This window comes from Photinus pyralis, unplaced genomic scaffold (genome assembly GCF_008802855.1).
Source record: "Photinus pyralis isolate 1611_PpyrPB1 unplaced genomic scaffold, Ppyr1.3 Ppyr1.4_LG1, whole genome shotgun sequence".
Lineage (NCBI taxonomy): Eukaryota > Metazoa > Arthropoda > Insecta > Coleoptera > Lampyridae > Photinus > Photinus pyralis.
This window is the reverse complement of record NW_022170249.1, coordinates 16,788,720-16,849,667: the sequence shown is the minus strand read 5'-3', so window position 1 is coordinate 16,849,667 and position 60,948 is coordinate 16,788,720. Positions and strand designations below refer to the sequence as shown.

At 38.6% G+C, this 60,948-nt stretch overlaps 6 protein-coding genes across 6 annotated transcripts; 4 read left to right on the top strand and 2 right to left on the bottom strand.

Moving 5' to 3' along the window:
• The first annotated feature begins 9,724 nt into the window (after positions 1-9,724).
• On the top strand, positions 9,725-11,858 carry LOC116177403 (KRAB-A domain-containing protein 2-like). The gene is made up of 2 exons (XM_031496412.1): positions 9,725-10,355; positions 11,806-11,858. The coding sequence occupies exons 1-2, from the start codon at positions 9,725-9,727 to the stop codon at positions 11,856-11,858; spliced, it is 684 nt and encodes a 227-aa protein (XP_031352272.1).
• Positions 11,859-15,613: 3,755 nt separating this feature from the next.
• On the bottom strand, positions 15,614-20,902 carry LOC116160350 (alkaline phosphatase, tissue-nonspecific isozyme-like). The gene is made up of 5 exons (XM_031473539.1): positions 20,643-20,902; positions 17,555-17,701; positions 17,116-17,502; positions 16,316-17,065; positions 15,614-16,262 (listed from the first exon to the last, which is right to left on the bottom strand). The coding sequence occupies exons 1-5, from the start codon at positions 20,716-20,718 to the stop codon at positions 15,994-15,996; spliced, it is 1,629 nt and encodes a 542-aa protein (XP_031329399.1). The 5' UTR covers positions 20,719-20,902; the 3' UTR covers positions 15,614-15,993.
• A 5,961-nt stretch (positions 20,903-26,863) lies between these two features.
• LOC116181374 (membrane-bound alkaline phosphatase-like) lies at positions 26,864-28,951 on the top strand. The gene is made up of 6 exons (XM_031501730.1): positions 26,864-27,063; positions 27,108-27,197; positions 27,247-27,398; positions 27,443-27,677; positions 27,724-28,485; positions 28,530-28,951. Exons 1-6 carry the CDS (start codon positions 26,994-26,996, stop codon positions 28,811-28,813), a joined length of 1,593 nt encoding a protein of 530 aa, XP_031357590.1. The 5' UTR covers positions 26,864-26,993; the 3' UTR covers positions 28,814-28,951.
• A 5,398-nt stretch (positions 28,952-34,349) lies between these two features.
• Positions 34,350-35,968, bottom strand: LOC116159857. Its single transcript, XM_031472942.1, has 4 exons — positions 35,666-35,968; positions 35,459-35,613; positions 35,070-35,187; positions 34,350-34,749 (listed from the first exon to the last, which is right to left on the bottom strand). The coding sequence occupies exons 1-4, from the start codon at positions 35,690-35,692 to the stop codon at positions 34,363-34,365; spliced, it is 687 nt and encodes a 228-aa protein (XP_031328802.1). The 5' UTR covers positions 35,693-35,968; the 3' UTR covers positions 34,350-34,362.
• An 8,795-nt stretch (positions 35,969-44,763) lies between these two features.
• LOC116158906 lies at positions 44,764-45,787 on the top strand. The gene is made up of 3 exons (XM_031471774.1): positions 44,764-44,974; positions 45,020-45,219; positions 45,283-45,787. Exons 1-3 carry the CDS (start codon positions 44,893-44,895, stop codon positions 45,565-45,567), a joined length of 567 nt encoding a protein of 188 aa, XP_031327634.1. The 5' UTR covers positions 44,764-44,892; the 3' UTR covers positions 45,568-45,787.
• An 8,357-nt stretch (positions 45,788-54,144) lies between these two features.
• On the top strand, positions 54,145-55,034 carry LOC116159546. The gene is made up of 3 exons (XM_031472549.1): positions 54,145-54,298; positions 54,347-54,546; positions 54,629-55,034. The coding sequence occupies exons 1-3, from the start codon at positions 54,217-54,219 to the stop codon at positions 54,911-54,913; spliced, it is 567 nt and encodes a 188-aa protein (XP_031328409.1). The 5' UTR covers positions 54,145-54,216; the 3' UTR covers positions 54,914-55,034.
• The last annotated feature ends 5,914 nt before the right edge of the window (positions 55,035-60,948 follow it).

Below are 60,948 nucleotides of genomic sequence, written 5' to 3'. Positions count from 1 at the left end.
CGACATCCTTCTTCCCTAATGCATTCAAGTTTAGACTGTATAAGCTTCAAAAAGTGGTGTTATTAAAATGTCAGTCACATGGAAGTGTCGCTTATTTGGTGTTTAAGTCGAACAAAACCTAAAATTGAATTGTATATTATACCTGTTGTACTACTTTTATTACATTCTGTTAATATACACGTTAAATCCAGCATATTTCATTTTAGTAGACGAAGAAGTTAACATAACCTCCTACAAAAATTTACTGTCACCTTTGTTTATTAGTGGAAAAAGAGCAATCACATAAAATTTTTCAGTTTCGCCAACTTAAGAATTACAAAATATACGTAAAATAACACCAGATTTCCAGAAAATGAGGTGAACTTTTAATTAAGATTGTGGAAAATTTAGGCCCTCTTCCGCAAATTTTTTTAATCTAAACGTGTTATTAAGGTGTCCTCTATCCATTTCTATCAATTTCATGATCATACCTGGGGGGCTTATTAGCGTAACGTACCCAGATTGGCCGAGACTTGTGATAGAAGCTAACTACGAGTAAGGCGAGGCTCTTCAGGGATTGTTCAGTTCATTGCATTCCGAGCTCTGCGACTTGGGAGTTTTCTTTTGTTTGCAGGTTTATGGATCCGAGAATTGGGCTCACTTCTCTGGATGACATCTAATTTACATTAAGGAAAGTGTTGCCTTTTTATGTTTTACTTGTATATCGGATTTTTTACACTCTCAGAGTAGGAATTTTGAAATATTTTTGTACAGCTCTTTTCGAATGTACAAAAAAATTTCAAAATTCCTACTCTGAGAATGTAAAATAAACTAATATCGTAAGGATTTGATTTCTGCAGGTAACGCATCTAAATGATATTTCAAAAATTCTATGAAACCTGTTGGGTGCGTTTTATGTACAGTTATTTAGTATAACTTGGATTTATTCCAACGAACCTTAAAGTAACCAACAATGCAATGACCCCAATTCAACAATAAAGTTAGCCGCAGTGTTGAAATAAATGATTCGTATTTGCTCAATATGGCAACCGCACCTTTGGAGAATCGTAGAACTGTGAATGCTGATTGGTATGCCGCAATTAGTTTGCCGGAAGTCATTGATAAAATAAGAGGAAGGAATCGAAGTAGGATATATCATGGCAACGGCAGTTCTCGATTAGCCTTTGATCATTGAGCGAGTCAAATTAATGACCAATTAGTCATCTGATTTATCGCCGCGTTAAAATATTCTAATGTCTTGAAGCAGCTAGCGTCTAAAGTCAGTTTCAGAATGAAAAAGTTGCTTCACAAATGAACAAAATGGTACTAAACGTCAAAGGCGAATACGTCTAGTTTCCAGAACATTTTTCAGCCGCCCTCGTACTTTCCCTTTAGTTGTCCGCAACTTTTGTGGGGAAACTTGTTGGGATTCTTTGTGGTTTGCGGTGTACATTTCAGAGCATTTTTCGAAGTTACAAAATTTAATTTTGGGAAGGTTTTAGTGTTTCATTAATTAAAACGAAATTAATTAATTAATTTCCGTGTGAAGAGTCACAAAAACGTGGGAAATGCCAATTATCGGAACTGCAGACTCCGCTTGTAATATTCACAAATCTTTACGGCTATATTGCACAAGATAAGTTCAAAATAGATTTTTATATTACACGGAAAATAATTCGGTCAAACACGGGATAATGAGGTTGCAGAAATGATTGCCTAAAATCTAACACTGCCCTCTAAATTAAAATTTTAATTGGGTTCTATGTATGGCGAACGCGCAGATGTAATAGATTAGGTAAACATGTAATGCGACGCTGTACCATTGTGAAAAAATTTATTCCCTTGCAATATTGCGTTTTGTTAATGTTACACAAAGTCTTAAAGAGGGGCTACGATGCGAAATAAAATAAATAAGACAAATTTAATTAAATTGGATGAACGAATAGAATAAAGCTTCTTTGTCTAATGTATATTATAGTAATCGGACGAACTCACATTCTATCCTGATAGAATTATCTTGTTTTTTATGAGAAAGGCAAATAGGCCTAAGACGGATAAAAAATAACGGCCTATAACGCGGATGATTTATGCTCTTCTGTATAAGCGGATATGACGGAAAAATTAACTTGATGCTAATGAAATGATTTTGATGGATCCTTTGCGCAAAACCCGAGTATGCAAGAGATAAAAAGAAAAGCGATTGAATTTAGATTCAATTTAAAAATTGTTCTAGGGGGTAGGTGCGGTGTAAACGTGGTAAATTTTCGCGCGAGCACCTACATTTAAGCAGATGAACTTCCAATTTGCTTCACATAATACTCAAAGACTGTAACAAAGCGGAACGTATAACAAGGGGGTGCTACTACTTCGAAACTTCGAATAAATGTTAAGACATGTCCCAATTTACGTATTTGGGGTAACTTTATAAACAAACTATCGAGTGGAAATTTGTTTACCAGTTATTAAACTTCTAATCCTGTCAGATTGTGTTCTTTTGATAAAGCTGCTTCGGCGTAGGAAATTCATAGCAAGTTTCAGAATACAAATTGACATTTGCGAAAATCATCAATATCAAAATAAATTCGTAAGAAAAAAGTGCTCAGGATTTAACTAGTTCTAACGCCAATGCTTTATACATGAGTTTACAGATGCGCCAACAACGTGTGTAATGAGTAAAAAGTCAATATCAAATATAAAGCCGTTTTCCATTATAAAAAGCTCTAATTTTCAAACTCACACTTTTTTGTAGGTATCTAAATCCCTTAGTGAACACAGTACGTATGTTATTGTTGTGGTAAATTAGGTAAGTAGCTTATAATTAAAAGCTATAGAACTTTGTTTAAAGTATTCTCAATGTGTTTTAAATAAGCGTTTGAAAGGTGCTTAAAATGAGGATGAGGACCGTTCCCACCCACTATACATTTACAAATATCCATGCCCGAACTCGGATTCGAACCAGGGACCCTTAGCACCACAATTCAACTTTAACTGAACTGTACCATACAGGCCGGCTTATTTTTGTATGAATATCGTCGTCTGCTGGACATTTTTATATGAGGTACCGTTATTTTATTCATGTAAAAATTAAGGGTTGCATATCATTAAGAAAAATCGTCGTAATTTATAATGGGGTCATCCCGCCTTCATTTTTTATTTCTGATCCACAAAGTACATTAAAAATAAAAAGACCCGTGTGTCCTCAATTTTTATTTTCGAGTAAAATAAATCCAAAATAAATTATTGAAAAGCTGTGTTTTTAGTCCAAATTTGAAACGCTTCAGACTAAATACGTCACAAACCTACAACCAATCACGTAGAAGTGAGCTGGCAACCTTACGCGAGGGTCTGACGTTTATCACATTTGACGTTTTGAGAGGGATGTTTAACTGCATCTAGCACGAATGTGACAAGTGCCTGTGACAGATGACGCAAGTTATAAATGCCATTCTCCTGCAATATTGTCAAGTCGTTATGTCATCATCTGAATGGTTCTAGGAGCTGATTGGTCGGGCTTATTACGTCACAGAGCCCGCCACAATCATATCGTTTTGAATAAACCTTTAAAACCGCGCATGTTCATTATTTTTTTGCTAATAAGCCTCTATTTTTAAATAAACTTTTACTGTCCAAAAAAATGTTTTATAGTTTCAGGTACACGCTTATTAAATTAGAACTGCGGAATTCAACTATACTGTAAACCCCCATTATAACTTGTATAATTATGTTCTATAGTCATCCCTGGCCAAACTAAGTCCTTTAGTATTGCGTGTATTTTTCATTGGAAAATTAGTTTTTCATTAGAGTGTTTTATTGACGAAAACAGCCAGCAAGTAAGCAACACCCACTGAAGGCGATAGGGTTAATTTCTCAATATCTCTGAAGGCGGTGGGGTTCGTTCCTGAACTGGATGCTTCACTGAAGATCAAACGTAGACGTGGATATGTCAGTGAAGATTACACTTGAAGGAGAAATAGAGGGCAGAATCGAAAGTGAAACAGAAGGCAGATTTGGAGGTGATTAAATAGAGGGCAGGATTAAAGGTGAAATAGAGGACAGATTTGAAGGTGACTAAATAGAGGGCAGAATTGAAGGAAATGAATGTAAAAGAAAAGGGATAATTGAAGGTGAAATCGAGGGCAGAGTTGAAGGTGAAATAGGGGGCGGAATCGAAGATAAAATAGAAGATTGATTTGAAGGTGAGTAAATAGAGGACCAGAGTTGAAGTTGAAATAGAGGACCAGAGTTGAAGTTGAAATAGAGGGCAGCATTGAAGGCGAAATAGAGAGGCAGATTTGAGGGTGACTAAAAAAGGGCAGATTTGAAGATGAAATAGATAGCACAAATGTTTTTCGGATTAAGGGCGATTTTTTCGTGCTCAGAGGCAATCCTTAGATTTTAACTAGCCTAACGGGTTTTAATACAAAGGGTGTATTGTTTTCGGGATGATGGTAACCTATATCCTTGTGTATGAATTAAGAAAATGGTATACAGAGTGTTGTTTTTAAGTGGACCATTAGAAGTATCTCAGGAACGGTTTGGAATTTTGATTCGGGGCCCATTACCTTTTTTGAATAATCGATCAAAAGGAATCATGTTTTAAATATGGCCACTTTTCCGGTTGTATCGGAACGATCGATACTGGAATTTTCTTATTTCAAATGGCACTATCTTTTCTGATGGCATTTCTGAATTCCTCATACAAAATCAGTATGGTTTTGTTAATATGATGCTATGTTAACTGACATGGTTTCGAAGTTACTTGACATTTTTTCACAGTTTCAGAGGTTCAGTAAATTAGCCATATCACTGTCGTCTGACAGGTTAGCGAAATGTTTTTTTCACGAATGGACAGCTAAAAATCCACGCTATTAAATGTTATTGGTCGATTTTCAAATGTGATTCGAAAATAATACAAATAATCGTTCAAATTTTCTGTTTCTTTAAACATTTTGAAGTTGTCCAATATTGGTGTTATTGCTGTATGGACAATAAAGATTATTATTATTATTATTATTATGGTCGGTGTTTCTTGTGAGAACTCAGGTCTAGCCTGGTTAACTAATCGCACGGATTAAAATCAAGTAACGATTAGTGTCTGTGTCTGGTGAAGTTATGTAGGGTTCTAAAGAAAAATAAAAAAAAAATAAAATAAATATTCACACACTCACATTGGAAATCTAGGGATAGTATGTAATTCATACTTACCAACATAGCTATTAATGGCCACAATAGTCAACGCTATCAGGAAAGAAGAAAACAAAACAAAAATATCATTATAATAATTCCTGTAATTTTATTAAATGGAGTTTATTGTGTAAGTGTTTCTTTGGCTTTGCGTTTGGGTTGAATACGAGTGGGTTGTGATAACGTGGTGTGTTTATGTGAAGAAGGAGTTTTGTGTTTTTTAATTGTATTTATGGTGTTTCTTTGTTCCTGAGGTCGTATTTGTGAGGTTGTTTGGGTTTTTGGTGGAGATATTGCAGTATTTTGTGAGCCTGTGGTGCTGTTAAGGTTTTTGCGCTTCGGTTGTATACGAGTGGGTTGTGACAATGTGGTGCGTTTCTGTGAAGAAGGAGTTATGTGTTTTTTAAGTGTGCTAGGGCGTGTAACTTTATTGGGTGGACCTGTCTTTGTAGTGCATGTTGCGTTACTTGTATTTATGGTATTTCTTTGTTCTTGAGGCTGTATTTGTGTGGTTGCTTGGGTTTTTGGTGGAGATATTGCAGTATTTTGTGAGCCTGTGGCGCTGTTAAGGTTTTTGCGCTTCGGTTGTATACGAGTGGGTTGTTTCTGAGAAGAAGGGGTATTGCGTTTTTTAACTGTGCTAGGACGTGTAACTTTATTGGGTGGACCTGTCTTTGTAGTGCAAGTTGCGTTACTTGTATTTATGGTGTTTCTTTGTTCTTGAGGTTGTATTTGTGTGGTTGCTTGGGTTTTTGGTGGAGGTATTACAGTATGTTGTGAGCATGTAGTTCTGTTAAGGTTTTCGCGTTTTGGTTGAATACGAGTGGGTTGTGATAATGTGGTGTGTTTCTGTGAAGAAGGAGTTTTGTGTTTTTTAACTGTTCTAGGACGTGTAACTTTATTGGGTGGACCTGTCTTTGTAGTGCAAATTGCGTTACTTGTATTTATGGTGTTTCTTTGTTCTAGAGGTTGTATTTGTGTTGTTGCTTGGATTATTGGTGGAGACATTACGGTATTTTGTGAGCCTCTAGTGCTGTTAAGGTTGCTGCGTTCGGGTTGTGATAACGTGGTGTGTTTCTGAGAAGAAAGAGTATTGTGTTTTTTAGCTGTGCTAGGCCGTGTAACTTTATTGGGTGAGGGCGTCTTTGTAGTGCAAGTTGCGTTACTTGTATTTATTGCGTTTGTTTGTTCAGGAAGTTGTGTTTGTGTGGTTGGTTGAGTTAAGGGTGGAGATATTACAGTATGTTGTGTGTCATGTTGCGAGTCTAAAGTGCTGTTTAGGCTTTTGCGTTTGGGTTGAATACTAATGGGTTGTGATAATGTGGTTTGCTTCAGAGGTGAATCTCTGAATGTAGTATATGTTGTATCATTTGTTGTACTTGTTTGTTCGGTAAGTTGTATTTGTGTGTTTGTTTGGGTTAGAGGTGTTATTATTATTATTATTATTATTATTATAAGTTTCATTCTCGTCCATGGAATTTATTAAATTACCCTGTTCTAGCTCATAATCTAAAAGTTGTCTTTTACCAGCTGTGATGTGTTGTGTTTTACATTTATCATTATCAATTCCAAAGTCCATTTGTATGTCACGTGAGAATGTTTCGGTAATGTGTAGAAGGTGATTAAGTTTTATGCTTGTGGAAGAGTATAATTTAAGATCATCCATGTAAAACAGGTGTGTAATGTTGTGATGTATTTCGTGGTTGTGTTTAATATTGTACCCAAAGTTAGTAGTGTTTAACAAATATGAAATATGAAATATGATTATTATTATTTTTTTTTTTTTTTTTTTTATAACCTTAAACGTGTGCGCTTTCGATAACTGTGACCATTGAGCGCCACGATTAAGTTTTGTCAGAGCAGATAATTATTATTTTGCATCCATTATTTACCAATCATTTCTTTAGATTTCTTTCGTTATATTAATGTCTTTTAGGAACTGTATTAACTTTCCAAAGTTATTTTCTTTTCGCATCATAGCAAGTTCTCCCTCAATTTTGTGTTTTACTCTATACTCATTTAATTTCTCACATTCCTCTACTACATGCTTTACGGTAAGTACTTTTTCTTTACATTGTGGACATTTGGGAGCATCTCTTCCTAAGAGCAGATACGAATGTGTCACCCTTGTGTGACCTATTGCTAACCTTGCCCATATCACTTCATTCTTTCTGGCGAGAGGAGCTACTGGTAGGGTATTCACTTTTTTAATACATTGTCGCAATTGGGTTGTATTTTCGTCCCAGTTATCTTGCCATTTACGAATTACAACTCTACGAATGTACTTCCTCAGATCTTCGTGGGTGTAGATTGTCATTTGTTGCACATCGTTTTTATTTATTTCGTCTATTTGGGGAGTGACTAGATAACGTGAAGGCACATATAGGAATTTGATTGTAATACCACTTTTTCTGAGTGTAGTTATTTTTTGTAGTATGGTTTTTATAAGTTCGTTAATTGAGAATGTGTCCTTTAACATTGTTTTTATTACGTTTGATGTAAAACATATCATTTTCTTTGTGGTTAGTTGATCCATGTCAATTCCTTTAACGATACCTATAAGACCAGCTGTCAGGATTGAGGTTCCTTGAGGGAGCTGCCATGTACGCGTACGTTCTTTCGCCTGAATGTGGCAGTAACATCCGTCGTCAGTAATGTGTCCTTTTGTTATTACTATTTCATATCCTTCACTAATGTAATATTGCCAGTCTCTATTAATTGGTGTGGTTGTGTCTCCTTCTGCTATTTCCTCTATTTGTGGAGAGTTAATTTCCCAGTCATAATTATCATTTGGCGCAATATGGGTGTCGATTATTAGGCTCTCAGACTCCAGTTGTTTATGAATTTTAATGAGCGCATTGATAGTTCTTGTTTGGCTCCATTCATACTTATCAAGAATTTCTGGTGCTGATATGCTCTGTCGGAGATAGTGATGTCTTTTACTAAGAATTTTGGCGCCATACTTCAAATTTGTCTCCAAAAAACGTAGTTGAAGCGGTGGGCATTTTGCTATTATATTGAGCGCTTCTATTGGTGATGTTCTGTAAGCACCTGTTATTAACAACAAGGCCTGGTTCCAGATCATTTGGATTTTGTTTGTGTGCGTTTTTGCTGCGCTACCATACACAACACTGCCATATTCAATTCGACTTCGAACAAGAGAGTTTAGAATTTTACGTAATGAGTCTCTATCCGATCCCCAAGTAAAGTTGCAAAGAGCTCTAATCTTGTTGATGGTAAGTTTGCACTTAGCTACTACATTTTCTATATGGGCCCTCCATGTTAGTTTTTTATCGAATAGCAAGCCCAAAAATTTTTGTTCTTCGACATTTGGTATCTTTTGGCCATTTAGGATCAGTGTTGGCTCGTTATGAGGAAAAAGTCAACCCTCTTTTTTGTGCTTCACACACTACGCGATTTACATCATTTTGCATTATGTTTTGCATATCCAGGATATTTGTCCCGGTTACCGCTATTGCTAAATCATCTACATACAGCATGGCTTTACTATTTGGATGTATGTCATCAGCTATACCGTTAATAGCAATGGCAAATAGAGTGGTACTTAATACAGAACCCTGAGGTATCCCATTTTTTGCTCATACAGTTGGGAGTATACGTTTCCAATACGAACTTGGAAATACCGGTTTTCCAAAAAGCTCTGAATAAGTTTAGGCAGCCTCCCGTTGATGTTCCACATATTTAGGGTTTTAAGTACGTGATACCTCCAAACCGTATCGAACGCCTTCTGTATGTCAAAGAATACAGTAATGGTATGCTGGGTTTTTGTAAATGCTTCTTTTATAATCTTATCTAGGTAAAGTAGATGATCTACTGTAGCGTAGCCTTTTCGAAAACCGGCTTGGTATGTACTGATTTTATTCGCCTTCTCTAATACTGTTGTTAGTCTATAGTTAACCATACTTTCAGATAGTTTACTCAGACATGACGATAATATAATTTAATTAAATTTAATTTTAATACTAAAGTAGTTGAAGTGATGGGGAATAAAAAGCACAATACGGTTTTGCTTACAAGAGGAAAGTACCAAATGTTAATAAACAGTGTAAACGTAAGTAAATCTAAAACCAGTAATAAATTACCAGATGACTACAGGTCTGTTCATAAGGAAGAACTCTTTGAATTGATTGACGGAGCACGTGGAGCCAGGTAGAACAAGAATGGTGAAGGAATTACAAAAGAAGTACAAAAACATTACTACAGAAATCATAATGATCTATTTAAGTCTGTGTGAAGCTTGTCAGAATAAATCCAAAGTTCCCAAAAAGAGTTTAGTAGTCAAACAAAAGAAATGAATAGTAGATGTCAAATAGATTTAATTGATATGCAAGCTCAAGCAGATAATGATTTCAAATTCATTTGTGTATATCAAGATCATTTAACGAAATTTGTTCAGTTACGGCCGTTGAAAAGTAAACAATATGCAGAAGAAGTTGCAAGTGTTCTTCTTGATATATTTTATGCCTTTGGAGCTCCTAACATTCTTCAAAGCGACAATGGACGAGAATTCTCTAACAGAATTATAGAAGCACTGTGCAGCATGTGGACAGATTTGAAGATTGTATACGGTAAGCCCAGACACAGTCAGTCACAAGGATCCGTGGAACGTGCAAATCAAGACATCGAAAATATGCTGAGTTCCTGGCTGGAAAACAACGAAAGAAACAAATGGTCAGAGGGTCTTCGATTTATACAATTCGCCAAAAACCGAGCTTACCATTCTGGAATCAAGTGCAGCCCGTATGAAGCCATGTTTGGGGTTTCTGCCAAAATTGGTTTGAAAACATCATCACCGCCTAATGATGTTCTGAAAATTATTTCAACTGAAGAAGGTTTGGAAGAGTTGGTGGAACAAATAGTAGGAAACCAGTCGAGTCCTGATTGCGTAGAGCATGAAGAAGCAGAAGTGGATGAACTAAATGAGCTTCTATTAGAACAAATTCCAGAACAACCATCAGTGAATGAGCCCAATGTGATTCCAGAAGAACCAGCTTCTAATGAAATTACAGAGAGACAAGATTCTGTAGCAATTAAACGGACACATGCTAAGAAAGGTCTTGAAGAGCAAGCGAAGAAAATGCTTAAAACATCAAATGTAAGATTTCCCCCCGGAAATGTAGGTGATACGGTGAAATTAAGAGTACCAGATGTTGAAAGGGCACGAAGTGATTGTAGACATGTTTTGGCTGTTATTATGTGTGTTCAAAATGAGTTGTATGAATTGGGTACTAAAGAAGGGCGACTTCCACATATGTATAGCAGAAATCAATTTACCCTCTGCAAAGAATCATTCATTTCTCTAGATATGGTTCCAAATCTTAACATTTCATTGCGCGAGTATGTTAGAAAAACTTCATTGTCGGGTGGGCAAGGCTATCAGCGATGTGTTTGCAAAACTAAATGTAAAACAGACAAATGTAAATGTAAAAAGAATGTAAAGCTGTGTAATTCCAAGTGCCATGAGAGTTTGTCATGTCAAAATAAATAGTACAAATTCCATACAAAATTTGCCTCTTGTTATTGATTCAGACAAAACACAATAATAAAAATTACACTTCTTAAAAAAAACTATTTGAATTTATTGTTTTTATTTCATCTTTTCATATATTATTTAATAAGCACAGAAATGAAAATGTACTTGAAGTACAGGCAAGTATACTATATTGTAAAAATACATAAAGGCATGCTACATTCTTAAAAGTTCCCCTCGAGACGATTCCCATTGGTTCCGTGCATCTTATATGCTTCGATCCCAACAATCCTTTTGTCAATACATCGCGTCCGCAACCATCTCTTCTGCTTATACGGCTTAGGGATTGCCGTTGTGTAAAAGAATTCTACCCAACTCGCCAGACTCTAGCTCCTTGACTAAATGTTTCAAATATATCTCATCTTCTGCAGCTTGGCTACTCAGCCTCATTTGAACTCGGAACAACTATCCTCTGTTTTTTTGGATTCCCAAGATACTGGACCGTTAGATAACAAATATCCAGTGAAGGATCGTTTGCCCAATCAGCATCTACGATTTCGGTGATGGAGTCTCAACTTACATCTGGCCTAGATCTCTGGTATCTTTGAGGTACCGCAGCACACGTTTCGCAGCTTCTTAATGCGTGTGGTTGACGCAGTTATTAAACAGAGCCGAACTGTTGACAGCGTGTGCTATATCAGACTTAGTACCTACAGACAGGTAAGTTAGCGCTCCAACGAGCTCTCCGTAGGGAAGTGTAGATTCAGGATCATCAATTTTGTGCTAGGACCAAGAAGTTTCTTGACGGGTTTTGCATCTGCCACACCAAACTTGTTTAGAAGTTCCATTGTGTTATCCTTTTGGTTAACGAAGATCATGTTTCACGAACGTTTTTATATCAAAACCCTTTGACACCATCTTGCCGAGGTTAACGATACAATAATATCGTCCACATAAGTAACGACAAAAGATAAGGATTGATCCTTTTCTCTTGTCTTCAGCTTCTGCGAGATCTCGGATGTTCAGGTTTTGAAATACCAGGATTCGATATTACTGATTGATCTCGTTTGGTTTGCTTTTTCAGTGATATCCCGCACATAGTCATATGAGTCATTTAGCCGATCTGCGGTTAATATTATGTCGCCATTTAGATGCCGAACGATTCCCCGTTTTGTTGGACATGTGCGAAGTCGAAGCTGTCTAAGCACCAGTGGTTACTGCAATCGCGAGAACCCGTATTGGAAGCGATTTCTGTAACGTTTCCGGCACTTTGTGGTTTTTTTACGACAGTATGTCACAGTGTGACCCATTTGTTAACAACGATAACAGCATGTCTTGAAAATGAAATGAAATACAGGCAAGTATACTATAATGGAAAAATACATAGGAACGTGCCACGCGATCGACTGATCTAATTATTATTCACATACATCTCATTCCTGCAACGTCTGCAACGACTTTTTGCATATACACGCAATCAAAGCGCGGTCAGAGGTCATTTTGTAGTTCTTCATTAATCAGTCAGAAAAATCATGGGGGGGGGGGGGCTCTCCAAACTAGATCCACATTACGTTCGGGCTAGGGTAATCTAAGAAGTATCCGTTTCACAGAGTCTGATTCAATTTTGTATAGACCGGGAACAAACCGCTCTAGAAAACATTGTTTTAAAAAGGTTGAAAGGTTCCACCCTGTATATACATCTTACGACGATACATACATTTTTGAGAGTTGGCAACCATGCAATTTCTTGGTGGGGAAAAGCTGCCTGCGCCACCTAACGGGGGTTACGTTTAACGTTTGGCATCTTGTCTTGAATGGCGGTCGTGTACGCGTCGATCCCATAAATGTTTGTTGTTAGTTTGTGTTATTTAATGCAGGTAATAATTTTTGCATTTCTCGTATTTGTGTTAATGTTTGCCGCATTTTATATTTTTGTGTGTTTGAATCTTTGTTTTTGAAATTTACTTGGTTTAACCGCAATACAAAATCACATGTGTGATACCATTATGCTATTGTTTGTAATTGTTTACGGTTTTGGTGTAATGCTTGCTTAATTTATGTTTATTGATGTTAATTACTTGGTCTTGTCCCTGAAGTAACATTCATGTAAGTTTTGATAATTTTATTTTAATATGTTGTGACGTTATTTTCTTTACCGTGTGATCTTTGCTTTGGCTTATATTTGAATTACTATGTGGAATCCTTCTCGAATAACATTATGCGAACTCTTACCTTTATATAGCAATCCTTACGCCATCTAGGTGTTCACATTATAACCCGATCTTTTATTTGCGATATAGTTTTCTTAAAAAAAAAACCCTTTGTCTAGTTTTCTGTTGATTGGCGCGGTTATCTTCTCCCACTCACTGTCGACGCGCGCAGTCTTTGTTGAAGGACTCGATTCGATCTTGACTTGTATTTGAACTACACGCCATTACACTTACTTGACATATTTGTCTACCTTTATTGGGATTAAGTAGTGGTGTTGTATTAAGATTAGTGAAGTTTTCTCTTATCATCTTACTTCCAATTTCGCTGATGACGCATTGCTGCGGATTTATCTTACAAGTTTAAGGCCGTTTTGCGGTATGTTATCTATGTCGCTTTATCTTTTTATTTTAAATAATCTATTCTAGGCTACTTTCGTACTCCCTAAGTTTTCTTACTTCTTATTTTGGTTTTACCAATTGCTTCCTGACTGTACATTGACATTTTGACGTGGAAACGCAAATACTCGATTTTCCATACGGTGCAATAGAATTCCATTGAAGTTTCGACGCCATTACAATCAAAAACGCTCTACATATTTCTACCTTACCGACTGAAGAATTGACTGAAGAATTACCGCCATTTTATGTGAAACCGATATTTGAACTGATGACCCAATTTTACGAAGTTCGTTGACCTACGATTCATTCTTCCGAAACGCAAGTACTTAATTAACGAGACGTGTGGAGTTGGTATTGTGTAAATTTTTAATTAACGTGTATTTTGCTTTGAAAAACTTGCTCGTGTAAGTTTGTTTGCATTTGAATTGATAAGATTGCTTTGTCATTGAAGATAGATTCAGTTATTTTATTTGTACATTTTGTAGTATTTTTCGCTTAAAACTTCATGTCACTTTTTGATATCTCACACCGATTGTGAAAACCAACCCTTAGTCGAACCAAATTTTATTATGTTGTAAAGTCATTTGAATTTTTGATTCTTTTTAGTATTGACTGCAATTCTACGTACAAGAATAACCATTCGTGTCTTACGTTAACCATTGCTTATGCGATATATTGTGCAACGCGAATCATTACCCTTCTTATATTTTTTTTTGTTTTTGTGTCTGACTGTTTCAGATTTGCAGTTTCGCGTCCTCTGAGCTCGGAAGGTTGCGACCGGAGTTCAAGTTAAATTTAGTTATTTTCGTCGTTTTTCCCTTTTAACGTTTGATTACATTTTGGTTGTTGATACTAACGAGTTGTGATTATACTTTGTTTGAAAGTCACTTAATGATTATAGCTCCGTTGTTTCTGCGGAAGCCCTTTTGGATAAATATTTTCCCAGGCTACGTGTTGGCTTCTCATTTGTTTTATTAGAGATTATTTTAAATTCCCAGTTTGATATACTAGATCGATATATTACAGTGTCAGATTTGTGATATTTTGAGATCTTTGTTATTAAACTACCCGCATTTATGACATCAAATACTGTTTGTTTTCCCCATAATTGTGTATTCCTTTGAGTTTAGTAAGACGAGAACAAGGATCTCTTGGTCTGCCTTGCTCATCCCTTTAGTATTCCTCTCTCTCTAGATTCATCAAAGACTAAGTGGCGCCTATCCGGATTACTTTTACTGTTTCCTTCCCTTTTTGGCTTATTTTGTGTGTGTATAGAAGAACCCCATTTTCACCCCGACCCACCTCTACTTTGCCTGAGCTTACCGTGTGCTTATCTAAGATAATTTTGTCACGTTGGCCCAAAGTGAACGTAACAATGTGGAAATTGCCGATTCGTTTGAGGTATGTACTGACTTGTTTGTTACTAACAATTTTCTCCGTGAATGAAGCAGTCACGGGGGTGGTAAAAAACTGTAGTCAAAACTGAAGTACGACACCTAATTCCGTGATTGTCTTCGACATCCAACTGTAGACTCGAAACGCCGAAACCAGGGGCGGGTTACCCATCTTGCAGGAGCGGGATTACGCTAATCAAAGCTCTTAAGTTAAGAATCTATGTGCGATAAATGAGTGGCGATTCAATAATTTCCACGTATCTTGTTTTTAGTTAAATTTGCCTACAAGACCATGTAATTTTCCATCTTGCTTTTAACAAAAGGACATTATTGCACCAAAGATGAGTCACATCCTGTACTATTAACCCTTTCTCAGAATTTAGGTACCTGCTCCTACCTGACCCATTGTTCCCAAAAAAACTTGCTTTTAACCTTGAGTATCCAAATTGTATATATGCATATACTATCTTTGTTAACTACTGCTTAAACTTTTACAAGAAATTTTGTTAATTAAGTTTTGGACTGTATTAATCAAACTGTGAGGTTTTTCTTACGTCGTACTCTTTTTACCATTAGCAGTTACTTTTGCGAGAGTACGACACCTTTTGGCTTTGCTTGCTTTGTTTATATTAATGTACATCAACTAAATTTCCGTACTTTCACAACCTTAATAATTACGATCATTATTAAACAAACTTTTCACAATTTCAGTGTTTTATTTAACGTTCCTTCCCTACTGCGCTTCATTTCAAAGCGTTGTCTGCAACTAACGTAAGGGGGTCTTGCCTTAGATGTTTGATCACGTGCCACTTTTCAAATTTAAGCGGGATTTTGTTTAGTTTTGGAGGGATAGTCATTCGGGTGGCCATTTTTAAACGTTGCCGGGTTGACTTTGTTTCCTAGTTCTTGTAGTGTGAAGTTAGCGTAGAACCTGGGGGGTTAAGTACACTACAAGGTATTGTTCGATTTTCAATTTTTAATTGCACAAACTAAATTATCCCCTATGTATTTATCTAATCTGGCTGCCCTACCCCACAAAAAATGGGGGAAAATTGGGTAGGAATACAAAATCTGGGATTTAAAATATTTAGGTATTGTGTTACACCGAGTGTTACACTGTTTAGGGCAGAAAGAACATCGCGCAACAAGATTAAATGCATTACAAACTGCAAGCTGTGACCAAATTTTATGCTTGTGCGGTAATGTGTCTTTAATTATCTCTATGTCTAATCAATTTATTTTACTTAAGTTAGTTCAAGATGAGTGTATACCTTTCTCTCTTACAAATTTACAATAATTTAGATAGTAGTACCACGAAAGATAGGATGATTTAGGTTTACAATACTCTTTGGGCAAATGCGATGGCTAGCAAAGAAAGTAAAGGAATTAGAAGCGATGGTACAATATTCGCAGAACCATTTCCGCACGGCTCTCCTTCGGGACCTACACAGGAGGCGTACTTCATGACGTGGGCAATTACGTTTTGTTCCGTCACGCCAACTAAAAGATGAGCCCATGGGCCACGGGCAAATATGGCGACATCTTCCCCACCATGCGTTTCATCTTTGAGAGGAACATAGCTTGGGTACTTGAAGTTAGGATTGTCTGTAAATTACATTGAAGTAGAATTGTCATTCCGAAGCTAAAAAAGCCCTTACTCAAATCCGCATTGGTAAGGTCAGGCCTTTTACCATCGCCGTGCTCTCCGGGGCCATTCGCGTAGCTCAACGTAGTGTAAGGGAGTTTGTCCTTTCCTTTGCCACCGATTCCCAAAATATTGTTGCCCCTTTCGGGATAGCCATTAAGCGTCATAGTATGGGCGTGGTCTGAGGTTACTACAATCAGAGTCTCGGATTCGCCCGTAATATCTACAGCCGCCTGGACAGCCTTCTGGAACTCTATGGTCTCGTCCAAGGCCTTATGTGCTAAGGTCGCATGGTGGGCTTGATCAATACGACCACCCTCTACGAATAAGAAGTATCCTTTCTCTCCTTGCGACAAGAGTCGGATGGCTTTCACTGTCATTTCTGCCAAGGATGGCTGTACGTTTTTGTTTCTGTCTAGATTGTAATCCATGTGATCGCTGCTAAATAGTCCCAAGACATATTCTGTGTCGTGCTGTAGACCTTTTAAACCAGGAAGATCGTGAACGTACTCGTGCTTTGCATTGCCCTTCTGCTCTTTCCACTCTTTGATTAAATCCCTTGAGTCTAACCGCACTCCGGGCTGTTGATCGTTGTCAGATTGACCCTTGGGTATAAAGTATGCTCTACCTCCTCCAAAGATAACGTTGAGATTTTTACCAGTTTCTCCATGGATTAATTGTAGTGCTATGTCTTTGCAATTTTTCGCATCAGGCATGTGGCTATCGGCTTCCCAATCTCGGTGAGCTGTGTGGGCATAAACACCTATTGGAATTAAAAGTTGAGCTTTAAACAGTTGATAGGGTGTCAGTTACCTGCGGGGGACGCGTGCGTGATTCTCGTTGTAGTAACAATTCCCGTTTTCTTCCCTTTCATCTGAAATAGATGGGCAATAGAAGGCACGTGGTTCGTTTCGTTGTTCATTTCCTTGCAATATCCCAGTTTAACTGCTGCGGTTACTCCAATCGTTGCCTCGTTGGCCTTCACGCCGCATAGATAGGCGGTGGCCGAGCAAGCCGAGTCGGCTACCTGCCGATCCACGCAGTACGTCTTCGATAATCCGACGAACGGGAATTTTTCAAACGAAAGCTGGGTTTCCTCGCCCGGCTTCTTATCTCGTTGACCTAGGAGCGCCCTCGCAGCCGCTATAGTGGTAATCGACATTCCATCTCCAAGGAACATGATTACATTCTTTGCAAGATCTAGAAATCACAAAAATGAGACCGCTGACAATGACGTGGTTCTCCTTCCTACTCGTATTGGCAGTTTTCTTCAAACGCTCGAAAAGAGTAGCGTTGGCTTGAGATCTCCAAAAACTCGCCGTCGTTTCCTCGCTGCTATAGGCACCTGACTTGGTCGATTTGCCCCTTCCAACGTAGTCATGATTATCTCGATTAATGTCTGGAAAAAGAAAAGATCTAGTAATTACTATCAAGGATCATTCTCCTAAGTTCTCTATAAGGAAAGCAGTTATCTGTAAAACGTAGCTACCCCTTTAGTTAGAAGGATTTGCGCCATATATATGAATAACAACCCTTAATTAAACTTTCACCCAAGCATTTTTTAAGTTATAAGTCTTTAGCTGTGAAATTTTGATTTACACGATACTTTTATTCATTATTATTATTATTTATTGACAAAATTACATTACAAACAATTAGAAAAGTATCACTGATAATGTACCTACACAAAATATTAAACAAGGCAGTGTTGCTATTAATCTCCACCCTCCTCCTCAACACTGACATTTTAGTTCTCCAGTCCGTTCAATCGTCGAAGCTGTTGAAGGCTAGAAACGCGTGCCACCGGCTTAGTAAGTAAGACGGTCGTCATGATTTCCGGCGGACAATACATGAACTTGTGACGATTTCTTTTTGTCGTTTGATATTATCGATCTGGATTTCGCTAGTTAACCCTCGCTCGGTGCTTTCATTTGAATGCGATGCTTTATTTAAGTCCTTACGCCATCTAGGTTTGTAATTCATTAGTTAGATTTAGTTTTATAGTTCTTTAGATCTCTTTGAATCGTTCATTCTGTTGTAGTTCGAGGTCGCGCAGAACTTTCTTTAATTTCTTCCGACGCGCGCACTCCTTGTACTTGACGCATTCTCGATTATTACCTGCAAGACGATACACGCCATTGCTTACTTAACAATTTTGTCGACCATTTTTGGGATATACTGGCGCTGTATTAAATTGAGTGAAGGTTTCCCTCGTTATTCTACTTTCAAGCTTCGCTGACGCTATTTGTGGATTTATCTTACAAGTTTTAAGGCCGTTTTGCGGTATGCAACAACAATTTATCCGGCTTTATGGTTCAGTGGTAGAGCGTTGCGCTATAAATCCGGAGATCGAGTGTTCGAACCTGGGCTGAGGTGAATTTTTCATCTGTGGTAGAGATGAGAATTACCTTAGACCAGTTTCGAGCATTCTGCCGTCTACTCCGGATTAGGTTTTCTTGCAGTTTTCCTAATTCGTAAGGTAGTAGTATAGAGCAACTTAAGACCTTCTGCAGATGCACCTCTAAAAAGCATAGTGCGGGTCACTCTGTAATTGGGCGCAAGCCTGTTGAGGGCCCATAACAAGAGAGGGATAATAAATAAAATAAATTAAAACAAAATAAAATAAAATAAAATAAAGTAAAGTAAAGTAAAGTAAAGTAAAGTAAAGTAAAGTAAAGTAAAGTAAAGTAAAGTAAAGTAAAGTAAAGTAAAGTAAAGTAAAGTAAAGTAAAGTAAAATAAAATAAAATAAAGATTACGCATTCACCTTTACGACCATTCACGGTTTTGCTGCGACTGACAACAGCGCCTGGAATGTTTTTTGAAGAACAATGGATGCGAACACTTCGCCGTACTCGTCCCCATATTGTTGATTATAGCCTTGAGCTACTAGCAGCGCCTTGAACTGCATTCCTTGCCATCCGAGAGCGGCGTCTATCCGAACCATCAACTACGATCAGCTTTCCAGATCCTATTACAGTGATAACACTGATAGCAGTAACGTCTGCTCTGACAGTGTTATGAAACGGCTCGAAAAAATTACGAGTGTTCCAAATCCAAATCCCCGGAAGTACCAGATTGCTGGCTGTGAATGTCGACACGAGCTTTTGTCACTGCCACTCACGGCGGACCAGTCAAAAATATAAATCGCACCAACAACCACAAAAAATTCTTTGAAATTAATTTGCGAGTCCGGTATTCAGGGGCCAATAACCTTTTGGAGCAGGCAGACGAGCGCCACAACGTGGGATAAACGAGATAAACTGAATCACTTACCTTTTACTTGTGATAAACCTACATTGACAAAATTACATTAACAAAATTAGAAAAATATCAATGGTACGCTGATCAAACCGATGTACACAAAATATTAAATAAAGTAGTGTTGCTAATAATCTCCACAAGTAGTACATAACCATTTTTTCTTAATGTTTTTGCTAAAAATAGTGACCCAAACAAGTACGCGTTTAAACATTCCATTTTCGCTGATTTTAATACACTTTGGTATAAAACGACGATCTCGTAGCCCAATAACGAATGCCTACAAATTTCCCGGAATTATCTCTACCTCTTCTTACTTAATTAATTAGCATCTACGTAATGGATTCTTATTGATAAAAACACGGTGATCTTTAATCGTTGATTTCTTCTTTGGCGATTCTGCAGTACGAGTCAAACGGAAGCTAGGATAACAAATCAATCACTTCCATACAATTCAACCTACTCTCAAACTGAACTCTGTGACTTGAGCAGATAAAACCGATTAAGATAGCAATTTAGCTTTCGTTGCCCCGACACTCTCGAACCAGACTCCCTAAAGCTATTAAGAGAACAATACGCTATAGAAATAAAGATAATTGTTGATTGCAGCAATTGGTTACAGACTTTTTTTTAAAATCCCACCAGTCATTCAATTGTTCGACCCACTAAATTTGACAGCCTAAAATGCAGGAATAAAAAAAAGCATATCGAATATGCAGGAAACGCTTTTTCAAAGAATGCACTGACTCAACTTTCTGTATCTAAATGGTCACTTTTGCTGTTATCAGGGCAGGTAAATCGATAACTACTCCCATCACTATTGATAAGCTTCAAGGCCTAGTTGTTTTGTGACGAAAAACCATTGGCCCTGGTTAATTACTGTCATATCTTCCGAAACGCGTGTGCATACACCATAATATGCAGCCTATGGTTAAGTTGCAGTTTAAATATATTATGCTACCTATTAGCAGCTGCGATACTAGAGAAAAATAGTTTATAACTTTACGATAACGAGTTAAGTATTTGTCACGTATCCTTCCTATGGCGACCGTAATATTTATGTCAAAGCTGGAGACTTACCCTGTGTGTTGTGCACCGAATTTGCTCCCATCAAAACCAGTGTGAGGCAAAACGTAACAAAGATAAAGCGGAGCATCTTGTGTAGCGTACGTAGAAGGTGAAACAGTATAAGAGCCTCTTATTTTTTTGCGTTATATACGAGTTTATCTAATCTATCAATCATTTTAGTGACAAGGAGGAGCCATTTTCAATGAAAACTATGAGGTACACTTGCCCCGATACACGATAGTGTAGATCTGTTGTTCACATATTATGTCCATGTTACTTCTGTCATTTGTTTATCACTTTATCACTGGAAAGTGACTACTTACATAAAACTTACTGCAATAATGTAAGTTGGTTTATTGTTTTAAGGTCATCTTCATAGTGTAATTTATCTTCCTATCTATAGATCATGAATCTCTCCAGATATCTTAACAAGCACGTTCATCCCTTCACAGTGTTAATTTGTGGTGCCATATTTTCAGCTATCGTAAATTAACATTGCATAATCAATAACGTTATCAACTAATTAAATCACCAATAGGCATAGGAGACGTGTATCAATATTTGCATGGGTCTTATGCAGAGATCAATAACCCTTCCGACAAATAAAAGCCCTAATTCCTGAACAGAGTCAACAATCCGCCATGGTAGAAGAATCTATGGGAGAGTGTTCCAACGAATACAGGAGAGGTGGCGCAATTCTGTTTTTTTTTACAATTGATCCCCAATGAAAGGCCAACCGTAAAAGATGCGATACACTGCGATACACAGAAAATAGACAGTGACTCCATAGTTGGATCCTTTTATCTTGGAACTTTCTGCCAGTGATGGATCCCATTCATCTCCTGCCGCTGGTTTAGGGCCTTTTTATGTGGATTTTGTACAGTCCACAGAAGAGCTCCGGCCATATTGGATTCCGTCTGGCTCCTTGCTTGGCGAGTTGATTTGCCTTCATGTTGCCTCCAATGTCCGAATGGCACTGGCACCCACCAGAGTGTGATACGGTTGTCAGTTGTCAATTTCTTTCTCAAACTAGTTTGGAGTCGCAGGTACGGGCTACTAACGCCCTCAGTGCAGCTTAACTGTCTCTAAGAAGTCCTATTTTCCCCTTTCTTGCCCATTTCTAGGTTTCTGAGAGCACAGAAGTTTATGTCATAGATCTTTGCTTGAAAGATGGCGGCTTTTTTCCCTAGTAATTCCGAGATTCGGCAGCTTGATCTTCTTTCTGCTTTGAACCTTATCCATATGGAAGTTAACCTCTGGTCAAAGTTCACTCCCAGAAGGTATTTGACCTCTTTACTAAGATTCAGGCTGGTGCCCCCCACAGTAGGTGCCTTTATGTTGGGCTTCCTCCTGCTAAAAGGCACCACCACCGCTTTCAGGTGAATGAATGCTTAGGCACCACCTCTGTGAGATATTCAGAGCCTTTTGCAATTGCTTAGATACCAGTTTGACGTGTTTACCAGAGATTACTATGATCAGGTCATCTGCGCAAAGTAACCTTTTTGTGTTAGCATGGTTAGTAGGTCATCAACTACAAGTGACCATAACAAGGGCGATAGTACCCCCCTCCCCTTGAGAGCACCCTCTTTTGGTCATCACAGTGACTCCTCGCCTAGCCTCCACCAGGCGCCCTAAAAGGTTTAAAGGCAATTATAGGGCCAATTCTGTCCTCTCTTGTGTGAAGATTTTTGAGGCTGGAGTGAGGCTTTCTGTCTCTATCTGTTGAAGAGAAGCTTTTATTTCTTTGTGAGCCTGAGAAGTGAGTGCTAATGTTTCCCTTGCACTCACCGTGTATTTCCCATCGGGTTTCTCAAAATTCCCAATAGTTTTGGAGTTGTCTTTTTGTATGAGCTTTTGTAGGCGCGATGCTGTTGGTACCGAATTTATACTTTCACAGCGTCAAGTCCTTCTTTTGGATCTCCTTATCACGGAATTGTACTCGGCTAGGGCGCTTCTGTACTTTTCCCATGTTTCTTCGTTTGGCTTTGTTGAATAGACTGCTGACTGTTAGTAGCCCGATGATTTTCTTATTTCTCACCACCAGGGAACGTTCCTCGTTACCCTTTAGTTTTGTGGAGTAGTAGCGTTAAGTAGGAGTCTTTGTAGGTCATTTGAGGCTATTTCCAGTTTCCCTTTTGTGTCTATAGCTTTTGGGAGATCTCATCAATTTCAGACTCCTCATTGGAGCACCAGTTGTGAGACCTTGATTGTAATTGATCGTATGCATGGTGCCTTTCTCTCGAACCTTACAATATGCTTATGATCCGAGAGTGAGGTCTCGTCTGTTACATGCCACAATAAATTAGCGGAGTTGAGAGAGTAATATCTAACACCTCCTGCATAATTTTGTTGGCAAAGGTATGGACGTGGTTCTTGTATTACAACAATCGAACATCTTACACAGCACGTCGTAGGCCTCCTTGCTGTGCTGGGGGTTCGCCTGTAGGAAGACGATTGATCTCTTAGGCCCATCGGCTCCGTAGGCGGACGACTGACCGGTTGTTGGGGGTGGCGCTACTAGCCTTAGGCTTCCTCGCATCTTTAGGCTTGGTTGCCACTTGTCCAAACGTGAAGCGGGCCCTTAGGCCTTTCTCCTCCAGACGTATTAGCGAGAGTTGGTCCACTGACATTGTTAGATGAACAAGGGCACCTCCTGGTCTCTCTTCAGCACTCGTCATTCCTTATTGTTGAAGCCGATATTCTGCTTCTGCAACAACCCAAGGATACCTCCGTGCTCTCGTTGTTCCTGTCCGAAAGGTAGACGCTCGCAATAGTCGCCTTTGAAATCGACATCTGTTAGTGGCGCACCTTTCCGTGGCTTGATGCTTGGGACTACTCCTGTAAGCCATTCTGCGGAGGTCTCACCAGCAATCAGCATGACTATTTAGAAATTGGAGTAAAATTAGATTTGTAGAAAAGTTCGTAGTTGTCATTTTAAAGTTAATTAATCATATTTTTCTTCTGAGTATTTAAATTCAATAGATATTTGACGTCAAAATAACTTTTGGAAATCTTAGTTTCCCGTGAGTTGGAGATAAGTAGGACTTCTGTTGCAAAGATGGCCGACATTAAATAGCATTGCTGTGAGAACATGTTCCACAATGCTATTCGACAAAAAATGTAATACGTAAGTAGTCGGGAGACAGTCTAAGCTCGTACACTTGGGCGGTATCGCCAATCAAATTTGCTCTTGAGAAAAAAAACTCCTATTAGTTATGAGGTGTCCGTAAAGGCATTAATTAATTAAGTAAGAATATGTAGGGGTTATTCCGTGAATTTTTCTGAAGGCATTCAGGCCTGGGCTACCACTTTACCAGAGCAAGCAGTATGTAGACGAAAGAAAATTTTTCTGATAGATTCGTTTCTGGGGCACGGAAGTGTTAACCGTGAGTCTCGCAATATAGAAATAAGTGAAAAATAATTCGGTTTTAGACCACTCACGCATCGTATGTGTGGTTCAGATTAAGAGTTTTACGGCTTTGCCCAGGTGAAAGCTGACGTCTTTCGGCCATAATTAAAATCAAGTTGTGACTGCGGATATTTTTTTCAAAACGGAAATATTCAAGTGGATTCTGTGAGTTACAGTTAAATTAACTAACACACTGAAAGGAATTAATTCTAATGCGACAGTTCTTATTCATGCTAAAGAAAAATATGGTTGTATAAAGACAAAATGATAAAATAGACAGTTGGCTAGGCGCGATACCATCGCGTAACGTCGTATTTAGTCGAGGACAAGAGAATTAAACGCGCCAGTGGAGTATTTTACCCTGCAAAGGGATACTATTAAGTGCCGGTGTTGAATTACTTATGGTCCTTTGCACCGACAAATTTAAGCGGAACTTAGCTTAAGCGTAGCTTAAAATCCATGGCAATGATTATTGAAACAATGGTTGTCATGGATTTTAAGCTACGCTTAAGTGAACCACCGCTTAAATTTGTCGGTGCAAACGGCTATTAGTCGCGAAAGCAACAACCTGTTCCGTTAGTGCTTGTATAGTTTAGAAAATTTAAATCTTGAAAGAATAATGTATAAATTTGTGTAGTGAAAATTTTCCATTGAAAACCCCATTATCTATAAACTGTAGCGCTAATAAAAATTTTTCTTGCTTACATTCTATAAAATCGTCCGAAAAAAAATTCGCCGTGAAGCCAGGGAATCAACTCTTAACCTATCGAAGAAGTTTAATGGGGCAAAGTTCCAATCTGCTCTTCTTATACATGTTAAAATACAAAATCTAATAAAAGTTTAATTTAATTGGCCTTGGTGTTTGGGATGACAGTAGACTTAATCCCACTCGGTTGCCGACCCAATCACGAGTAACATTTTGTGCATTGCATTTGCAACGAAAACGGACAATCTATAGGAAGGTATCCGTTTTTGAAACAATTCGAACAATCCAAAGTTCGTGACACAAAATATGAATCCTGAAGAAACATTGGGCGTTGTACAGGTAGTAGAAGCCATCGAAGATGCAAAGGAAAAAGCTACCATAGTTAGACAGATTTGGAGATGTGATTTCTCACCCAAACATTTTTAGAAAGTATTTTCGAAGAACACCGGAGTTTGCCTGTGAGGTAATAGAGATAAATACACCGTTTGTGGGACTCCTGGTGACAACTGAGCGATATCATAGTCTAGCCCAAAGATGTTATATAATATAAGGATTGCTCGATCACTGAATTTTTTCGCCGCGTGTAGTGACGTCACTGGCGGACCCAGACGCACCGCATGCTTTGATTTTTAGATTTGTGCACCACTTTCATTTGTATTTTATATTATGTAGGATTCTAAGAGCTCCTTCCCACGATGCGTTTTTGAAACGCTGCGCAGAGTGGAAATTTTCTTCGAAAAGAAGATACGGTTATGCGGAAATCTCAGATGAGAAAGAACTGAAGTTTATAAGTCTCTTCTGTACAATTTCTGTTATAATTTTGGAGTTTGTCACACCGTGCTACAATGGTTTTTACCACACAATATGAAGTGTTTAGCCTAATACAGCTTCGCCTTCCTTCAACGGTCGAACTACAACCCCCACATATCAGTAATAACAATCTTAAACATAACAAACTTAGCTTTATATACAAAATATCAGTACACAAATATGTACGCTCTTTACTAAGGCACAAGTAAATCAACTCTCCTCAAAGCAGACACCATTTTTAAAAAAATGACGCCCCTTCTTGGTACGTGCGCTTTTGTTGCGTGAAGGCGCTTCTGAAAAGCGCTTCGTGCTACTTGTGACGTTGCAAATCGCACCTTGTGAAGGGGTCACGCTACAAGCCGCTTCAAAAAAACGGCTGGTAAGAAGGGGCTCTAATACGTCCAAATGGATGTTATATAGGTAGGTATTTAAATTAGAAACACTTGTCATTCATCGTCTACAAGTCTACAAATTCTCCTTCGGTTTTTCGCATACTCAAAATGTCGTGAACCCATTTTATCCTGCGTTTTTGGTTTTTTTACTCTTCATCATCCATGGAAATTGCAGCTAAATCAGTTTATTTCAACTTTGTCCATCTTAAAATAACGATTTCTCGACGTTCTCCTTGACACTGGCTAAAATGAGCGCCAGTTGAGTGTAAAATGTGAATACTACCCCAAATTGTTATTACAGTCCAATACTGCACGCCGCCGTCCAAGCATTTTTGTTGCAATATAGCGAACACATACACACAGTTATAAGTCGAATGTAAAGACGTTGACAACTTAGCAAATTATAACTGTCAATTCTGACAGCCAGGTCCGTTGGTGACGTCACATATGACTTAAACTCGGGCAACATTACAAGTATAGGGATCGAGCAATCCTTATATTATATAGCATCCTTGAGTCTAGCCCTCCTCTCAAACAAGTCTGAAAGTTCACTTTCTAAAACTTCCATTATCTTCCCTGATTCATTCACTCAAATGGAGGACAGAGCTGAAATCCTTTTTAGGTCCACAAAAATGTTAGTCTTCGTTTTTCCACTGGTTGTGGTACCGAGACATGTGGAACATCAATGAGGTAATGATCTGTAGGAAACCCAGGTCTCTCCGTGAGGACCCTCAGGTGTAGCAGTATCCCTATCTCCAGTTACTGTACTTTGAAGCATTAGATGACAATGTTTGTTTACCTCCTCGATCTCGTGATATATTATTACTTTCAATTTTACCTTGTTATCCTATTCATTTGGACGACGGCAATATCTCTATTGCAGTAATGACCATGGGTAGATAAACTCCTGCGTAAGTTATTGTTTTATTGGGCTTAAGATAATAATGATTAGTATTCTACTTAATTGTCGGTACATACGTAAAGCGATTGTATCACCTTGAGGTTTTTTATCTGAGTATATATTCCGTAATTGTTGCACCTAGAGTATGTTTTTCGGTTTGGCACTAACGTTAGCTTTCTACGCGGGCGGTGGTGAAGGGGCAAGCTTGGCTTGTGGTTAGTAACGTTTTCATTGGACGTTAATGACTCAGTGTTTTCAGAAACCCGAAATCAGGAAAACAATGCTTTGTTCTGGGAATCACAGGCTCTTGCTACAGTGATGGAACGTGTGAAGAATAAACAAAACACAAGTAAGTAACGTGAAAGTAAGTACTTGCCATTACCCAAATTTCCTTTTAGATACTGCGAAAAATGTAATCCTGTTCCTTGGAGACGGTATGTCAATTCCTACACTAACTGCATCCAGAATTCATCTGGGGCAAATATCCGGACATAGCGGAGAAGAGGCCCAGCTGTCCTTTGAAAAGTTCCCCTTCACCGGTCTGGCTAAGGTAAGCTGAACCACGAGCAATCCGGCCACATTTTTGCCTTTCAGACTTACTGCGTGGATGGACAGGTAGCCGACTCAGCCTGTACGGCCACAGCATTCCTATGCGGTATTAAAGCGAATGTGGCCACAATCGGAGTGACAGCTGACGTGAACCACAGAGATTGCGAAGCGGGTAGAAACGCAACGAATCACGTCAAGTCAATCGTCCATCTATCACAGATGGCTGGCAAACGCACAGGAATAGTTACCACAACTACGGTAACACACGCGACTCCTGCCGGTAATGGAAGTTTAATCTTGGTCTACTGCTAACTTTGGGCTTATAGGTGCATACGCGCACACTCCCAGCAGAGACTGGCAGTCGGACGCTAACGTGGTTGATGATGGAGAAAATCCAGAGCACTGCGTTGACATCGCAAGCCAGCTAATACACGGAGACACCGGCAAGAATCTGAACGTGATCTTCGGAGGAGGCAGGAAGAACTTCATCCCGAACAATATTAGGGATGACGAGGGAATGTTTGGCTCACGTCTTGATGGGCGCGACTTGATCAGCGAGTGGAAAGCAGCGGGTGCTGGACGCGAGTATGTTTATAACGTTAGCGGATTGAAGGCGATCAGGGACGACACCCATTTCGCGCTCGGGCTTTTTCATTCCGATCACATGGACTTCAACTTTGACAGGAACCCCACGCAGCAGCCGTCACTGGCGGAAATGACACGCAGGGCAATCGACATTTTGTCCAGGTCCGAAAGCGGCTTCTTTCTGTTTGTGGAAGGTGGACGCATCGATCACGCTCACCATCTGAATTTAGCCAGGAAGGCTTTGGATGAGACCCTTGAGTTTCATAAGGCGGTTGAGATCGCGGATGAAATGACCGATGAGCGCGAGACTCTTATCGTGGTTACGTCAGATCACGCCCATACAATGAGCTTTGGTGGGTATCCGGAAAGAGGGAGTGACATTTTGGGAATAGCGGGATACGGAAGCGATAACCTGCCGTACACCACCTTAACTTATGCGAGTGGAGCCGGCAAAAAAACGGATCCGCATGGAAATCGTATTGACATCACACGGCACAATTTCAGTAAGTTTTGGAAGTTTAGATCTTAGCTCACGATGCTCTTTCAGGTGACCCTAATTATGAATACCCCAGCTACATTCCCTTAAGTGCGGAAACTCATGGTGGAGACGATGTTGCGATCTTTGCAAGGGGACCATGGGCTCACCTCCTGTCGGGGGTTATCGAGCAAAATGTTATTCCTCACGTTATAAAGTTTGCGTCTTGTGTTGGAGAAGATAACGACACGTGCGCGGTTGCATTTGGAGGTGTAACCCACCTTGGTGCCCCACTGTCTCTAATTTTTCTCTTAGTCGTTCCCCTCCTTTACACAGGTTGCCAAATGTTTTGGTAAACTTACTTAGCTTTAAGTATTGTAATTTGGGATAGAGGGGCATCCTCGGACTTCCATCTGTTTGTGGTTTCCCTGGATCAATATAATGCACAATGCTAATATAATGTTACTATGGACAAATAAAACGCTATTCGATAATAGGAGCTTTAGTATTTACATTTAAGGTGGTTAAATATTTCTGGTCCTTCTCTGTTTTCTATTCGACTTCGATCAAAAGAAACAATAGGAACATTATGCCTGTAAATTTTACTGACAAAACAGGACTTCGAAACACGGGCTGACTGCCGGAAAAATGCGAATTTGAAATTTACACGCCACGGACTGTCAAATGACCCGAGACTGCCTCGCACATCGGCAGGAAAGCGTACCCTTATTGTCGGCATTGTTTCAACCTAGAGAGCAAACCCTTCCCCCGCCTCCTGCTTTACGTAGCAATATACATTACCTTAACCTTGAAAGGTCGGGGATTGAATCTTGCACCGTAAGACTTGAAGGTTAGAATTTCTCATTAGAACTTCAGTGAAGCTGCAGCTTCAATCTTCGGCTTACATTTTCTAATTAAAAATTGATGCAATTTCAATGAAAAGCCTTTGTAAGTTAAACTCAATACTGTAAATGTTTATATTTCATTAAAGTCTGTAATAAAATGTATAAATCTTTCACCGTGAAAAATAATTGGTATATCTTGACACAAGGTGTGTATCCATATCGAAACAATCTTTTGTATTTTCTTGCACAAACGCCAAAAATAATGACTTGAAATATTTTCGACTAACATGTTGAGCCGATATTTGTTAGTGTCAGTCAGATACCTTCTAACAAAACAAAGGTTATTAGACCGTATCTTTCAATTCGGCTGCAAAACAAGCGATACGCATCCGCGCGCGAAATTGTAATTCCGTCGAATTCGGCAGGATGAAAGTGCAAAATGCTTTTCCTTTCCGTGTTACAGTTTCCTGCATCGAATAATCCATTTATTTCCTTCTGTTATTGAAGTGAAACTAAACCTCAATATATTTAATACCTTTTTGTGGTTGAGGGCACGGGCAGACGGACTTACCTGTAGTTTTCGTGTCACGCCCAATTAGGCTTTCAATCGTTACAAAATAAATAAGCGACACGGAAACACAATCATTAAAACAAATTGGATTTGAATTTTAAATGGCGTTTGCTTTTAGATGTTCGTTTCGTGTCCTATGCAAATGTCTTTATTTATCGACGTCTGGAAAAGGGTTGGGAAATTACTTACTACTTTAAGCACCCTCATTGGGATAATGCCGCGGTTTTATCGAAATTATTTCAAGCTTACTATTGTTTCAGTGCTTATGACTTCCGTTGCTGGAGAAATACGGCTGTTTGTTTTCTTTAATCTGTTGTTTTATTCCATTTGTGATTTTAAAATATGATCTCAATGAGCTTTGAGCTTAAGTTACACGTGTCAATATTTTCTTCAATTTTATGAATTTCTTGTGGAAAAGCCTGCGTGAATCCATTTTATACATGTGTGTATTTTAACAATATTATGAGATCAACATTAATCCCTTCACTTTGATCTAAAATTGATGATGTAACCACATGATCTTAAAAAGTTCTTAAAGAAAACCGATAGTTGAAAAAAAAATAGACACTTAGGGCCAAAGTACACATACCACGCAACAAGCGATCGATTGACACAATTAATTACAGAAATCTTAATTAGCTAACTTAAAAACAACTTATTTGTTTAAGAAATGCTTCCTTCCGCAATAACTACTCCATAAACACAACATTTTGACTAACTCCCATATAAATTAAACTTTTTTAATGCGACTTAAACATTCACATTAAACCATGTAATATCCTAGAGTAACCACTAACGTCTACACTACTTTACAACTGGCAAGACGGACTGTCTCAAATACCGCCACAACTGCCAATCTCCGAAACAACAAGCGTCTGCTTCTGCCATTTAAAACATTCTTCGCTCTCTGAGTTTCAACTTCCATCCACTTCAATTTGCGCCTTGAAACTAAACATCGAAGTTTCCTTATCGGCGAAACCTGCTTATCTTGAAACTAATTAGCTTAAGCCAGTGATAACAAATTTCTTATCGCAACGACCGGATTTAAATGAGATAACTGTAACCATGTTACGCAAATATTTCCTTATCTTCCTGAATGAGCTATAAAAGAAAAGTAATTAAAGAAAGACTGGGGCACAATAAAAACAAAAATTGGAGTGATACACTCGGAAAGTGGGTAACTTTCTCTTTCGAAATAGAGTTTTCTATTGATGGAAACGCCATCTTTATTTCACAGCCGCGTATGAACTCATGTGAGCGATTTAATTTAAGCTGTTAATTCGCGTGGTTATTTTTGAGTGCGACTAATACAGCCTTCTTGAAGTCAAGGACGGTTTCCCTTTTTCTATGACTTGAGCTCCAAGACGACTTGAAAATTCACGGTCATTTTAACGTTGGTTCTTTTCCTTTTTTGTGAACCCGAGCTTATAGCACGTCGCAATCGGCGGCAACTTGTATATGATGTCGGCCAAATGAGCGGACTCGAGTGCCACCAAGGGTTGTGGCCCTCCAAATCGGTCGGAAAATGTACGCAAGTATATCAAAAAATTCCAAAAGGATCCCCCGAAATCTTGTTGTTACCTTATATACTCCCTAAAATACAGAGAGGAACGTCGGTAATTCCAGCCAACCGATGTATTGGGTTGATACTGACCAAAGGTTAAAACTTCTTTAATTCATTACTTGAGATCATCCCAAAAATCTGTAATTGGTCTTAAAATTCAAATTAATTGAGAGCGCTTCGTTTGAGACCACTCGTGTTCTAGTCGGATGCTGTTTACTGCAACTTATTTAAAAGGGGTTAATTATGTTTGACTAAATGGGCGAGATGAAATTTTTGGAGCGGCAGTGTTGGTAACGAAGGGCTTCGAATCGCATCCAGATACCGGGTGTTCAGCAAAGATGGTGGATACATAAATACGGTGTGGTCATAAATTCCGGTATGGAAAACGAGTGCTTCGTTGGACTGTTGGTTTTCAATACGTCTTTGTTTCTTTAATTGTCCCTGCTTGTTGGGTAAAATTGTATCTGTTTTAATGGGGATGTAAAATTACAGTTCTTAGCTTATCATAAAGTAAAGCTACCATGGAAAATGGTGCCCGCGTAGTTTTTTTTAAATGTTCAATCCGTCCGGGATTGGTAGTACAAAAAACACTAACCAATGAAAAATTAGACATCGTAAGGAAGTACGGATTATCCAAAGCCGTAAATTAGTTGAGGAACTGAGGAACTCATTAATTTCGTCCGTCGAAATCCAACTGGACACTTTGAACACATTTTACATTGAAGTTTGTTATTCTATAACATACAGTGTGTCCCAGGTGGAACGCACCATAGGCAAATTTGAAATTAGCGTTTAACATACTACTCCAATCTCTTTCTAGTACAAGGCAACTGCAATAACGTACTTTGAACGCTAAACTTTAAATACATATCAAAGGCCTCCTGGATCCTTCCCAAAGGAATACATTAATTCTATGTCCCTATAGTGCAAATTTATTTTATTAGACCGGCTTCGTGTTTGATTTTTACATAATTAACTAAGATTCGGTAGTTTTTATCCTTTGCTCGACGATGTAGACTTAATTTAATGTTAAATTTCGAACTACCCCTTATAATAACATAAAGGTTTTTTTTTTGACGTGCTAGTAAAACATGGGCACCTTCCCCCGCCACTTTTTGTGACGTCACAACCTTGGGCTATCTCCAGGTCATGACTTGGGGATTCCCACGGTCATGAAAATAGGATTATCCCAAGGTCATGACCCTGGTATTTCCCAAGGACATTGTCTCCGGATTTAATAAGGTCATGGCGCTGTGTTTTTTTCAAGCGTGAAACTTGAAAAAAGTTACGATTTTCAAAAATGAACTATAGGAGAACGATATATGTAAGTACAGTTTTTGGTTGGCCTGCTTGCTTGCTTGTTGTTTCCTCTTTTCTGTAAAATTTTTGCAATACATAATTTGTCATTTTTTAAGGATAGCATAAGTTTTTTGCAATACTGCATTTTTCTCTCGTCACAAAAGAATTTACTTATGACACGCTTTGGTTTTGCTTTGTACGCACTACGCATTCATCTCACTGAAGGCCCCGGCCTTGGGGCCAAGTCCAAATCTCAACGCTATGACTTTATCCCAGATTCCAAGACCATAACATTGATCCAGCATCTAGGACCAGTACCAAATCCCATAGTCATGACCTTATGCAGTCCCGGGGCAATGATCTTGTGAAATTTCAGGGAAATGACCGTGGAAAAATCCAAATTAATGATGCCACAAAAAAGTGGTGGGGCCAGGTCTTCGTGTTCAACTCGTGCTAAGAGCGAAGAGCGGGTACGTTCTACATTAATTTCATGGTACTCTAATGAAAGGTCTCATCCAAATGCATTGGTTTGTACAAACTTATAACACGCCCACCCGACTCAACAAAAGGAAACGTTTTCTATCAAATACCACCCTTCTTTCTGACCCTTTATCAAAAGAGGGAGTTTAGGGAGAACCGAGGGGAGAATTGGTTTTCTCCTTCACGGTACTCTAATGAAAGATCTTAATGAAAGGAATTCATTTCTACTAACCATAGTCCTCTTCCTCGACTCGATTGATTGATCGAATATCTCGAAAACGGTTTGTCGCAGGATAGTACTCACCAAGGCAAAATAAATCGTCTTGACGTGACATACCTATTGGTGAAGTTGAAGCGAGTATCTTGAAAATGAAGTGTCGGAAGAGGGTACTCATAAAGGGCAAGTGGAACGTCAGGATGAGACTTATCTACTGGTGATGTCAAAACTTTCAGTGCAAATATCTGCAGAACGAAGTGTCGGAGGAGGGCGCTCTCAAAGGGCGGAAAGATCGTCTCAACCAGACCCATCTATTGGGAATGTAAATACTTCATTGTGAAAATTGAGAAAGTGTTGGAGGAAGGTACCCACAAAGGGAAAACGCAATATTTCAGAGAATTTATCTATGAACTTGATTCTTCTTGCATTATAAAGCGTAGATTTTGAATGTATCCCAGGCGGCCTTTAAATGTTTATGGGCAAAGATGCCCTTCCTCATTACTCATCTACTAAGAAAGTCAACATTGATAAATATAGCAATCTACTACCTTATAACGCAACCATTTAATTACCTTGCGTACTTGAAAGAGGATCGTATCACGTATGTATAATTACGAATTTAAACCCTTGGGAAATTGCACAAATTAAAATTTTAATTCATTTTTTGCTTCCTGATGGTCATTAACTTTGTTTTAGTTTCTCTACACTTTACGGAACACTATTAGACAATTTCAGGGAAAATTCTGGAATGGAGCGACATCTGTGCAAATGGTCTATGTTGCAAATTGAGAATCTGCAAAGGCTTCCGTATAGATCACTATGAATAATCAAAATCTTTAATACATCTAACTATTTTTGATATACGTAGAAAAATTACAACACTACATAACGCAACTTTGTGTAACAATATTAACATGAACAACAGCTTTTCAGTTAAAGTCGGTGAAAAATTTTACAGCCCCCTGCTCGCTTTCTCTCGGTTCGTTTTCACTTTCCGCCCTTATCCCGAAGAAATCTTGTCGCTTCGTTTTTCTTCCGATAGAGGGATCGCGTTTGTAATTGCCGCCATGTTTCGCTGCGTCGCCTCTCTCCACCAGCGAAAGGGTTCTGCCGTCGATAAACTCAACATCCCCATTGAGCAGATCGCGACGCTGTCTGCCTTTGGTAATCGCAGGGACCTGTTCGGTTTCCGCGTAGTTCGCGTACTCTTCCTCCTTTTGACTTTCCTCACCGTCGCCGTCATGATGATCGTGACCCGCATGATTATAATCCCAATAATGTTCGCCGTATCCTCCGTGCTTATCACCCCATCTCACCTGAAAATTAAAGTCGATAGTTAGGGATTACGTAGCACGAAATTTATTGTTGGCATTTTGTTGGATATGGGAAGGATGTTCCGCCGTAACTTTTTTTACGCGCTCGTAAAGTTTATTGATTTATGTTTGTATTTTTACGAGTTTCACTTAGAAAAACGTAAGGGTAGCGAAAAGTTTGGACGTCCAATAAAATTTAACGCGTGTTGCGTGGAGGCGCCGCAAGCGCGTCAACTTCCAAAATTTAATTAAAATTCTTTGGCTTAATGAAGTTAAATGTTAAAGGCAGCCTAAAGCGATTAAAGAATGTGAGTCATATTTACTTTTGTTTTAAATTCTCCTGCGTGCGGATGGGCTTTTTCGTGTCGTTCAATAAAGTGATGGTCATTCCCGCGTTTCTCTCCGAATTCATAGTGATCTTTGGCGGGAACGTGTGCGTATCTGTTAGTAAAGGAAAATTGATTAGTTAGATTTAAGACAGCAGTTACACCCCCGATTATTAAGTCTTAACATTAGCACCTTGCCCTGACGACTTCGGTCGTTTAGATTTATTTTTTCGAACCGCTGCTCCCACTCGTCATCGTCCTCTCGTACGTGCCCAAATTCGATTTCGTCAGGAACTAACTGGGCCATGTAGATGTCTCTGTATACGTAAATTAAGACTTATCTACTCGTTTGGCACAAATAATTAGTGTAAGTAATTAGCCCTTACTGGTAGTATTTACTGCCCGCGTGCACCGATTCTGCAAATCCAGTTTCGGAGGGTATCCGGTCTTCTTCTTCGGCCGCCACTTCCGTGTTCACTTGACGCTTGTCTTTAATTTCTGCCCCATAGCCAACGATTAGCACCGCGAGAAATAAGAGCACCTGAAATTGTAAGCAGTTAATTGTTAAACCGATGATGGATTGAGCAATTTACCTGGACATATTCCCTACTGTTCCTCATTGTAGGCTGTTGACAATGGTAATGTGATGTAACTTCACCTTATATATACCATGCGGAGACATTTGTGTGTTGTTGTCACAGTTCCACCATTCTACTAGCACGCCGACTTTCTTGCTCTTTCTTCTAGAACTTTGATTTCACTAAAAACCGTTCGTGATTATCGGAGTGTGATTTTTGTCATTTCTTCACAATTATGTTTATACGGACGAGTGCACTTCTAGAATGTTTCCATTTTTTCGGTGTTAATTTTTAATAGCCACTTTCTCTCGATGCTAATAGCGAAGTGTGCTTGAATGGGGAGTAGTAATTAACTCACATTAATCAATTACTTCGTATAGGTGTTGCATCAGCGATGTCCTAAATATTCAATAACGTAGCAAATGCGTACGAGATTGCAATAGTAATAGCGACCTACCTTATGCGTTATGTTGTCATTGAAGGAAGTAATGGCGTGTACATTCCGTTAGAAGCGCCGGTTGAATCCTTCTGGGGGCTGCCAAACAATCCGAAGCAATTGCTTAAAAAAAATCTAAACAAAAAAGCATGCAACTTAGATGCAAAAGTTTTTCCTACATTTAGGCGATTTGAGGTTTGACAGGAGAGAGTTTTCCAGGAGGAATTGTTTCGGTCACGTAATAGACATTAGAAAGCAGTAATTATTGTATTGTTACAATTCATATACAGATGAGTTCTCATTCTGATGCGTGTATCCATAATGTCTTAAGTGCATGTAAGATAGACAATTTTGCTGTAGTGTCCGTTTCCCCAAGTGCCTTTTGGGACGGGAACGGGGAATCCAAGTAAAAGAAGAATATTTCGGATCCGGCTAATTTTAAATGATATTCGGGGTGGGTATGGTATTCTGACGGATTCCACCATTAAAACTCCGTCCATATCGAGAGGTTATATCACGAGGTCAAAAAAATCCAGGCAATATACCTAAATTTAAGTAAAGTTAAACTGGATTACTGAAAAATGAATTACAAATGATTAACAACAAAGTGATAAGGTAACTGTATCACTTCTTCCGCAACTTTACTTTAACAATTGTTTAATTCACATGTACAGTCGCAGTGTGGCAGCCGCTTCTCGTAATCTCTCCTTGAGCTCTTCTAAAACACGTGCAAAAGGCGAGATCTTTAATGTGTCCCCAAAGTCAAAAATCACACGGAATGATATCCTGTGATCGGGGAGGCCATTTCATGAAACATCTGTCATCTTCCGTAGCACGTCCGACCCACCACTGAGACAGCTCCGTGTTCAGGTACGCACGATCTTATATTTAAAAAAAATCTTCCAAAGGACATGCATACAGTGCTATTAATTAAAAAGTAGACATAGGGTTTCTCCCTATGTCTACTTTTAAATGAGAAAATCTGAATCTGAAGGGCGCCTAATTTTATGCAACCTAATAAAGATATGGCTGGCACAATAATTAATTTTAATATTCTTGCTTTGGGTTTCGTATTTTTATTTTCGTTCGTGTGCAATGTATTCAACTGAAGAAGAAGTTGAAATTGTCAATTGGGATAGTGCCGCAAACAGTTTAAGGAGCGTAAAAGATTTTGTATTGTGGTAAGCTAAAACAACAATATTAAAGCTAATTAATATGACAGCCAGATGTTTATTTGTTTTAAAAAGTTATTTTAGATGCACAAAATTAGGTGCTCTTCAGAAGGATTTTGTCTTTTAAAAGCAGACATGGGAAAAAACACACGTAAGTCCCTATGTCTACTTCGTAATAAATACTGTATATCTGATCAATTGTTAGGTCGTGTGCAATAATAGTTATTTGTGTACCAAGGCCGTAAAAGTGATCTTTTTTGGCCGAAGCTGCTGTTTGTGGCCGAGGCGATAGCCGAGGCCGCAATTCAGATGAGGCCTAACAAATCACTTTTGGCCAAGGTGCACACAACATTTTTTAGGCGATCATCAAAAAAGAATTCAAAAATTTGCTCATAAACATATTTTTTCTGAAAATCATAGTTATCTTAGACAATTAAAAACAAAGCATTTCCTGTCATATGTAATAAATTATAATTAGCATCTTTGCGTGTGTTTTGTGCGTATCAAAATGGGTGATAGCGACAGTTCAGATACCCCAAATGAAATTTTGGAAGCTGCAAGCGTTGCGACCCTAAGTTATATACGATATAAGAGCAGGCGTTTGAGAGTAAAAGTACAATCGCAACTTCCTCCGTTGCACAAGATTTTAATAATGTCAAATGCAATAGGTCCTTCGTAACTGTGGCTTCCAAGACCTTATAGTTAACATGCTGTACAATTATTAGAAACCTGATTACCTACTTTGATGGCAGGTATAGGTAGCTACTTGTGTTCTCGGTTAATTGCTGGTGATTCTTCGCATAATAATGCAAGCCATAACATCTTCCTCATGTTTTGGTTCTACACTTCAAAAAGGTCTGCAAGCAGCAAAGATTGAAACGTCAAACTATAATTTTAAATGTGAACGTTGTGATTATGCAAAATAGTGTGAAACATTCCTACAAGTCCGAAAATGAAAAAAACGCACGTGGATGGCCCAATCCTTGATGGGGCTAGACCAGATAGACGCTTTGTATTAAACAGATTACTGTTTCTCAAACATCAGTTTCAAATAAGTACAGTTTGACAGATGTGTACAATAAAGTAAAGTTTGACAGAAGCGTACAATAAAGTTAAACTTTATGGCCGCAAAAGCGTCCACAAAATCAACGTTTTTGTGATGATAGCCTAAAAATAAGTTTATGGTATTCTGAATCGTAAACAGCTTTGTATTAATCTGTGATTCTATGCATAAAGACACTCTTTACGGGCTAGCCCGTTATTTTTTTTACGGGATAAGTTATAATGGGCTGTTTAGCAACAATACATATTTATTAAAGATATGCAAAGGCAGAAGGCAACAAATAAGAAAAATTAAGAACAATCATTATGTTTACACATATGCACTTCAATCGTGCAGTTAGAATTCCCACTAATCATTAGTCCAGCAGTTGAAGACGATGCAACAGCCCCATTTGGCGTTGAGTGGATATCGCTAGGAACCGCCAGGGGTATCATTGCTGCAACTGCCATTTTGCTCTTCACTGACGCTTCAATGTATCCCTCTGCCACTCTTGAGGACTTCCAGCCACCAATTTGTTTTACTGGCAGAAGATTTCCAGCAGATTCCGCAACCATACTAGCACCACTTCGTCTTAAACAGTGCCCAGTATACTTTTCAGGGTGATCCAGACCAAGGAATTCTGCTACTTTTCGCGGTACACCACCAATGGTATGCATACCAGCCGGCTGAGCAACGCACTTTCCTTTTCTGTATCCCAAAAAAAAGCGTCTCGTTCCAACATCAAGAGGACGTAATTTAGCATATTTTTTATAAATCTCATAAGGATTCAAAGATCCATTTGCATCAGGAATAATAAACGATCTAGAAGTGTGAGTCTTCGTATCTTGCAACTTTACTAGAGCGTACTTCTCATGGTCCTCAATATCATCCACAATTAGCTTAAGTAATTCATCTCGGCGACAAGCCCCATACAGTCCAAAGATCAAGACAACTTTGCAGAGCAAAAAATCATCTGAAGCTTCTAAAATAAATTTGCGGGTGTCCTCAACAGACAAAATCTTAGATTTCTTCGGCACGTAATTAACATTTTGAGCTTTCATGAACGCGATAACCTTTCCAAATCTATAAAACCAATTAAATTAGGTAGATACAGCAAATGCGGTGATTATTGTTCTCGCAACAAACCTAGATATATCAACATTGCCATTAACTATGAGAGCTTTCTTCAGCATTGAAAATTTAGTCCATAGACTTGATGCCTTGAAGACTTTTGATAAACCATCAGAAACGTACGCCAACACAACGGTCTCGTTCAGTACCATTTCGCCGACTCTCTTTGCTCTCCATTCGAGTTCCTTTTCGTACCGGTTTCGGGATTTCTCAGGCATTAATTTTCCACTAGCTTCTTCCGCTTCTTGGATTATTTCGTCTGGAAGATCCATTTTCTGTCAGATTCAAGAAAAAAAGATGTTCACGGACTTTATGTACACGGTATATACTAAAATAGTTTACAATAAATGAAACTGCTGGTTGGATTCCTCGCTGTTTCTAGTTTTATGGATGCAGATAAAATGTATTGCAGTACTAATACAACACATGTTCTGTGGTCCACCTAATCTCCGCACCGTGTACTGTGTTCAAAAATAGTTAAGGTCTAAGGGACATCACCCTTAGAAATATGGCTTACTTGGATTATGCGAAAAACAAACCCGAGAACAAACCTTTCAAAATAAAATAAACCTTTCCAGGGGATAACAGGTAGGTAAATGTAGTGATTACCCACAATTTACGATAATCCTTGTATTGATCGTTTTCACACAATAATAACAAATACGTACAAAAGTTGCACGTACAACGTACAGAGATTAGGTAATGAATTCCCAGAAGCGTTCCTAAAGACTTCTATAGGAAGACGAAATGGTGATAGGGAATTCTTCATTTATGCCATTTGACCAAAAACACTTTATAATAAATTTTATTTTTCATTTGCCTATTATATGTCAATTATATCTGTCATATGTGATATATACAGCAGTCTATTACGCCCAAGGGCATAATGAGAAGAAGAGATATTGAAAATGCATTCTTTGGAACGATGAAAAATAAAATGTTGTATGCACCTCAGGCATTACTCAATATTTAACCCTCGGGCGACTTACAATCCCTCGGGCCGGAGGCCCTCGGGCTCTGTCGCCCTTGGCATAAATATTGCCTTAATGCCCTTGATGCATAAATAACTATAATGACATGTACGTGAAATTTTCTGCATCTCTTCCGCTTTTTCTATTATTTTCTTAACCCACTTTTCTCCTCTTACCCCATCGTACAGTATTTCTTTTCTGCTACCCCCTGGTTTTCTACTTCTTTACATTACGTACCTTCCGCCTTCTCTCCACAAACTCTGCATTTACTTTCCTCTTCTTGCCACTTCTTCTTTCCCCACCACTAGTTTTTGCATCTATACCTCTCAACAGCTTAAGCTCCCCCTCCCTTAGATATCTGCTTCCTCGTGAGATCCCGACGTTCTCTATCTATGTTGCTGCACAAAGTAAGTTCGTCTTCCATGGTTTCCCTTATTTCTCTCCACCTTTCGATCTCTGCCCATCCGTATCCCTTTCTCTCATTATACTTTTTTCTTTATTGTCCCAATTTTCCTTTATGTTTATCCCGAGGTTTATCCAATGTTTGATATTCTCTCACCAATTCCCCTTCTTTTTCTATCCTTTCCTCGAATCTGACAGCTCTGTGTTCCCACACTATCCTTATCTTCTCCTTCCTCCTCTAATATGTAATTTGATGGCTTTCAGTTTATTCCCGGTACACAATACCTTCCTTGTATTCCTTCCATCCCTAAATCCCCGTTGTATACATCACCACCTCTCGTACCATTCTATCTATCTATTCACAGGGAAGCCGGAACGGGCAGCACTTAGGCCACGAACTTATAAATTAAGATGTACTGCTGATCAAACAGTTGCATAGAGGTAGTAATGGCCCTAGCATGGGCGCGGCCATGATGTGCACGTTTTATTTATTTATTTAGAAAACGTGAGGTTAATGCATGTTTATTAGTTGATTTGAATTTCGCGCCAAGTGAGTGCACATCATGGCTGCCCCCATGTAGGTGTCATTTGTCAATTTAGCAATAGCAGTCCATCTTAATTTATAAGTTCATGACTTAGGCACACCAAAGGCCCTCTTTCCTTCGCAACTGGATTCAGAGCCCGTTCCTCTCAACGAAGGATAAGACCCTTTTTAGTCTACGTTGATTCACGCGCTTCCAGATAGCTCTCTCCAGGGAGTTGATGTCTGTCTCTGATCAAAGCGTCACAGTGACAGACCACATGCTCGGTAGTTTCATCTGCCTCGCCACGGAACCTTCACGTGAGCTCCTCCATGACCCTATTGTTATGCAGGTGATAGTTCACCATCCATTGCACTATAAGGGCACCGGTGTTCTTCCTAATTTGGATTCTATTCAGTTTTAGAAGCTTAGAAGACATCGATTTGCCAAGGACCTTGTTAAAAAGGCCCTGTCTGTCTTTTTGCCCTTTCCGGATCCCAAATATTTCATTGACCTGGGCAAACCCAGTTGACATTCTCGAAAAGAGAGCCCATCAAGGCCAGCCCTCTATTTCTTATTCCGTTTTTGAATTTCATCCCCCCCCCCGCGTCTCAACGCCTTAATTCTGTTAATTTTCTTTCCTCCCTCTACTTCCTTTCCATTGCCATTTTCCTTCCTCCCCCTTCCCAAATCATCTTTGATTTTTCGATCCCATTTCTTTCCCAGTATCACTCCATCCTACCCAACATTTTCATCATCTCCTTATATCTGTTGCTATTATTACTGGCTCGTCCTCATATGCCACGGACATTGTCTTCCTTCTTCCAATTACGATTTCTCCACTTTGGAGCTGTCTTATTTAATTTAGTGTCTCCCTTCATACGCCTTCCCTCCTATCCTTATCGTACTTCTTGTTTGCATATAAGTCTTGAAATCCATAAAAAACGCTATAACTTTTCGGCACTTTTTACAACCCCCACGTTAGTAAGGGAGGCATTGCATGGTTGTAAAAAAATATCCCCCACTTTATTGACGGAAATATACGCTTTGAAACACCAGGAATCGAAATCAAACAAAATCTTGATAATTTGGATCGGTGTGTCGGTCTGTCAGCCTGTCGGTATGTCTATCTGTACTTTCATTTCTAGTTAAATGGCTGAATCGATTGGAACCAAATTTGGTACAGATATTTTTAGACAGAAAAGGAAGGAGTTGAATCGAAGATGATCAGATGCGCGGGTAGTATAAGGGCTAGCCACGAATTTTTTTCCAATTATTTTTGTGTAATGCATATCGAGGCATATGTACTGTACATGCGCCTTTGACATGACGTAGAGTCTCACATGAGCTTGTACGGTTATATATTTCGTATTACATTTAAACATCAAGCTATAAATAAAATCATACATTCTCCTTTCCTTATCTTATTTACTAGTTTTCTCCACGCCCGCTTGATACTATCTGTGACGAAAATTGTATCCCTCCCTTCCGCTTTCCCTTCTCTTTAATTGCTACTCAATTTCTCGCCACCTACCATCCCCTCTATTCCATCTACTTCTGTCGCCTCCTCTTTCTCCTTATTTCTCTGTAGCACCTTCATAAAGTGTTGCTTCCTAGTTTGCTTCCAATCATTTATTTGTATTTTCTCTCACTTACAATGTTTTTATCTTTTCTTCTGTTTATCAGCTTCCAGAATTCCTTCTCTGTTTTTGTATTGCCCTAATTTCTCCTTTGTATTCTTTGTTCCTTCATTTATTTTTTCTCCTTTTCTTTCATTCTCCATCATTGTTCTATACCTGTTTCTATCTTCTGTGCACTCTCTGTCCCACCACTGCATTCTTTATCCCCTCCTACCACGTTGTATCCATGCTATTGCCTATGTAGCACCCTCCCTCATACTTTCCCCCTCTACTAATTCCCATCGGTTGGTGACCCGATTCTTTTCTTGTCACACATTAAATTCTTTTATTCCTTGCAATATTTTTTCGTTAAGCGAAAATGAGCATTAAAGCTGCAAGGCCGTGCAGTTTACTTGACCCAAAATTTTATGTAACAATGGGCATTACTGGGCCACCGAATTTGGAAATTTTAATCCTGCCAATTAAGTGAGTAGAATTAAATGTAGTTAATTAGTTGTGTTGCGGCAAACTGAGAAATCCGTGTTCCATTTATACATTTTTGAAATCTATAAAAAGCTACACAATGGTTAAGGGGAGGAGATCTATTTCAATATAATCATGGTACCGTACCACTGAATTCAAAGGTAAGCGCTTGATATTTTTATTCCGTGAAGTATAAAAAGTGGGGTTGTTTTCCTGCACCCCGTTTCTCCGTAGATACCGCTAATTAACTTGTGATTCCGTTCCTACTTTGTGAACGTGCTTCTATTTCCGTGTTTCCGTGTGCCGTAATTTTTTTTAGATATTCACCAGCGACCGCCGCCATTTGCCCACGTGATCTCTGGAGTTTTACGTTTCTGCGTCTGAGTACCCGTGGATTCCGAATTTCTGTTCTGAAACCGCCGACTTTGACCAGGTGCAAGGGTTGAAGGGTTAAAACCTTCTGGTGGCGCTCGAGATTCGCGGAACATCCCGCCGACGATGTTTGCTCCCCTTTTTACTCCCTCTAATTTTTGAATGCTACGGATGTCTTTCAAACTTTATATTTGAAATTCTCTTTCAAAATTTTAGCTTGAAATCCTCTTTCAAAATTTTAGCTTGAAATTGTTTCCTGAAGAACCAGCGCCAGAGAATGGCGGCAACGGCGACGGCAAGACGTGACAACCAGACATTCGCGCCGACAACGTTCACGAGGAAGTCAACGAAAACGTCGTCGGAGCTCCGGGTGTGCCCAAAATCGCGAGAAGCAATTAACCAAGTCAGGGGATGAGATTGTCAAAACAGAGTTCATTCTTTTTCAACCCAAATCTTCTTCAACGGCTATTTAGTTGATTTGAAATGAGATGGCATATTCGGTAAGCAGATGGTATGGTTTTATAATGAAGTAAATTATCTCGCAAAAGATGATCGCAAGCTTTATCTACTCGAAAGATAAGATAATTTTGTTCTAAACAATGATTGAGGGCGTACTTTGTCATACATCTTCTGTATATTCGCATTTATAGTGTAATGAAGGACAGAATTAAGATCTTATGGAGATAATTTCCAATATCGTCATTTTCCGAAGACAAATCTATGCAATATGGTGTGAATTCTCAGTGATGAATGTCATGTCAGCGAAGTAGATAAAATTTCCATCATTTAGTTGTAATAGAAATTGGCGCCAGGAGGCGATAATTTCCAAGGTCCATAAAAGCACTTCAGCTTGTGGATTTTATGATTATGTATAAGTTTGACCCGTTTAAAGTTTACAATTATTCATGATACCCTCCTGCATAATTTCAGGAAATTTACTTACAAATACACGAGGTCGGTAATGCCTATAGGTACGCATTCCATTAAATTGTGTAAAAAGAGACGAACCGACTGTTTGATCTATAATCTTTATTACTTTTACATTGGCTAAACAAATTCGATTCCTTCGTCGACGAAAACTGAGGTACACAAAATGAAATTGTATCTGCTGATTGCCCTCAACGTTGGGTTTATGGTTGAAGGTGCAATAGAGACAGCCTACAAGGATACTCAAGGTTATTATTTATTATTATTATTTAGAGGTATAATGCTGATTACAGATCATTATTGGAGGGAGTACACCGGCCTAATTCCTCACGACGCATTTATTGCCGGGACAAACAGGCAGGGACTGCCAATCTACATTGGCCAGACGTTTTTCAAAGATGCTGGCTTGTTACCCACGACCATTGATCCTAACTCCTCGACAATAGAGGCGACCGCATGGGGAAAAGTCTTGACAACTGATAAAAACGTAAAGGTGCGTGAGAATTGACTACGTAACTTTTTACCGAAATAAGAGCATCGTTTCCCAAAATTTCAGATACTCTGTTCTCAAAATCCGGGCAATTACAGCTGGGTACCGACCAAGATTGAAAATATGCACTTATTGACCCAGTGTAATCTCGTAGTGGGAGGCACAGAATCGGAAACGACGCTGTACGTAGGAAGAGTGATTCACGAGTTGGAAATGAAAGTTGGGAAGGTTTTTCCTAATTTTTCCGATTATAAAGGATTAGGAATTCCTCACAACGGAGGACAAACGAAGTATAACACTTTCGAGGTTCTTGCTTATAACTGCCTCCATTTCAACAAGTGTTTAGTCTGAATTTGCAGAAAGATATTGCTATCATTCCAAACTTCATTAGGTAGAGTACCACGCATTAGTAATACTGGTGGTAGCACTAATGCTTTCCATATAATTTTTATGGTCTAATGTAAACAAAATGTCAGAGTGCCTATGACAACTTTTATTCTCAAGTTTAGTAATAGTTTTAGTGCACATAAATAAAAACGTTTCTTTGCGACTATTAAATAATGCACTGATTCTTGTTGAATATTAAATTGAATACCAGCATAAATTTTTCACGACGTGAGTTCTTACAGTCTCGATTAGCCAATCACATGCCTTAATTTTTAAAAGTTCACGGTGATATGAAAAATTCGCGTTGCTTTGGAAATAACTAACTGAGCTTATCTAAAGGGGGCCATACATTGTTAAACAAATTGCGCAACCAAGTGATGCGCAACGTTGCGTTGTACAACTGCATTATCCATACACTTGGTGAAATTTTGTTCAAATTTTAGTTTATAAAGACACAACTTAAATTTATTTTCACAATGATATTGTACATCCTGTATACAAAATATCATCAACAAAGTCACAGCCGTCTATAATTACAAGCCATGCTGAAAAGTTTGGCAACGTTGTCCGAAAGTCAATCGGTGGGCCGATATAAGTTTTAATGGAGTCTTGTTGCTCTTGAAAAATTGCATTTTTCCTCTTTCCTGTGTTTCGCCTTGGTGGTTTAAATACAGAAAAAAGATACTTAGGCAGCTTATAATTGTACATATATTTTATTTATTTACAAAGATGGATAATAACATTTTTATTTGACTTTAAAATTCTGAACGCTGTAAATTGGTAACTGCATCATAATGGGTTTTCCATCGAGATCTCCGAAATTGGTGAACTTCTGTCGAAAGAGGTCGAGGTGAAGCACACGCTTGAGCACTTAATTTCGGCAAAAGCACAGTAAATCGCTGTGCATCAGCGAGGTTTTATCAACGACCAGGTGCGATCCGGAATGGCAAATTTTAAGCCAGTCGCTACTCCAGTGGGTCTACGTACGAAGCTTTTAAAGAGGGGAACCCCGTAGACTTCAAATTCCCGTACCGTGAACTTCTGGGAATAAGTCGAAAGGTTCCTTCAAAAAATCGACTTGACATGTCGGTGCTAGAATACCTGAAATACAAACTAATTGTATTTTTTCACGATAAACACTTACCGTACTTACGTAGCACGTGGTGTGTAGGTCATATTTGAGCTTGTATAGGTACTTTGAACAAATACAAGTGCTTGTAAAGGGTCCAGTAATGAGTAGCCTGCTTTAGAGGTTATGACAACAAATCGATATATTTCGTTTAGCAACTTATCGGAATAATAATTTCTGTTCATTCCATACGGGGTAACACAAATTGTCACAATCTCGCTCTGTTAAAACGGGTAAATAGGAATATTACACCCAAAACACTTATAAAATACACCCGAAATCTGCCAAGTTGAATTAGGAAATCGGCCTACCATGCAGTGTTGCCATAATTCTCAGCACGGCTTGTAATTATAGACGGCTGTGACAAAGTTATGTTGGTTTATTGTATTCTATGGTAATCACTGTTAGATGTAGGCTGTAATGTAGATCAAGATGGCGTCGATCAAGGTGCGGATGAATTGCGTTATAATATTTCGACTGCTAGCTGCCACTTTAACAGTTGGAATGGTTTGCCAGGGATTTCAGTAAAATCTTAATTAACATTATAATATAAGAGTTTCATTTCGTTACCCTCCTTGGCTTGGAATCGCCCTGGTTTCCATAACCTCATCTACAGAGCGACTCTTCTTGATAACCGAAGTCTCTTTCCGCCAATTCTTATTGCGACTCTGCTGCGATTTTTTTTGTTTCCAGGTTAATACCGGCGTTTCTGTTGTAACGTGAGGGTGGGATAAAGTGTGATAAAGATCATTCAGTTGCTATTTTCTTTGCTAAGGACGTAATTCCAAAACCTTCAGGATACCTGAAACCAGAATCATTCTCTCCTACGCCTATCGTCCCTACCCCCACACAGGCTCTTTGAAGTGCTTACTTTCAAGTAGGCATGGGCCAATTAACTATCGGTGAACTACGCATTGGAAAAAGTGACAGTTTGGTGAAGGGGTCGATTCCACAGCCCTCTGGATACAGAACCCCAACTTTTCTCTCTTCTACACTCCCATCGACCCCATTTCCATACAGACTTTTTTTAGCTACCACTGGGGTAGGCAACTGCGGGTAATTGATCATCGGTGAGGGTGCGTCGGTCAGCCATGACTGATGGAGGTGATCCCAGTGGTGTTTTGATGTTTTTAAAGATCTTTGGGGCGCGAACACTAGACCCTGGTCAAACCTCGCATTAACTTCCACATACATGCTTGCTACATCTTCCATCACCATCTGGTTTTTCTTTTTGTAACGTAGGCTAAGTACTTCCCCTTCTACGACATTGCTAATTTGTCACCCACTGATTAATTTTCCAATTTCGCTTGCGTACTCACACTGACTTTTCTCTGCTCAGCTTCGTTATTATACCTTGGTGTTTCGTTCTTCTTTTGTCCCCTGCTCTGGTACTGTCCTGGTGTCTTTTACATGACACCGTAATATTACTATTCTGTTATCTGAATCATGTACCTGTATACTGTATAGTATAGTAACGGGCGAAATTGCCTTTTGAATCTTGTAAGGACCACCAAATTTTGGAGTTATGATACTTTTTCCTTTGTCCGACAAAGTTTGATTCCTGCAGTAAACGAAATCCCATACTCTGCGTCAGTACGGTCTCCTCGCTCAGCTTATAATAATGCTTTTGGGTTTGAAAAGCCCTAGGGAGTGATTCCCTGACTTTTTGTTCATAAACTTTGTTTCAAGGGTGCTGAACCTTTCGTCACACTATCTGACGTCATAGCAAAATTAAGGCAGGTCGTAAATTAGTAGTTGGTTTACATATTGTCACATTGACGTTTCAACTTATTTATTAAGGTGTCACTATCGTTCATCATTATTAGACCGCCCAAGTTGACAATCACTTTTAAGGCATCTGGTTCTGATAGGTTTTTTCCTGTTCTTAGGTTTTATAATGGCTAAATGGTCATGTATTTTATGTAGAGGAAGTCCGTTGATATGAATTAAACCTTTTCAACCGTTTGTAATCACCTCATGTAACCGATTCTTTGCACATCCAAATGGATACTCGAAACTCTTTGAGATGAAGTGTATGATGGTTACAGAAAACGCATAGGAACATTTGTAACTTAAAGTTTGTTTAGGCAGTTCGTAAATTAATATTTTGTTTACATAATGTTGATGTGAAATTAAGTATGCTACCAATGTGAAGAATACGCGTTAAGTTGCGCGAATTTTAATGACCCTTAACTAGCCATTTGCAGAAGTAGAATAGGCCATGGTTTATCGGTAAGCCTTTTGCATTTATACATCTTACAAATTTGAGATAAAGCGTAGTCATTATACCACTGGCTCATTGAAATAACAACGCATACATACAGTTTCTGTTCTTTTGCCACACAGTCGAGATATTCGCATAAGGATCTTGAATATCTTCTGATCCGATTTATTTAAAAAAAAACGCAATTGTGAAAGAAAACAGGTAGTGAAGAAAAAACTCTCAAATGTTCATATTCAAATCGTATGTACAAAAGACAAAAAGCGACACTACACCACAAATCCATCTTCTGATCCTGCATGGAGTATTAGGTATATACCGGACCCCTTCACTACTTCTTTTTCTAACTGTTTTGAGAGTACCATCTTGCCAGCTTCTTCTAAAAGACCCTTTACTGTATATCCAGGTTTCGCCTAAAACCACAGGTCGTAATGGAAAGAGTGAAGTTTCGTTGTGTTTAAAGTCTCTCAAAAATTGTAGTCTTCTTTGATCTGCATAGGGCTGTTCCATTAAAAATAATCTATTGGAGACGGTGCATCTCCGCCACGTGAATTTCAGTTTCTTCAAACTGCGGGACAAAGAGGTACCAGATATTTCTACGCCATCAAGTCGTTGAAGATTACTGTGTAAGGAACGGAGTGTAACATTCTCACCTATAAAATCAATTCAATACCTAAGTGTTCTGGCGAACATCTTCATTCTGTGTATCGGTTCGTCATATTTACCTAATGGTAACGGGAATGACCTAAATTCATGATATGAGCGAATCGAACCATTATGTGGTAAAATTTTTAAAATACTTGTCTATTAACGGCGTTGCTGCACTGTCGACTTGCCTAAGCGTTTTTAACTTTGATGATATTTACTTCACTTTTAACACAAACTACCTAATCAACACTGGAAATCTGTCTATAACGAAAATCGTTTGACGGATTGATATTATGACAGATCAATTGGTTTATTTGTCACGACTTACGTTAATGACGTAATTTTTTTGTCTCAATCGATTTAAATGTAATGAAGAGAGAATCACATTTATGACGTCAGGTTCAGCACCAGTGAAACAAAGTATACCTCCTAATTTCACCAACTGGCGGACTTGGTATGTCCATGAACCTAGCAGAGCAAGGTCAGCAGAACACAATCAAACATATTGCACAATTAGGTGCTAATTAGGTGCTAATTAAGTGCCCTATCCCCTAATTAAATACTCCTTTTTTTAAATTATTACGTGTTCTGCCAGGTTCATAATTTAAAAAAAGGAGCATTTAATTCGGGAATAGGACGCTTAATTAGCACCTAATTAGCACCTAATTAGCACCTAATTATAGTTAGTTCACTTTTCATTTTCTTGGGTTTTTAAGGTAGTGCTCTGCTGAGTTCATATGAACCTGGCAGAACATGTCATATTTTTAAAAAAAAGGAGCATTTAATTCGAGAATAGGGCACTTAATTACAACCTAATTAGCACCTAATTATAGTTAGTTCACTTTTCATTTTCTTAGGGTTTTAAGGTAGTGCTCTGCTGAGTGTATATGAACCTGGCAGAACATGTAATAATTTTTTAAAAAAAGGAGCACTTAATTCGGTGATAAAGCAATTGATTAGCTCCTAATTAGCACCTAATTATAGTTAGTTCACTTTTCATTTTCTTGGTTTTTTGAGGTAGTGTTCTGCCGAGTTCATATGGCAAATCAGTAAAACAGTGTAATAATTTAAAAAAAAGGAGCATTTAATTCGGGAATAGGGCACTTAATTAGCACCTAATTAGCACCTAATTATGGAATATGTTTGATTGTGTTCTGCTGACCTTGCTCTGCTAGGTTAATGGACATGGACTGGTCTTCTTCTCTCGATTCCCCATTTTCTTCTTTTTTTACTTCTCTTGGTGAGGGAATCTGCAGCAAAATGAATAGACCGTTGCTATACTATATTGATTGCCAATGCAATTTTTACCAGTTGTGCCACCCAATATTTAGCATTTTCCTTGGCTGTTTGTGTAATCATTGTCCCTGTGAACCTGTTAACGCTCTCTACCGAGGTCTCTTGCGCTGTAGCCCTAATTTTAATATTATTGGGCTGTATATACTGTATCAGAATAAGTAAGGCCGAAATGTTGGCAGGGAATGCGTGGTGACATTTTTGTAAAAAAAAGATCCTGCCTTTTCTTGACTAAATTCTAAATGTAATTCAAGATTTCTTTAAAAATCATAATCAACATTAAGATATAAATATAAGAATTTTATTTCCTTACAGGTTACGAGGGCTTCTGATAAAAAACTGTAATGTAGTTCTAATCACTGATTGGTCAAAATTTATATATCCGTAAGTTCAGAACCTGAATGGTCTCTAGATCCAATCTATTTGCCCTCTTGTTAATCAAAACTCGCAAAATTTAACCCGGTTTTCTATGACTTTAAATATCTAAACGTGAAACCCCTTCCTCTCCGCAGTACCTTTTAAACAAAAAAAAATACCTGATTACCCTATCTTCCCTACCTACAATATCCTCCATAACCTGTCTTATTCATCATATATTCTAGTGTCTGTGACGGTAGCTCTTAATTTGGATTTCAAGTGAATTACTTATGACCATACATACATTTTGAGAGTTGGCAACTATGCAATTTCTAGGTGGGAAAAAGCTGCCTGCACCATCTAGAAAGCACGAACGGGGGGTTACGTTTGGCATCTTGTCTTGAATGGCGATCGTGAACGCGTCGCTCCATAAATTTGTTGTTATTTTGTGTTTTTTAATGCAGGTAGTAATTAATGCATTTCTTTGTATGCCGCATTTTATATTTTGTGTGTGTTTCAATCTTTGTTTTTGAAATTTACTTGGTTTAACCGCAATGCAGAATGACATGTTTAATACCGTTATCCTATTGTTTGTAATCGTTTACGTTTCTGGTGTAATGTTTGCTTAATTTACGTTTATTGATGTTGATTACTTGGTCTTGTCCCTGAAGTTACACTCATATAAGTTTTGTTCATTTTATTTTAATATGTGGAAATTACCAATTGGTTTGATGTGTGTTCTGACTTGTTGTTTGTTACTAACAATTTTCTCCGTGAATGAAGCAGTCACGGGGGTGGTAAAAACTGTAGTCAAAATTGAGCTACGACACCTAATTCCGTGATTGTCTTCGACTTTCAACTATAGGCTCGAAACTCCGAAACCAGGGGCGGGTTACCTATCTTGCAGGACCAGGATTACGCTAATCAAAGATCTTTAGTTTAGAATCTATGTGCTATAAATGATTGGCGATTCAATAATTTCCACATATCTTGTTCTTAGTTAAATTTGCCTACAAGGCCATGTAATTTTCCACTGCTTTTAACAAAAGGACTTTATTGCACCAAAGATGAGTTACATTCTGTGTATTTCACCCTTTCTTAGAATTTTGGTACCTGCTTATCTAACCCATAATTCCCAAAACTTGTTTTTAACCTATGTGTTACCTCTTGAAGTTTACCTGCTACTTTTTGTGATGTTATAATTTTATGTTACGCATTCACATCATTACAAACAATTAATTTTACTACACAATTTAATATTAATTTGACGGCTGGTTTTTTTATTGGTAAGTTCTTTTTTTTGTCAGCCCATTTCTATTTTGATTCGGTGAACTACCATTTTCAAAGTCTATTTTTGAAATGTAATTTATTTCGACTTAAATTTCCGAGCTTTTACAATCATAATAATTACGATCATTATTAAACAAACTTGTCATAATTTCAGTGTTTTATTTTACGTTCCTTCCCTACTGTGCTTCAGGTCATAGCGTTGTTTACAACTAACGTACGGGGGCTCTGCCTTAGATGTTTGATCACGTGCCACTTTTCAAATTTAAGCGGTTTCTTGTTTAGTTTTGGAGGGAATACTCATTTCGGTGGCCATTTTTAAACGTTGCCGGGTTGACTTTGTTTCCTAGTTCTTGTAGTGTGAAGTTAGCGTAGAACCTGGGGTTTCGATTTTTCGCAGAAATATTTAAAACATCAAATTCTCAAGTTGTAAGAATGTCGCTATTCTAAATTATTTACCAAACAAATATTGATCTTGGTAGAATGTAAAGGGAGAGATTTGGTTCTTGTTCTTTAATTTTTTTAGGAAGCAGAGTCTAGGTCTAGATCAGATTTCATTTTCTTAATAGACCATATTAAATTACATTTGCAACCCTTTGGTCAGTTCTGTATCAAAAAAAAGCTCGAGTTAGCCTTTCTTCAATTGATTAAGGATGTTAAAACCATCTGGGATTGGTAAAACGATAAGACACTGACCAATAAAATGATTAAAAATGGCCGTCCGTATTAACGACCCTCCATTTTATATGCAGGGCCAATTAATAAACAAGTGGGGACTGGGGGTTAATCTGAAGGAGAAAATTGCAATGAGTAGCTTCTAGAAACCTACACGTCAGGGTAACGAAAAGTAGGTTTTGCTTTCCGAAGCAACCGTAAAGGGTCAAAGGAGAATTTTTGAAGTCGGAGTGACCCTCTTGTTAATTAGCTGCACCAGTGCTTTGTGCGGTCCTGTCATAATAGTGCTCGGTTGTTCATTGACGTGGTAGCGCCTCTGAACTAGGTTGAGTTTGGCACTGGCGTACTCCAATATGCTTCTTTGGTCGGGGTTGGGTACCTGGTACAGAACTGCCGCGAATCGTCTGGTACTGTAACCAATAGGATTGTCGCAGCCCTTTCCTCACTCTCGATAACAGCCTCGGGGATTCTGTAATCGGTCCGTGTCTTTAAATCTGATCAGCGCGCAGTGGGCGGAGCCAGATTCATACTGCAACAGGAGAGCATTCGAGACACATCGATAACTGCGAATATCTGAACAAAATGATATTTATGAACAATTGTTCTACCGCGTTGAAGTTTTGCGTTGTTTTTTGTTTATAGAATACCTACATAAAAGGTTAATGGGAACACGTCAAGTTTGGAAAGGGACAAAAACAGTGGATGATTAAAATGCAAATGGAGCAGGTTTCTTCACCTCTATTTTTAGCTATTAACATTGAATAAAATAGTGTTTTTATCCAATGCTATTAACTGAATAACCATATTACTCAATCATTATTGAAAACTGAACCCCATTATTGACATTTGAAGTAGGTATGTCTTCCATTAAAATGAAAACCATTATAAATGTAAACGAACCAATTTCACTTGCAAAACACGCACTGTTTGATCTATAAAGTTTATTAATTCTGCATTGGATAACAAAGTCGCGATCCATTCGTCTGCGAAAGCTGAACGTAAAATGAAATCGTATCTGTTGCTTTCCTTCTATGCTGGATTTGTGGTTGTTCGAGCTTTTACTACGCACGGATGGAAAATCGAAGGTAACCCCTTCAGGTTTTCTTTGATAACCTACACTTAATTTATTGTAGACCACTACTGGAGGGACTACACGGGGCAGACTCCGTCCGATGCACTTGAAGCCGGAACTGATAAACATGGCCTACCAATTTTCATCGGTCAAGCGTTTATCAAAGACATCGGCTTGCTACCCGTAACAATTTACTCGCAGGCGTCCACGGTAGAAGCAACGGCGTGGGACAAAGTTTTCTCGTTGGACAAAAACGTAAAAGTACGTACCGTACGCTGTCAACGCGGAAGATCAATAATCTATTGGTCTATTTTTAGATAACACCGTTGTTTTTCCTTTTCAGATACTTTGCTCACAGAATCCAGGCGAATATCGCTGGGTACCGACGAAAATTGAAAACATGCACCTGCTAACGCATTGTTCTCTCGTACCAGGAGGCACGGAAACGGAAACGACGTTGTACATAGGACGCGTAATTCACGATATGGAGTTAGCGATTGGCAAGGTGTATCCCAATTTTTCACAGTACAAAGGATTAGGCCTTCCGCATAATGGAAAGCAGGCCACCTACTATAGTTTTGAGGTTTTCGCTCACAATTGTACAGTTAACAAGAATAATTGTGTTTAAAGTGAAGTTAGTGCCTGTTGATACGCTTTCTGTTGCACTAATATTTTTTTAATTGGAGGAAGCAGTCGTAAGACTGAGTGGCCACATTACTCCGCTAATTGGTGCACACGCTACACCTATGCCAGGTTATTTCTAAATAAAGTTGAATCAAACAATATTCAATGATTGAAAAAAGATACTGTGCAACTTCAAATTCAATTTCCTAAAATTATGTATTGAAGCTGCGTAACCGGATTTGAATATTGGTGAGCTTTTCTCCACGGGGAGTGTGGTATCTTTTAAATGACGTGCTGTAGATCATTGTGTAACACGATTACAGGCGGCCCCTTTAAATTTTTTACCAATTTCTCCTGTAGGCAAGTGTGAGATCTTGCATGAAACCAAGTTGTAAAAAAAGATGCACATTTTCAACATTGTGGCATAGATAGATGTTAGTGTCACACCTTCCTTTTAATTTATACAAAATCGGTTAATTGAAGTAAGTAACATTACTTATTTTTCATGTTAAATGTGGTCGCTACTTTAGAATGAACCGAATTTCGATCGTGTTATTTGAATTGGATGATTATGTGTATCAGATTTGCTTGATGTTAATTTTGTTCAAATAATCGTTTCTTTTGTTTACTTTATTGTAAAGTTGAATTACTTGGGAGAACGTAGGGTTCATGTTTGAATGCATTGTGCTATTTTAAAATTTATCTCCGGTCATTGCGATAAGGAGTCTATAGCTATGCACGTAAAGCTAATTAAATTACAAGATAAGCGGGTTTCACGCCCGAGTGGTGGCCCCTTTTCTCCCGGAAGGTGGTGGCAGCCAAGCCCCGCCCAAACTCTGCTAAGGTGACCGCATTTTCGCTCGTGGGAACTGTATGGACGATAATCTAAACAAACCCTTTCTGGGTTCCTGGTCAGAAGGGGCCAACAAGTCGGGCCCTTAAAAGGCTTCCGATAACGGGGATGGCTCCAATGCAGCTCCTTATTCAAGGACCAGATCCTACTCACAAGATGAATAGGACCGGCGCACGGAAGGCGCCGGCACGATGGTACAGCCTCGGGGCAAGCGGACACCGCGCCAAAGTCTTAGGTTGTGTTTGGGACGTTGACTCAGGGGGGAAACCCGACGTCAGGGACCAAGCGTTTCAAATCGGGAGGAAGCACTCCAGGGTAGCCTGAAAAGAGGCCTAGAGGTTCTGGAGCACCCAAAGTTGCGGGTGCCCCACGAACCTCCTAGCATTTAGTATCGATGAGGCATCCTATCGGGCACTCCATTGGCGGAACCTCCAAATGTACGGGGGTATCACACGTCAATAGACGAGCCTACCCTAGGAATTGCTATCTCCGTTCTCAGGGCCAAGATTAGGGAATGCAATCCCGCAGCAAAATCTCAATCCCGGTATTTGCGGGATTGTTAGATGTTAATCCCGCGGGATCCCGGTATTTGCGGGATCCCGCAAAACTTTAAATAAATATTGGCAAATAAGCAATTCTGTGCGGTTAACTTCTGTATTAAAATAAATCGCTAATTATCACAATATTTAACAAAAAAGTACCTTCGGCCTAACTTAGAACTCAAAAAAACAATTATTTAAAAATAACTTCTCAGTTATGCGTTTCATTAACAAAGTAGACAAAGTCGTCCCCTTGGTGGACAAATTACTCTGTCCCGCAAATCCCGCGGGATCCCGCTACATTTATGTGCGGGATTAATCCCGCAAAAATGCTGCGGGATCCCAGTATTTCGGGATCCCGCGATCCCGGTAATGCATTCCCTAGCCAAGATTAAAAGCTGGGTATCAATTCAAGGATCAGTGGCAATAAGCGACCAGACCTTGACAATCTAGGGCGTCCTCACGGAGCAGATGAAACTACCGAGCATATTGTACTGTTCTTAGGAGACGACACTAAAAATCTTGGCTTAACCTATACTTACAGTTGGCAACTCTGGGGAAAACAGCGAACAGCGCCATCTAACTTTCAAATCAAAACGAAAGACGTTTCGCGGCACCATTGAATCTCGGTAGCAGCATTCGGTTCTTTTGTGTTTGGAAGTGAGTCATAATCGGTAAAGGAATTGAATAATATATTACGCACACAACAAAGCAATACCAGGGAAACCTTTTTTGGGACAAAAACCCCAGCATAGCCCACACATGAAATAAATTAACTATGGCAACAAAATACAAGAGAAAAAACACAAATAAATCATCTCAAATTGTACGATAAAAAGAAGGCTATCGAAACAAATGCAGTTCAACAAATTCATAAAAACAAAACACATGAGACATCTAAAATGCACAACACATTGAAACACATACGCGATCAATTGAGATAAATGCAAGCGACGCAGCATGCTCTTGGCCTGAAGAAATTTATAAATTTTAGTAATTTATTTTATCTGATGTTTGTAAACAAACGCTTCTCCGTGACCAAATAGTCACGGGAGGTGGTAAATAACTGTAATTAGATTAGTTACGGCACCTGCCAGGACTGATCTCATCTGTAAGCTCGGCGACCGCGGACGAGGGGTGAGTTACCTACTCCAGGGGTAGAATTCTGCTAACAAAAACTCTTCGGTTTAGAATATTTGTGCGATACAAGCTGAGATTTCCTAATTTTCACACACTTTGTTGTTAATGTTGAATTTCAATACAGTCTAACACACGACTTTGGTGCACCAAAGATGAGTGGGCTCTTTGCCAGAATTTTGGTTATCTGCTTACCTGCACTATTGTTCCCTACCTTACTTTGAATATTGCCCGCAACAGCTGCCTTTGTGTATATGCGATTACTCTTTTTTTTAAACATCGCTTATTAAGCTTGATAATTTTGCAAATAACTGCGCTAATTAGTTTTTATTTTTTGGATTCACTAATCAAACGTTAAGGTTTGTCTCAGGCGCAGCGTAATTAGTCCTTTCGCGTACATTGTGCAAATGCAGTGGAAATAAACTTTTTCCGTACAACCCGCAGGCGGTGGATTCGTATTAGAATTTTCAATCAGTTATAAAAACTAGGGAATTTTTCCCACGCCAAAAGTCGACTTTAGAGTGGCATTTAACAATTTCGGAAGCGACCGTTCCAGGAGATAAATTAAATAGATTTCGGGTTCGCTTTACGGCGCTTTATTGGTAGATAGTATTATAATAGCGGGGGGATTGGTGCGTGTTTTAAAAACAATATTGCGCAATTAAAATAAACGGCGGATATTAAAAACCCTTCTATACTAAAAAAAGGGACTGCCATTATGCAACGGCAATTTTTAAGCATTCACTTGAATTGCGCCTTTGAACTCTGGTTCTAATGGCCTTTTGAGCTCAAAATGGTGCTTATCTGCCTTATCTGTAACAGAGATAACAACACAAACAAACAAACAAGAATGAGAGTCAATAGCGCGATAAATAAATGTTACGTCTGACGCTAGGGTAAATCGTAGACTAAAACCTATTATGAAGACCTAATATGAATTACCTGTCATCGGTTGTTTTTTTTTACAGAAACACAAAAAGGCTATCTTGCTTGAATTTGCACAATCGGAAACTAAATATCTCTCGTATTCCATCGCAGACAATGAATGGAGCCGGATTCGATAATAAACTCCTTTATTTAAAATTCTGAGGCGCCGTTTTGTACGGAAATCACCATTGGAACAATTAATTCCTATTAAATTCTCATTTGAACCCCATCCGCTTCATTTCGTCTTAAAATTAAAACAAATCTCGCGCTCTTCCTAACTTCCTTTAACGATCAATAAATTACTGATTAGCTACACGTTCTTGCGATTAGTCGGCCATTTCGTAATTTGGGTTGGAATTAAGATACATCTTCTAGGACTTTTAACACGTAAAACTGGTAATTTAGTCGAGTTTTACGTTCAAATAACGTTAAGCATTATTAGCCTATGCTCCCATATAAAGGGTACTAATTTTATTAAGAGAGCCGCCTTGTACACGGCACGAAAACTATGACTAAACTCTCTTAGAAAATGTAAAGTTTCGGAATGTTTTGTGTCTCGAAATTAAAGTTTCGGGGACGTTTAGGTTTTAATTAGATCAAAAATTAAGTACACAAACGATTTTAATTTGCCGACGGAGCGTTTATGCTCCCGCTTTAAGGTTCGTGTAAAAGGAACGTTTGAAGTTAGTGAAGTAACAAATTAGGGCTTAATAAACTCGATGTGAGGTGTAGGTACTTTCGTTGTAGACGCAGGCTGTTTATATGTTTTGATATATAATGGATTAACAATCTCACAGTTTTATTAAATTTATTTCTTAGTAATAAATTGTCTGGCGACCAAATAATAATTCACAAGGGCTACCGCAGATTTTATGATTTTAAAAATTGCCTGATGCAATGGCTCTATCTCTATAACGATTCATTTAAAATTCATTTCTACGCTAAAAATCCTATTTATGAAAAGACCCTTCGAGAATACACCAAATGTTTCTGGATTAGTCGTATTCAAGTGCGTTTTAATCCCATTGCTATTGACCATTAGGATCCCTGGGGCTTCTAGTGACTCCCTCTTTGTTTATGGACTACCTTCTAATACCATGTCTTGCATTTTTGCTGACTTCTATACTGATTTTTCACTGTTCAATAAATACATTTTGGCTTTGTGAAAAATGCAAAGCGAGTTTTAATGGGTCATTCCATGTTCTCCATTAGATGTATCAAAACACACCTTAATACGTTTCGTTAACCTGATAAAAGCAACTAGTTTTTATAATAGGTTTTACTGGATTTGGATTTTGCACCTACCAACTTTTCCTCTGCTTTTGCAACAAGTCACGGAATGGACGGTGTATTATCTTTTTAACCGAAATCATTTTATTTACAATGACTGTGATTTTTATGAGCAAACACCAAATGACATTTCTATGGCAATCACGGAATTACGAATAAAAAGCCCACTTAATTTGAAATGTATTCGAATATTGTGCCATTACTTTTGTTACGCGTGCTTTAAAGACCTCATTATACACTTTTCTCTTAATATACGTCGACGCTTTAATGCTTAGAAACACGCTCAGTTTAAATAAAACCTAAATAAAGATCAAAAGAACCAAAATAATAAAGTTCTTATGCACTGGCAGCCCCACAGGGCAAACTACGTGCGAAAAGACATCATTGCTGGAAGGCAAAACAGAAACTGGGGTTGGACATCTCTCTTTTTCTCGACAAAAAATCTCTAGGGCAACAGTTCACAGCAAATAATTCGATTTATAAGTCAGAAAGCTATTATTTACTTCTCTTGAGAAACTGTAATTAAGTTTCAGTCCTTTTATAACCTTTTAATCTTGTTTGCAAGCGCAGCAAAATAGAATTAATCGTTTGACTTTCGAACGCTTTCTATACAAGTTTCGTAATCGAATTGAATGTACGTACAGAAGGCTCAAATATTTGCAGAAGAACTGAGGAATTTTAACGTCTGATTATGTTTGCGCCGAAATTTATATAAAAAAATGTATTTCTGAGATACTTATTAACTGAACGGGACGCAGAAGGGGGTGGTCGAATTCCTTTCCTTTTGAGCTACACACCATTTATTAGAGAGACTTTACAATACTGAAAAAAATATTAAATTGTCTGGTTTTCCAATTAGAAAATCTCTAAATTTGAGGGCGCGCTAAGTAAAAAACCTGGGTGGGACTTCCTTATTAGTTTCGTTAATATCCCTTCGTTTTCCGAAGAACCTCATACTGACCAGGTATACTCTTGTGTCTTACTGTTTATTTAGTTTCTAGATTTGTAGCAGATCATCCCCGGTGTGGCACATAATGTGTCCTTTTCTGACTTTTGTGGTATCCTGTATCCCTAAATTAAAAAGTTTTAACCTGTAACCCAGCTCCTTCTAAAACAAGGTATGTTTAGTTACTTTCAAGGACTTTCCATAACTGTTCTCCAGTTATGTTTACACACGTTTCTTGTTTATACATATATACACTCTCATCTTCGCAGTTGGGAACCTACCTATCGTTTGTGATTTAAGTCCCTGGCGTCTTCTCATGGCGGAAATGTCATTTTATGTCCGTTACA

Excerpts from the sequence above, each read along its gene's own strand:
- LOC116177403 (XM_031496412.1), top strand. The coding sequence starts at position 9,725 with ATGTGGACAGATTTGAAGATTGTATACGGTAAGCCCAGACACAGTCAG. Across the intron at positions 10,356-11,805 it reads TGAAAGGGCACGAAGTGATT|ATGCCGAACGATTCCCCGTT; the intron begins GTAGACATGTTT and ends GTCGCCATTTAG.
- LOC116160350 (XM_031473539.1), bottom strand. The coding sequence starts at position 20,718 with ATGCTCCGCTTTATCTTTGTTACGTTTTGCCTCACACTGGTTTTGATG. Across the intron at positions 17,702-20,642 it reads TTCGGTGCACAACACACAGG|ACATTAATCGAGATAATCAT; the intron begins GTAAGTCTCCAG and ends TTCTTTTTCCAG. Across the intron at positions 17,503-17,554 it reads GAAGAAAACTGCCAATACGA|ATCTTGCAAAGAATGTAATC; the intron begins GTAGGAAGGAGA and ends TGTGATTTCTAG.
- LOC116181374 (XM_031501730.1), top strand. The coding sequence starts at position 26,994 with ATGTTTTTCGGTTTGGCACTAACGTTAGCTTTCTACGCGGGCGGTGGT. Across the intron at positions 27,399-27,442 it reads CCTTCACCGGTCTGGCTAAG|ACTTACTGCGTGGATGGACA; the intron begins GTAAGCTGAACC and ends TTTGCCTTTCAG. Across the intron at positions 27,678-27,723 it reads AACACACGCGACTCCTGCCG|GTGCATACGCGCACACTCCC; the intron begins GTAATGGAAGTT and ends TTGGGCTTATAG.
- LOC116159857 (XM_031472942.1), bottom strand. The coding sequence starts at position 35,692 with ATGAGGAACAGTAGGGAATATGTCCAG. Across the intron at positions 35,614-35,665 it reads ACAGTAGGGAATATGTCCAG|GTGCTCTTATTTCTCGCGGT; the intron begins GTAAATTGCTCA and ends TTACAATTTCAG. Across the intron at positions 35,188-35,458 it reads GCGGGCAGTAAATACTACCA|ATACGCACACGTTCCCGCCA; the intron begins GTAAGGGCTAAT and ends CTTTACTAACAG.
- LOC116158906 (XM_031471774.1), top strand. The coding sequence starts at position 44,893 with ATGAAATTGTATCTGCTGATTGCCCTCAACGTTGGGTTTATGGTTGAA. Across the intron at positions 44,975-45,019 it reads AGCCTACAAGGATACTCAAG|ATCATTATTGGAGGGAGTAC; the intron begins GTTATTATTTAT and ends TGCTGATTACAG. Across the intron at positions 45,220-45,282 it reads CAACTGATAAAAACGTAAAG|ATACTCTGTTCTCAAAATCC; the intron begins GTGCGTGAGAAT and ends CCAAAATTTCAG.
- LOC116159546 (XM_031472549.1), top strand. The coding sequence starts at position 54,217 with ATGAAATCGTATCTGTTGCTTTCCTTCTATGCTGGATTTGTGGTTGTT. Across the intron at positions 54,299-54,346 it reads GCACGGATGGAAAATCGAAG|ACCACTACTGGAGGGACTAC; the intron begins GTAACCCCTTCA and ends AATTTATTGTAG. Across the intron at positions 54,547-54,628 it reads CGTTGGACAAAAACGTAAAA|ATACTTTGCTCACAGAATCC; the intron begins GTACGTACCGTA and ends TTTCCTTTTCAG.